This window comes from Dreissena polymorpha, chromosome 16, assembly GCF_020536995.1.
Source record: "Dreissena polymorpha isolate Duluth1 chromosome 16, UMN_Dpol_1.0, whole genome shotgun sequence".
NCBI lineage: Eukaryota > Metazoa > Mollusca > Bivalvia > Myida > Dreissenidae > Dreissena > Dreissena polymorpha.
This window is the reverse complement of record NC_068370.1, coordinates 17642264-17707924: the sequence shown is the minus strand read 5'-3', so window position 1 is coordinate 17707924 and position 65661 is coordinate 17642264. Positions and strand designations below refer to the sequence as shown.

The 65661-nt window shown below is 35.6% G+C and overlaps 4 protein-coding genes and 1 long non-coding RNA gene across 6 annotated transcripts; 3 read left to right on the top strand and 2 right to left on the bottom strand.

The window, feature by feature from the left end:
• Positions 1 to 16573: 16573 nt before the first annotated feature.
• LOC127862287 (uncharacterized) lies at positions 16574 to 23997 on the bottom strand. Its single transcript, XM_052401355.1, has 6 exons — positions 23863 to 23997; positions 23171 to 23564; positions 19399 to 20089; positions 19050 to 19115; positions 18332 to 18357; positions 16574 to 18062 (listed from the first exon to the last, which is right to left on the bottom strand). Exons 2-6 carry the CDS (start codon positions 23537 to 23539, stop codon positions 17007 to 17009), a joined length of 2208 nt encoding a protein of 735 aa, XP_052257315.1. The 5' UTR covers positions 23540 to 23564; positions 23863 to 23997; the 3' UTR covers positions 16574 to 17006.
• Positions 23998 to 29060: 5063 nt separating this feature from the next.
• LOC127862296 (uncharacterized) lies at positions 29061 to 39207 on the bottom strand. 2 transcript variants are annotated; one of them, XR_008040536.1, is made up of 6 exons: positions 38369 to 39207; positions 37549 to 38056; positions 32582 to 32644; positions 31454 to 31488; positions 29764 to 30794; positions 29061 to 29587 (listed from the first exon to the last, which is right to left on the bottom strand). XR_008040536.1 is itself a non-coding variant. In XM_052401371.1 (5 exons), exons 1-5 carry the CDS (start codon positions 38753 to 38755, stop codon positions 30282 to 30284), a joined length of 1506 nt encoding a protein of 501 aa, XP_052257331.1. In that variant the 5' UTR covers positions 38756 to 39207; the 3' UTR covers positions 29061 to 30281. The 2 variants fall into 2 exon arrangements, 1 of the variants encoding a protein (XP_052257331.1); XM_052401371.1 differs by having other exon boundaries at positions 29061 to 30794.
• Positions 39208 to 44492: 5285 nt separating this feature from the next.
• LOC127862290 (glucose dehydrogenase [FAD, quinone]-like) lies at positions 44493 to 53117 on the top strand. The gene is made up of 2 exons (XM_052401359.1): positions 44493 to 44812; positions 49843 to 53117. Exons 1-2 carry the CDS (start codon positions 44793 to 44795, stop codon positions 51617 to 51619), a joined length of 1797 nt encoding a protein of 598 aa, XP_052257319.1. The 5' UTR covers positions 44493 to 44792; the 3' UTR covers positions 51620 to 53117.
• On the top strand, positions 44812 to 47769 carry LOC127862298 (glucose dehydrogenase [FAD, quinone]-like). The gene has a single exon (XM_052401373.1). The coding sequence runs from the start codon at positions 45527 to 45529 to the stop codon at positions 46589 to 46591; it is 1065 nt and encodes a 354-aa protein (XP_052257333.1). The 5' UTR covers positions 44812 to 45526; the 3' UTR covers positions 46592 to 47769.
• A 7265-nt stretch (positions 53118 to 60382) lies between the features above and the next one.
• Positions 60383 to 63901, top strand: LOC127862308 (uncharacterized). The gene is made up of 3 exons (XR_008040543.1): positions 60383 to 60486; positions 61431 to 61562; positions 62445 to 63901. It is a non-coding gene; the product is annotated as an uncharacterized LOC127862308 (long non-coding RNA).
• The last annotated feature ends 1760 nt before the right edge of the window (positions 63902 to 65661 follow it).

Genomic DNA, 65661 nt, shown 5'->3' with positions numbered 1-65661 from the left:
AGTCCACTTTCTGCTGCGTCTGCGTGACGTAGTATTTTCGCTCATGTCATTCATAAATCTGAGGCTGGCGATAAACAAAGGGGAGTCCGGGTGAGAATAACGCACTAGTATAAGGTAACGCTTGTTTATATTCACAGGTCTCAATTAATAATACGTTGACCACGAGTTCAACAATTATTACAGGGATACGATAGACAACATAAAAAATGTTTCATTATCGCTGAAACTGAATATTAAAAGGATCTTTTCACGGTTTGGTAAATTGACAAAATTGAAAAAAAATGTTTCAGATTCGCAAATTTTCGTTTTAGTTATGATATTTGTGAGGAAACAGTATTTCTGAACATTTACCATAGTCCAATATAGCCATGATATGTATCTTGTGACGATTTGAAAACCCAAAAATTATAAAGCGTTGCAACGCGAAACGATTGAATAATTTGGAGAGTTCTGTTGTTGTCGTTTAAATTGACGAAACTACGAAGATTGCTTATATAAGGTATAAAATACTTAAATTGTGTATATCCGGCGGAATAGCCGAGAGGGCTAATGCTTTTTTACTTCAGACTAATTCCAGGACTCCGGGGGTCACTGGTTCGAGCCCTGGTACCGGCTACTTTTTTTGTTTTTTTTATATTTTATTCTTGATTTTTTACTGGAGCTTTTAAGATCCAATGTTAACATTTATCAATATAAAGCATTTAATGACAAACTTCAAAATATGCCAAAATCTGTAAAAAGGCCCCTTTAAAAAAACATTTAAATATAACAAGAATATTCTCTAAAAAATGTAGTATTGCTGTTTTGAAATAAGGTTTGGAATATTGGTTTCTAAATAACTTAATTCAAAACAAAAGTTTAATTATAGTGTTTTTTACTTGTTAGTCGCATATTTACCGCATTATAATGTGTGTTATAATAGGCAAACCATACATTAGTAAAATTCAATCTGCCTTCGCACATAGAAGGAATGGGTCAATTAGGTGCTGCGTTTCCTTTGCTTACTTTGCTCAAAGGAATTGCGGAGCGTTCTTACATAATAAAAGTCGTAGTCGCATGGTATTTGCGTTTAGCGTCCTATTTCGTCACGTGGTTCTTTTTCGCGGGTGTTATGGCATTCATGATATGAGGCTATTAATAGATGCGCCTGTCGATAAACAAAGGAAAGTCCACGGGCGATAACAACGCAATAGGTTACGCTTTCACATACAACTCAATGACGTAGTACAGGTCGTAAATTGAGGCTATTAATAGATTCGGGAAAAAGTTGACGCTTATTTATATTCTCAATTTTCACATAAGTTCAACAATAACTTCATACATAGACAAAAACAAAAACATGTTTCATAATCGCTTAACCCGAATATAACAAACAATTTATAATAATAATACGAATGACCTGTTTCGTAACCTCGTTCATGCTACTACAGCGGGTATTTCTGGAAAACGTTCTTTGGTTCTCAACAGATAGCGGCGATCTTTTGTATTTACGGGTGCTAGCAACGCAATAGTAGAAGGTTAGTAGAAGGTTTAGCTTGTTTATATTCACAGTTCTCAATACATAGACAGTTGGATATGAGTTCATCAATTGCTACAGGCATACTATAGGCAACCTCGAAAATGCTTTATAATCGCTAAAACCGAAAACAACTAAATATATTATATTAAATATATTTATAAATAAATATCTTTTAAAAATGTAGTCGGCGTATACGCTGACTTTGAAATAAAGTTAGCAATTTACTTTTCTAAATAATTAAATACAATTAAACAAAAGTTAAACTATTGTGTTGTGTTTTTCACTTGTAAGCTGCAAAGTCACCGCATGAAATGTGTGTTAGCATTGTCAAACCGCACATTAGTGTGAGTAGATAAAATATATACTACGGGAGAGCACTTCATATGTATCCTCATATGCCTTGTTATGAGTATCTTTCTTCACTTTCGAAATATATCGTATGTTTATATTTGATTTAAACGCAGTTTTCTTTCGACACATTTAAATAACACGTCAATAGCGCCGTCATGCGAAAATGGATCTTATGCGTTTCGGCAAGCGTTTGTTAAACCCAACATGTGCTTTTGCGCAGTCAGGCCATAGGCGATGCTGTTCGCTTTAAAATCACTCAATATGTTATGTTTCTCCTATCCAGAGTGAGAGATAGCTGAGTGGGCTATTTATATGATGGGCGCATATGGAATAAGACCCATTTTCGCATGACGAGGGTCATTACAAATCTCATTGCGAATTGAAAATGCCACATTTAAGAACAATGCTTTTTGATACAAAATTGAATTTAAAATAGCAAACTTGTTAATAATGGCAGCCTATCCACACATTAAGGAATGATTTCCAGACGTGCTGACCAAGTACGGCAAACATTGTGGTATGATAATTAAACGATTTTCTCTTATCGTGACACTATACTATTTCGCTAATGATTGTTTTCTCATCTTGGAGGCGAATGTGAAATTCTGCGAGATGGATTGTAACGCGTAATTGTAACAGGGCCACACTTTGTGTCGTTTGAGCATACAGAGAGTAGTCCGGAATTCCTTACACTGAGCAGTGCAACATCCTTTGAATTGAGCACATACGCAGTGATGTAGCAAAAATTCAGAGGTTGTATCTCGAATCAGCTTATTAAATATTCGAAAATATTCATGCGTGTCTGTTGGCGTTATGTAAAAGTCACTAAAATGAAAACTGAGTAAAACAGCTACGCCTAAAAGCGCATTAGTGCTCTATACCTATGTTTATGTCAGCGTTGTTGACACCGTGTGAACTGCTCGGGTAACAAGTAAAGCATTAACAGCAATGTTTATATACTTTTATTCCTCCATATACAAGATACGAAGATTATTGTATATTTTGAATTTGTATATGGTGTAAAAAATCAAAAGTTTTGTACACGGAACTTTCATTATGAATTTATATTCTTGGTGAGATAGTCATTTGATATTAGAAAAAATATTCCTTTAATATGAGGGTGACTGCAAATTTTCTTTATCTTAAGTTCTCATTACCATTTTCATCATACTTTCTATGCTTTCAGAACTTCCAAAAAGCATGTTGTTTCTATTTTGTCTTAGTTATTTCTATGAAATAATAAGGATGATAAAAAGTGCACACAAAACTCGACCCGTGCGCTAGGACACACACTTTATAAAGTTGAATGGCGTGTGTTCATTTCAAACTTGCGATTGATTTTGAAAAATGAATTGCGTGTTAAATTATGCAATAGCGAACATCTTCAGTGCCTTCAGCGCTTTGATATCATATGCAACAGTACTGGAAAAAAAAGACTTGCGTTACGCATTATCAATTTATTAAAACACACATTGTGCATTTACTAGTTAAGCTTCATGCAACTGGCATAGTTAATTGTCACAAGAAACATATTGTTACATGTATGTATGAATTTTATTGTTATGTATTAATAAAAATCAAAGAAATTAACATTTAGTGTTTATACATTTACATCGATGAGTTTTAATTGAAGTGTATTAAATACGTGTACTTAAATAATCTTAATGAATGAAAACAGTATGATGATACCGTATGATTGTAAGACGTTTAATATATAACATAGAGGATATTTGTTGGATTCGGTGGATTATCGATTTTAATTCACGAGTGATCGTAGAAAATAATATTTTCACGAGTGGCGCAGCCACGAGTGAAAATATATATTTTATATGATCACGAGTGAATTAAAATCGATAATCCACCGAATCCAACAAATTTTCTGTTTATTTAATGTTTTTTTTCACAGTTTATATACATTGTTAAAGAGTTTAACCAAAGAATTATCTTGGGAAAATGACGTCATTTCGTCAAAAAATGACGTCATTCAACATAAACAGTGAAAATTATCGATAATTTTCACTGATAATTTTCATTGTTTGAAACAGTGAAATTATCAGTTTTAATTCACTGATATTTCTCTATAAACCACAAGAAAGCATAAAATAATATTAAGATAATTACACTCGCTGCATTTATCAAATATTGTAATTATTATTTCAGTTAGTTTTACTCATAATGTAACATTGATACACGCTCTATGATGAAATGTTTGGCGCCACCCATCCTGGAGCCTTTTAAACTTCAGTATCTGAATGTTAGATGCACTGAACGGTTGATCTTGAAGGAGCTCCTGAACATCTACGTTTGCGAAGAACTTCCCATCATAACGGTGCTTGTAGCAAATGTTAGCGATGCCATGAAGGTTGCAGTGCATTAACAGGTGGTATAGTTCAATAACGGACAAGTTGTTGAAGTCTTTACACTTTCTTCCGTGCCCAAGAATACATTGCATGTCTTTCTGCGATATCGTCGCATACCCGGTTTCTCATTGGCGTGTTCGGATTGATTACAGGCCGAAAGCGTTTCGGTGCTAATATGGGCGCTCGAAACAATCACATGGTTGCCATGGCTATTGTCGCTGGGCACAGGGCTACTGGGAGCTGATAAGCAATGTCGCGGAGGTACCGAGGGAAATGGAAATGAAATCTGAATCCTCGTCGCTGTGGGTGGAAACTATATCTGGCAGTGGGCGCATTTCTCTGCGCGTCGCAGCCAGAGAGCTGGAGTCAGATGCCCTTATGCCCAGTGTAGATGTTGTGCTTGCTGTTGGTGTAGTTAATATATCAGTTGGAGACTTTGAGTTGGTTTTACACGATGTTGATACACCGCTTTTTGTAGCTATCGTGATTTGTTGCGAGTCAGCGCTCTCTGGGGGTGGGGCCGGGGGTCTCCGTAATCCCATGGTACTGTATTTTTTAAGTCTTTCGTTTCCGGTTGCGTTGTTGTTTGATTCGTCAATTTCAGTATCTGGTATAGATTTTGAGCGCCTGTACATGGGATACCCGCCTGGCTCTCGCATTTGTTTTCCTGGTCTTTTGGGACGTAGACTTTTTTGATAAAGCTCTTGATTTCCATGTGAACGTTGTGAATCAGGCCGATTTTCTTCTTAACAATCTCCGAGGCCTTTCGCAACAATAAGAAAACACAGTTTACATGATACAACAAGAAATTCAACAATAGCATAATTCTCATTATTAAATTGATCACATGTATACCTTGATATTATTAAATAATTAACAACAAAATGTAACAGCTAACATATTTTAACAACTGTAACAAAAAAATAAATAACAATACACAGGTATCATCAATAACACGTAAAAATATTCAATAAAACAATTAACTATTCTGTAGTTGATATTACCTGAGGACAGGTGATCGGAATTCGTTCTGAAACAAGCAAATGAAGAAAATACATTACAAGAACATAAAACTTGTTGATTTGCATGTGATCTTCTGAAGGCATCCAACATAGATACAATTTATAAACATCATAGAAAATTAATGAAATGCCGTATTTTCCATTAATGCCATTCATTTCTCACCTTACACAAGCAATTCTCTTACCTGGTATAGGGGGCGCTTTTTTCGTGTAGTCGCTGTCGTATGATTCTTCATCCGAGGAGGCTGCAAAAACAAACATCTTAGGTATACATCGCCAGCATTAAAGGGACCGTCAAACTCGATTGACGAAATAATAAAAGTTCTAAAATACCGTATTTTTTACAATGATTAGTTAATTTTGATTAAAATATCATGACTGGTATATTACATTATAGGGATAATACACGTTTTCGAGGGCATGATCATCTGCGGGCGCTCGAAAACTCTGTTCCTGCCCGAGTGCGCAGCACGAGGGCAGGCAGGGATTTTGAGAGCGCCCGCAAATGATCATGTCCGAGAAAATGTGTATTTTCGCTAGTATTGCATAAACAAATCACACATCCCAAAATAATGTTAAATAACATTGAAAACAATATATTTTGTTCATTCGACATCGACAAAATAATTCGATTATTTCAATACAGTTCAATGTTGTGTTTTACACATGCCTCATTCGGTCATCATCCGAAATGACGAGGCTTTTCCTTCGGATAGGCAGTTTTCGATTTAAAATGTGTTTAAACAGTGGATTAATGCAAAGTTGAAATGCAGCCGCGCAAAGTTAGAAATGAGGAATTATTTTGGAATTTACAGCAGGAACGTTGAAGGAACATAAACACTTACATTTACTGCATAGTCTTTTGAAAGTGTTGAGTAAATAACCTTAACTTCATTGACGTTGCCAATAAAATAAAAGCTGTTGTCAAGAGAGTGCAGATGGTATAACTTTAAAAGTGGATTGAAATAGTCATTATCCCTGCATGCATGAGGAAACTGGTGCTTATTCAGTTCCCCATTTATGCTTGGAAAGTCGTCGAAGGCTGGAGAAGAGAAGTAACTGCGCGTGGACCAGATTATGGATATGAAAAAAACACATAACAGGGCTTGAACGGCACGTGAATCGCATTGTTAATACACGATTTCTCCCGTTCAAGCCCTCCTTTTGCCAAGTTTCTGCACCCCGCCAGAGGGCATTATAGATAGAGTTTATGCAATAATACTTGAAAAAAGTTGTTACGTTTTCATATTTTCAGTATAGACCGTTCCATAATTTAGTAATTACCCAATTATCTCCCCTGAATACTCTCCGCGTCCGCCATTACACTACTGCGAAACAACAGGTAACATATATAAGAGAGCACCGATTATTCAACGGGTGAATTTCTTTCTTTTTGTAAAACGTTTTTGTTTGTCATGCAAATTGTATGAAATAAAGTTTTTCTGCTAGAGGAGATGTTAAGCTAGTGTTATAACAGAAAAATGTTTGAAAAACGTGCATTTTTTCGGTATTTGTCTAGGAAAGTAAACACGTTGACACAATAAAAAAAAACATTTAATTAAACTAAATGCAATATTTATCATTTGATTATATGCATCAATCTTAAAATCGCGTAATCCTTTGCATTCCAGTGTTGAATTGCCCGTTTGTTCTGCATAATCCGATTATCTCGTTTTGATCAGATATTATCCAGACTTAACTAACAACATGGCGTCATTCCGGGGTGTCATAAACCACACTGGGTGGCAGATGACAGTCTGGTCATTAAACACAATTGATGATGCCACCATGTCTTCTCTTTCTGGTAGTATTAAGCAGTCATTTGGTTTAATATTTTACCCCCGACATACTTAACAGTTGCGTTCATTAGATATGTTACATATTGTACAAATTAAAAGTTATGTCCAATATAGAATATCAGAAATTGTACACCGTAAAGATACTGGTTTAATTTATGAAAAAAAGTATTTGATAATTATAAAATTTACCTAAAAACATAACATTTAACGTATTTAGCGGGTATCGGTTAATTAAAACTACGTCATTTCGTATGAAGATTTAATGTTACGGCAATGCACGAACGACATCATAAAAACAAGAAATTACATTTGACACGAACGGGGGTAAATAATGTTTAAAAAAATATATTAATACAGATATATGTGTGTTAAAATGTTAGATATTTGCCACTCATACTCACTAGTAACGAGTTTTTAATATACATGAATACACAGTTCAAATTGCATCATGTAAAGTTGTGTTTTTCAGTTGTATGTTAATATTCCTCAATACCGTCATTCTCTGTACAAAACCCATCAAATTAAAATTACATGTAAATACTGTCATGCACTTCGCTTTTAATAGGGCTTTGTAGTACGTTTATTTTCAATGCACTTTCTATTACTCACGTGTTTATCACACTAACGTACTCATGCCATTCATAATTATATTTTTATAATTAGATGTATTACTATTGTAATTTATTGAAGCTTTTCTGCAAAAAATATTACGGCTTATGCATAGAGCTCTTTGTTGTGCCAAATTGTTGGCCTTTCAGTCTTCAGATAATCTTTAATTTGATGCTTATGCCGCGTTTTTAAAGTTGCAAATAAATGTTTTAATAAATTAGTTTGGCGCTTAATAATATATTTTTGAAATATTATTTAGGTGTTTTTGTGTGTGGATTAATTGACTAAACATTTGGTGTCGTTATCCATATGTTTTGCGTTACTTCAAAGACCTATAAAATACATTTTTTAGTATTTTTTAGCTTTATAGCTGTTAAATGATTCACAGATGCAAATATAGATATATCACATAGATCACATTCTCTTCATCTTCCGAATAATCACATAAAATATCGTCAAGATCAATATCACTCTCTCATGATAAAAAGCTCGTTTTTTAACGTGACAAAATTCCATCTAAAAAAATTAAATATAAATCCAAACCACAATTTTTTATCTTTGATATCAGTTAGAACAAGAAAAATAATGGAAGGCGTATCAAAAATAGCATACCGTACTTAATATAATATGTTATGATTTTGGAATGTAGATTTTTACCAAATGAGACCAATTACAAACAATTAGCGGTAATTAATTGCGCGAGAATCTTTAATAAGTATTAATTAAAATATAAATTGCTTGATGTTGCGGCTATTAACATCAACACAACAATACATGCGTGAATTGTTTGTGAAGCGTTAAAAGTAACAAGTCTAATCAAAGACATAGTATGAGCGACTGAACCGGCAAATTTTCGCCGATGATTACCACTTGATTACAGATAAAAAAAAGCAAATACACGAAAGCATTTTAAACATTTTATTTGTAACAATCCATCTCAACTTCAAACAATCATTTAAACAACAAAAATGTGATGATCGCCTCACATTAATTCATTAAGTAATTTATTTATCCGACAACGGTTAAGCGGGTATTCTCTACGTCTTTGGCTTTTGGAATCGCAGACTCGCACCAGTTAGCAGCAGTGTAATGGCGGACAGTCACGTGACTGACAATATGGCGGCGGTCAATTTATCGATTATGGAACGGTCTATATTCGGTAATACATTTTACTGGGTATGTCTACCAGGTAACTACCAGTTAACTATAAATAACGCAAGTGAATTGATCAACATTGTCACGTGGTAAACCCAGTTATGCAAAATGTGCATGCGTAGTGAATTGTATATATTATATATATATAAAATGATCAATATACTTGCGTTATTTATAGTGTGTATATCGTTATGTCACCTATTTTCGCGATGTATTTTCGATTTCACATCGCAAAATTGTATAAACGAATATACTGAAAATATGAACTTTTTCAAGTAATGTTATATGCCAGTCGTGATATTTTAATCAATTATAAACTAATAATTGTAAAAAAGACGGTATTTTAGAACTTTTCTTTTTTCGTCAATCGCGGTTGACGGTACCTTTAAAACTCCATAAACACTGAAAATCAACGATATTTCGCAAATTAAAGTTAACCCATAAAAAATTAGTGTTCCTTATAGCAATAGCTAAAATTTCAGCGCTAGATGTGGAATTGTAACATAGATCTAACGAGATACAGAATGCTCGTTTTAATTTTTGGTGTGAAAATATATTCAATGTGAATTTCCGGCTACGAGATCCTTAACATTTACGACCGAACGCGAGTTTGGCTCCGCGCAGGGTCGGAAGCAAGATGCGAACTACGAAATAGTTTTCGAATTATTAATACATTTTGGGTGTTTATGGGGTTTTAATAAACCGCAATCTGAGCTCAACTATTTCATGGGTATAAACAACTTTTTCCTTTTATGTTTCACATAAATATCGGCATACTGAAAATAAGATGTGAGGTCTTTTTAATCAAAAAAAAATATTCATAACCTTGCGGATTTAGCTCATTCTTATTTGTACCTTGTGTTAATAAACTCTCTCTAGAATGGGTCAAAACGTGGCAAAACATTGTTAAAACAACGCCAACACTTTTCCCCATAATCCCATAATGTGCCACTCGCAATTATTTGAATGCAATTACCATTCGTGGATAATGTGGGCCCGGGCTGTATGGTATCAATAGATTACATTTACATTTATTTTTCAAAAACATTTGAGATCCAAAATTTATGTAAAATGGAGCTCAACCATTATTTCTGGTATATGAGCTATTTAAGCTTTTTCTGTTTAACGGCTGTTATTTGACTGTAGCAAATGATAACAAGAGCACCGCCTTGCGGGTGCAGACTGCTCATCTATTTTTCTTTTTAAAGGTGAAAGGACCTATCTCAATTTCAATCACAAAGGAAGGAGGGGTGGAGTGGAGGGGGGTGTATAGTGTGGGTGTGTGGTCATTTATTACATTTTCTTCCAAAAATGCAAAATCAATGCATTTTTTTGGGGGGGGGGAGGCTTGGGGGATGGTTTGGGTGGAGTCTATTGTGGTATGTCAAATAAGAGTTTTTTTGTCAAAGTATCAATCAAATCTAATCATAAATAAAGAAGTTATGGCAATTTTAGCAAAATTTAATAATTTGACCTTGAGAGTCAAGGTCATTCAAAGGTCAAGGTAAAATTCAACTTGCCAGGTACAGTGCCCTCATGATAGCATGAGAGTATTTGAAGTTTGAAAGCAATAGCCTTGATACTTTAGAAGTAAAGTGGATCTAAACACAGAATTTAACCATATATTCAAAGTTACTAAGTAAAAAAAGGGCCATAATTCCGTAAAAATGACAAGCAGAGTTATGCAACTTGTCCTTTACTGTCCCTTTATGATAGTTTGCGAGTGTTCCAAGTATGAAAGCAACATATATGATACTTTAGGGGTAAAGTGGACCAAACACAAAACCTAACCATATTTTCAATTTTCAAAGTATAAAGGGCCCATAATTCCGTCAAAATGCCAGTCAGAGTTACATAAATTTGCCTGCACAGTCCCTTATGATAGTTAGTAAGTGTTGCAAGTATGAAAGCAATAGCTTTGATACTTTAGGAATAAAGTGGACCTTAACACAAAACTTAACCAAATTTTCAATTTTCTAAGTATAAAAAAGCCACATAATTCTGTCAAAATGCCAGTCAGAGTCACATTACTTTGCATGCACAGTCCCCATATGATAGTAAGTGTTGCAAGCATGAAAGCAATAGCTTTGATACTTAAGGAATAAAATGGACCTAAACACAAAACTTAACCAAAATTTTCAATTTTCTAAGTATAAAAAGGGCACATAATTCTGTCAAAATGCCAGTAAAAGTTACATAACTTTGCCTGCACAGTCCCCTTATGATAGTTAGTAAGTGTTGCAAGTATGAAAGCAATAGCTTTGATACTTAAGGAATAAAATGGACCTAAACACAAAACTTAACCAAAATTTTCAATTTTCTAAGTATAAAAGGGCACATAATTCTGTCAAAATGCACGCCAGAGTTATCTAACTTTGCCTGCCCAGTCCCCTCGTGATAGTTAGTAAGTGTACCAAGTTTGAATGCAATAGCATTCATACTTTATGAGAAAAATGGACCTAAACGCAAAATTTAACCGGACGCCGACGCCGACGCTGAAGCCGACGCAGACGTCGACGCCAAGGTGATTACAATAGCTCATATTTTTTTTTCAAAAAATAGATGAGCTCAAAATGATGTCATGCTTTCCAATAGACCTTTTTGAACAAAAAACAACGACAACTCTATTTTTTAAACTAGGCTCTTGCCATTCTAACTTTGTAACCGTAGTAGATAAATCATGTATTTTTCAGTCGGCTGGATATTTATATAGAGAAAACTTTTCATGGTTCAAACTTCCTGAATGATTCTAATACGCACTAAACAACTTATCGCGCAGATAATAGCCATACAAACTCTCTGTTCAAAGCTACATTTAAAATGAGGACCGGTTATTTGATACCAGGTGTACGTGTAGATCAAAAAGGAGATATTGAAAAGTTATTTAGTGTTTTAATGGTAATTGCTTACACGAAGGAAGAAAAACAATAACGATTAAAGAGTTGCATAGTGTCCGTAGTTGCAATAAGTCTTATGATAGCAGTGTAGCAGTTATAGATATACAGTAGAAAAATACACGAAACACATGAACGAAGATCGAGTTTCAGGGTATCAGCCATTACTATACTATACAATCATATAAGTAATTTACAGTATTGAAAGCAGTACATGAATTCTTTGAAGGTGAAAAGGACTATCAATACACGGGTTTTCACTACCAGTTGTGTATCTGTGCCCCATACTGTTAACCTCAATAGTCTTACTGGGTCTAATTCTGAACATCAAATACATGACACAAGTTGGCGACTACAAAAAAAAAACAATACAAAAAACACATTGTGCGATACTTTGATTGGAGTGATTGTTTCATTCTGTGACACTGCATTACATTTCAAAATCGTTCGAATAAGAGCATATGAATGACGTATTCATTACAATACACGTAAGGAAATCCGTCGCCGTAAACGTGCATACAAGAAAGCCATGGCTCTTTTTATAATACAGTCAATGGCACATATATCACCAGCAACTAAAGTTAGTTGACCGTGTGGTCAAATCAGCGAAGAAAGTGTTCAGTTTGATTAACATGTCAAAATAATATGTGAAAAGTATAACTCGTCGACTGACTTCTGGAAACTTCTTAAAATTCCCAATACAAACCACCTGAGATAACGAGTTGTTGCCAATAAACGAGGTGTCGCCTTAATTAATAGTGTTATAAAGTGAATCGCACATTTATAACGCAAACTTAATTCCTTGTTTAAGCATGAATCTACTCTAGCTATAACCAGTATACGTATACATATTTTAATTTCTTTACAGATAAAACTGCCCCACCTTAAACGACTTCACCATTTATAGTCAAGAAGTCTCACGACTTGTCATTCGTTCAAAGTAAATAAACGCGGAAATGCCTGTGGACCGGATCAAATAAAAGGCCGATTATTAAAAGAAATCGCAGATGAAATGGACCATCCTACTTCGAAATCTGTTTTTTTTTCTGTTCGTGATCCCATGCAATAGAAAGTAGCAAACAAATGAGCAACTCATCAAGGGTCTGATCCTCAGAATGTAGAAAAACTATTAATAAATTCCCCTCCTTCCTTATGTTGTAAGCAACTGTCTTTACAAATAAATACATCTTTTATCATTTTTGGGCGACTAAGATGTTAACCAATCGTTAAAGTGGTTTTATACCCACAGCGATGCTACTTTCAATCGATAATTCTTTTTATAAAAGTCTTGAGGGAGTGCAAGAGGTAAGAGCCGTTTTATTTTGTGACATTTCAAAGGCATTTAATAGAGGAAAGCAAGAAGGTCTAATTAATAAGCTAAAACTATGTGGTTTTTCGGTTAATTTACATTCGTGGTTAAACACTTTTTAGGACATACGTGAATTTGTCGTAATCACCTGCTGCAAATCGGACGTCTTTGTGGCGATGTTCCACAAGGGTCTATAGTAAGGCCTGTCTTTTTCTTCTATGCTTATACGTTATTGTTAGTGATATTCACTGTCTCCTTCAACTATTTACAGGTTAGAGTTCGATATGTATAAATGCCGAAAATTCTATTGATAATGTTACTCATCTTAAAACAAATCTTGCAAATTTTTGAGCTGATAAGTGGTTGGTTACTCAATCCATTAAAAAACCGAGTGTTTAGTACTATCTAGAAAAGCAATCGCTGAATCCACATTCTTTTTTTTCAATGACTACCAAACAAAAAAGTACCGTCTAAAGTACACACATATTTGAACTTAGTTAATGTATGGTTTTACCATATTTAATCAATTTAAAAAAGCATGGCTAAGAATCAAATTTAATGAAATCTTTCAAGTTAAATCTGGACAGAAAGCCGCTTCTGTTTATATACATGATTATGAGCATTCTTGATTGGATAGAACTAAATCTGAACATGCTAAAATCGGAACTTGTTTTGCGTTGTTATACAACAGAAATTATGAATGTGTCCGTATTCTAATTTTCACAATATGACAAAGATCTCACGAAAAGCTACGCATTCTGATTTGAACATCTGATGAAGATCTAGCGCATAGCTTTTCTGTCTGATGATAAAAAGGTGCATGTCTATTTAAATATGAATTGTGATTTGAACATCTGACGAAGATCTAGCACATAGCTATTCATTATATTTTTAACACTTGATAAAGCTATGCATTTTCTTTTGAACACCTGATGAATCTAGTGGAAAGCTATACAGTCTGATGTACACATTTGGTGAAGATCTGGTGCATAAGTTATTGAACATCTGTTGAAGATTGAAGCGTAGCTATTCTTATTTGAATATCCGATGAAGAGTTCATGCTAAGCCATGCACTATTACTTAAACATATTATGACGATCTAATGCAAAGCTTGTTTAGTTATACATCTGAAGCAGAGTGTGCCTATATTTTCATTAAGCGTTGAACATTTGATGAAGATTTAGCGCATACCAATGCATTCTGATTTTCTCATGTGATGAAGATCTTTGGCATATCTATGTACATGTATTATTATTTGAACATCTGATGAAGACCATTGCGCATACCATAATGTCTGCTGATGAAGTTTTATCTAATAAATATCAAGCGCATACTACGCATGCATTGACTACGAGTAGGTCAATCAATTAATAATTTGGATGTCTCGTGCGCAAATTACAAAGCAAGGAGTTTAAAAAACATACAATACAGGTATAACTTAGTTTCAGCTTAATGATATTGTATAACTCACACTGGTCACAAGGCCAAATTTAAGATAACGAACCAGATCTACTCAAAGCACCACATTTCAGTTATTTGGCTGTTCACGGGAGCGATAGAGGGCCACCAAGTCACCATAAGTGTGCGTTTTCTTGTTCGGATTACATGATTCATGACAGCGAAATATTAACATGCGAATTCGTTTGAAGATATTAGGGTAAATAAGTTAGAAAAAAAACAACAACTCGAACTAAGTGTTAATACATTATAAAATATATCGAGATATACCAATAGTCAAATCCTTTCTGGAGGGAAATGTTAAGAACCTGTCATTTTACGGTCACTTGAACAGGTCTACTGATAATTAAGCGTTCAAGTACTGCTCTCTGCTAATCGATGTTCTTCAAGTTCCCCCGCGACGAGTCGTTCACTTACCGAAAAAGTTTCAATTGCGTATTGAAACAAAACCACTTTTCGATCATCGGTTTCAACAACTAACTAGATTTTCACACTTGGGCGTTTAAGTACTGCACTCAGCATATCTGCATCCTGCAAATTTAATCGCGAGGCGTTCACTCTAAGCCAATGAGCAGCAATTGTACAATGAAAACTTTTCACTTTCAACCATCAGCACTCGTGATAAAAATATGCGCAACTGCAGAAGATGATTTTTGTCTCTATTGTATGTTCAAGTACCTAAACCAGTTAGAGGACCAATAAGTTTTGATCCACGGTTAAGTCATAACTAATAACATAAGTTAAAGATTATGAAAACAATAAATATTTTAAACTCACTTTACTTATAATAATACTAGAATTTTGTTATACAACCACTGAGACAATACATTTGTGTATTTCTCGTTACATATTCTTTTGAACATTTCGTTCATTCATCTTGAGCAGAGATTTGAACACTGCGATTTAAGCTAGAAAAAGGAATGAACAGATTGGAACTCCACGTACTGAACAGTACAACATGAATGATTCGAAAGTTTTAATTATACCGAAAATGGTAAGATAACACCAGGATGACTATTACACCATAAGCTTCGTGTATTCCCTTAGTCCACTATAAATTACTAGTAATAGGTGTTTGTCCACTCCAGCCCCGATGGGTTGTCGATAACAAAATGCTACTTTGTCCATGTAATTTCAGATAAATGTGGGCATGTATTTGCAGATTCTTGTACAATACTTTGCGGTTTACACCAATCATCTTTTTAGAGTTCTCTGGATTCATTCCGCATCATGCAGGATCCGCTCGGCGCTGATAAAGCGTACTGAAACCTTGCAGTTGCGGTTTACACCAGTCATCTTTTTAGAGTTCTCTGGATTCATTCCGCATCATGCAGGATCCGCTCGAGGCTGATAAAGCGTACTGAAACCTTGCAGTTTTCTTTACGATGCCGATTCCATTGCGATGGGTCCAGAATATTCGGCGTCCGCATTGAACAACTTTCAATTTGAAGGCCGGAGTATTTTAATTTTTAACAGGCACATTCCAGAAGGCTGCAGAAGCGTTAAAATCAGACACGGACTGGTCACGGATCGTCGCGAAGAAAGATAGAAAAATTCCGATTAAGCGGAATTCGCTTTCGTGAACGCGCCGAGAGCCCAGTGGTCATGAAAAAAGCGATAATTATATTAATTCTTTTGATGATCAGATCAATACTTCTTAATATAATGCACTTGCAAATTAAATCAAACCCGAATGTCGTTAAAATTAAATGTACTTCAAACATTGCCAAGGTGAAAAGAATTAATGTATTTGACGGTTTCAACAGTTTTAATACCACTGCTTTTAATGATGATCAACTTTTAAGTTAATTATAATAAATGATTCTAATATTAATCAAAATTAATATATTTAAGCTTATAAAGCGCGCATTTATATGAAATTTTCTGACTTAATACAGTTAGTTTAAACGACTACAATGACGTCGTATTTTGTGCCAAGGCATGTCAATTTTAATTATCTAAAATTTCTGTTCCTTAAATTCATTTCCCGTGCATGCGCGGATATACCGATAAATGGTAATGTTAAAAGAGGGGCACACACTTAATTAATTTTGTCTTTTTTAAATACAATATCTCATCCCACTACTGAGTATATTTATCTTCAATGCCAGTTGTAAACAATGATGCATTGTCATTACATACAGTCAGAATTTGAACATTAGTTTCAATATATATTTTTAAGACGATGTAATGTTTGCAAATAAACATCATATAAGGAAACTTATCCAACGCATTATTTCTGTATTTATAACATACAACAATTGTGTACTTATAAGGCAAGCCTCATGCAAATGGGACTGCAAATCGACCTAAACAGCATATATTTCAATAAAAAGACCCGCAAGAATACGAATGGATGCATTAATTTTTACTTAGTCATTATTGTAGATTTTGAGTTGTAATTGAACTACATTATAATTATAATGTGAATCAAACATAATGATTTATGCTCTTTAAATATTCATCCATTAATTTCAGTTATTCAATATTGCCGTTTAAGGCGTTTATCAATGTAATGGATAGCGTAACTTTAAGACGCGCACCAAGTGTAAGTACTAGGACGCCATCCATCCTGGAGCTTTTTAAACTTCAGTATTTGAATGTTAGAGGCACTGAACGGTTGATCTTGAAGGAGCTGCTGAACATCTACGTTTGCGAAGAAATTCCCATCATAACGGTGCTCGTAGCAAATGTTAGCGATGTCATGAAGGTTGCAGTGCTTCAACAGGTGGTATAGTTCAATAACGGAATACTTGTAAAAGTCTTCACTCGTTTGTCCGGGGCACAGGATACTTTCCATGCATTTCTGCGATATCGTTGCGTACCCTGCTTTCTCGTTGGCTTCTTCGGAGTGAGTAGTTACCGGAAGTGCTTCGGGATGGTCACTAGGGTCGGCGTTAGCAATCACGTGGTTTCTATTGTTATCGTCAAGCGGAATTGGTGGCGCCGGCCTATGTGGTGCAGGGCTTCTCGGAGCTCTTGTGGAACGTCGCGGAGGTATCGAGGGGCACGGAATTATGTAGTTATCAGATTCCTCGTCACTGTGGGAGGACACTAATGCCGAAAGGGGGCGCCATTCCCTGCGTATTTCAGACGGAGATCTTGAGGCGGATCGACTCCTGCTCAATATTGGTGAAAAGCTGTTGGTTTTTGTAGTGTATGTGTCAGTTGGAGAGCTGGCCTCGGATTTACTCTTGCTTGGTGTAGATGGAACTCTTGTGGTAGGTTTCATGAGGTTCTCAGTTGGAAAGCTGGAGTTGAACGTATTCGGTGTAGATGGAATGCTTCGTGTAGGTTTATTGCTCTGTATCGCGTCAGTGCACCCAGGGGGTGGAGCGGGTGGTTTCCTGTAACCCATAGTACTGATATTTCTGACGTTCCGGGTAGCGTTGTCGTCTAGTTTGTCGATGTCAGACATAGATTTCGAACGCCTGTACATGAGAATGCTTAGACATTCACCGGGTTCTCGCATTTGTTCTCCTCGCCTTTTTCTCCGTCGACTTTTCCCTTTTCTTTTAAAAAAGGACTTGATTTCCTCGTGAATCTTGTGAAAAAGACCGATTTTCTTTTTAACATTCTGTAAAGCCTGTCAGAATGATAAGGAAAAAGCAGGTCAATAATTACATAATAATAAACACAACATTATTATTACTCCAAATACATTTATATGCTTAACATCAGTATCCCTTGATATTATCAAGTAATAATAAATTAACAATATTCAACAGATAGCTTAATTCTTAAAAACAAATAGTAATAATATTTTTGAACAACGTTTATAAAACAAAAACAAAACAATATTAGAAATAACAGCAAGAGCGAAAACAACAATAACTATCCTGTAGTTGATATTACCTGAGGACAGGTGATTGGAACTCGTTCTGAAAAATGGCAACAGAGGAAAATTAATGACGAGCAGACACAAATAAATTTATTTGCACGAGATCTTATGAAGTCCATCCGAGATATAAATACAATTTTACCGTGCTCTAAGAAAAGGGGGTTTAATGCATGCGCGTAATCAGAGACGACAAATTCCGCTTTAAGGATATTTATAATAAGTTTCATTTTAGCAAAAATACAGTTTATGTGGAAAGTGTCGTCCCTGATAAGCCCGTGCGGACAGCATTAAACCTCCTTTTCACAGAGCGCGGCTCAATTCAATACACATGAAAAGAGATCCACTCATGGCATTCCGTATTTATGGCTCACATACACGCTATTCGTAGCATTCAAGATACATCACACAACGTACATTAATGGAATTCACTACACATAACACACACTACATTAATTAATGCCATTCAATGGATATCACGCAGTATACATATATGGAATTAACTATTAAATGCACAAAATCCCTTCTCGATATCTTATACACCTGGTATACATGATGTTTATATAAATCTAATACATCACACAATCAATCTATAATTTGCTTACAATACATCGCACTCGCAATATATACACGACATTAAATACACCGCAAACATTACACATACAAAATCATTAACGATATCCAATACACCGCAATCCAATAGCCTTCCAACACGAAAACTAGCCAGTCTCCTACCTGGTATAGGGGGCGCAATGTCTGCGTAGACGTCGTCGCTGTCGTATGATTCTTCATCAGTGGAGGCTGCAAACAGAGACATTATACGGTATCGTATTTGACAAACAAGTATATTAATTTAAATCGTATAGCTTTATACATTGTACTGATGTTGAGGTATCGATAAGATATAGCATTATAGCGACGGACAGAGAGACCGAATGACAACGAAAAAAGTCCCTTTTATAATGTTTACGTCGTTAACCATCTTAAAGAATCCAAATTTCGGGCTTTGTTGGATACAGAAGGTAAAAAAAGATATTAGTTTTAAGCATGCCTACGAGTGTACGTTGTCGGCTATTTGACTTACGATTAAATATGATGCCATTCTTTGCCATGCGGAGTCGACCAGCATTCGGGTCAAAGAAGAAAAGATTTGGACTTTTCAGACACACAGCATTCGGTTGATCCTGCGGTATCAAATACAACTTTTCTGAGACAAAGTCCAGATATGTGCACGCCGTATACCTTTTTCGAATATAGTTGTTTTTAATAAATCTGTCCTTAAAATGACGTTTCTGAACCATCAGCGTCTTTGCGCGGGACTCCGGTATGACCAACGTACTATACGATTTTGCTTCTTGTTGGCGTTTCCAGCCGACGACCACGTTAAGGTGTTCGATGCCCAGTATCTCCAGCGGACCTTCTGCTATGGTGAGTGCGGCATTGGCTTCGTAATCGACGTAATGCACAACGTCGTCCGGTTTCGGATTCAGAAACTCAAATACTGTGGGAAAAACGTTGGTCATCTGTAAATAGTGCATAGTGTACAAGGAGTCGTCGCTGCTGGCACTAAACTGCACGCGTAACGTCTCCTTAAATGACACATGCTGCGATTGAAATGAGCATTGGAGATAGCGCGCCTTATCGATAGAGCAAGTGAACACGCGCTTGACGGTAAGCACTGTGGTTGCCGGAACCAGTGTGATGTGACCGCCACCAGGCGGTATCGATATCACATCTCGGTCGACCAGAAGCTTCATCGGCATGTCTTCTATCACCTGGAAAAGTAAGATCATGGGCATATAATAACTATTCTTTGCATTTTAACGTAAACTCCGCATTCTGATTTTTCTCCTCTGTGTTCGTTTCTATGTGTACGTTTCAGTAAGTTAGGGACGAATACTCGACAAGAACTTATGTCTTTAAGAATCTCGGTTGCATACATTTATTTAAATAGCGTTTTGTGTCCGATATTTATATGCCAGCGTAATTGTAGTAGTATTAATTGCATGTTCCGTTCAACTTTACAATACAGGTGAAACAATATGGCTTCTATGTGTATACTTTCCAAATGTTCATCAGTTTTTCAAACAATACAATATATTCAAAGCGACATTCTAAAATCAGAGATACCAGCGTGCATAAGTTGTTCCATTAATCTGACTTTTTAAATTTAATCCCACAAAATGCATTTTTTTAATAAATTCAAAATGTAAATAAATCAGTCATAAGGGATCGTTTAGCATTGCAATAAATTAGATTGTCATGTAAAAAGTCAGGTCATTATACTATTTTTTGTTAAATGCTCCTGTGGAAAAATATTGAATTTGGATACAACAAAATCTGAATACTGTTTATGAAAGCGTGTGTACAATCGTTGCATATCTATGTTTTATGTTTGATTTATTAATCTTAAAGGTACCGTCAACCACGAATGACGAAAAAAGAAAAGTTCTAAAATACCGTATTTTTCTTACAAGTATTAGTTTATATTGATTAAAATATCACGACTGGTATATTACATAACGTAAAAAAAGTTTTCATATTTTCAGTATATTCGGTAATAAATTTTACTGGGTACAGGTACCAGGTAACTTACAGTTAACAATATATAACGCCAGTAGATTGATCATCATCGTCACGTGGTTAACCCAGGAATGCAAATTGTGCATGCGTAGTGAATTGTAAATATTTTATATATAAAATGATCAATCTACTTGCGTTATTTATAGTGTGTATATCGTTATGTCACCTATTATCGCGATGTACTTTTGATTTCACATCGCGAATTTTTATTACCGAATATACTAAAAATATGAAATGCTTTCAAGTAATGTAATATACCAGTCGTATTTTAATCAATATAAACTAATTATTGTAAACAAATATGGTATTTTAGAACTTTTCTTTTTTCGTAATTCGTTGTTGACGGTACTTTTAATATGTTGATTGTGTTGTGCAACTGATAGATTTGTTATTGTAGGCAACGTTTTGTTAAATAATATTTTTCTTAGAATGAAGAAGTTATATTAAGAAGTTCAAATACGCGGTTGTATGAGTTAACATAAGATAACAGTTCAGTCCGTTTATTATAACCTATAATGGCATCGGTGGGGCTAGTTGTTTATCGATTAATCGATTGACTGATTTCTCCTACGTTATACACTTTCAATAAAACGACAAAAATATTTTCCATGCAACACTTGAAACATCTACAAACCGATGCACTACAGTACTTTTCCTTCGCATTTCATGTGTTATGCTCTACCAAGGTTGTTCACGTAGAACTGTCCATTCTACACGAGAACATGTTTGCCAGTATTTTTAATGGATTTTATACACACTCTTAAAAGCACATAAACTGACTGGGGCCCATTTCTGTTGTCAATTTCAAAGTTGATAAACCTTTCAATGTGATTTTCAATAAAAATTGTAAGAATGACATGCAATCTAGAACATAGTGTTTAAAAAATATTTTGCAAGTTTTACCACATTCCTTAATAGCGTTTTTCTAATAAAGCTAAACACTATCATATAAATCATTTCACAATATAAAAGTATAGCGACTTGCTTATAAATGTAAATAATTGCACACATTACTCTAAATCAATTACTCGTTATTCTTTTCACTCCGCTTCATCTTATTCTTTTAAGCTCTCTATTGTAATTTGAAAACCTCTTAAGTTAAGAAAGATACACGCAGGCGAACAAAACAATTTTTCAACTTTGCTCTCAAGTGTTCATATTTCATATTGTTCTAGTCGTTGAATTCGCTTTCAGTGAGATGAGCTGATACTTCAAACTTTTGTTAGGAACAAAAAGAAAAACTTCCTTAAAACTTATCCTTTTGCATTTAAAATCTAATCAAATAAAACACTTAAGTATAAATTAAATTCAATTGCGTCCGAAACTAATCTCAAACCTTCATCGAATAACGTTAATGATCACGATTTTTTTTGTTTACTTTTTTTTGCGCCGTATATAATAATATTGCAATCATATCACGGTTAACATACTACTACTTTTCCTATACTAATTTTACATACTTATGCCAGTAATTGGCCACTGTTCTACTAGAATCTGGGAATGATGAGAAAGCACGTAGAACTAATTAGCTTTGTGTTTCACACACATATGCCCCCTTCAGTTTTGAAAATGTATTCCTATACTTAAAATTGTTCAATAAACTTTCCCGTCCTTGTAAATATTGTGAATAATGAAGCAATTCATATGTGGATTGTTTGTAAACGTATGTATGCGTATATAAAGAAATTCTATTAGGGAAATATTTAGTCCGAATCTTATGATTTTTATGCGTATACCATATCAGCGTTAAATACATGTAAATATTACACATGTTGTCGCCCGAAATTAGTGACATCTTAACCTATATCGCCCAATAATCTATGACATTGAGAAAAGAAACAATTATTTTTTAGACATTCTGTATTTAAAAAATAAATAAATTGCAAGTTTATAGTAGATAATATTTTTGTCCGTACTCAAGATCCTACTGGTCAGTTAAAAGTATAAATAAACATATTCATTTGCCGATAAATAAACTTCATGACAAATGAAATAAGCCAATAATTGACTCTAATAAAAGTATTTCTAAGCAAACATTACTCGATTTTGAGTATTGTTAAAATAATTTTAAAATCTTAAAACGTTTTACCAAGTGACATTGTTTGATAACTGTGGTAAATGTTCTGATTAAATACATTGTTAAATGTGAGTACGTTGTCATAAATAGCACACAATATAAACAAAAACAGAAAAGATCTAACTTAACGAATTTATGAAAAAAGTCGTATTCTAAACTTAATACAAAATCTCAAACTCTTCCACTCTATACGCACCTGTGCTATTGAGGTATACTTATTTGGTTTCCCTGGTCGAGTGACCAGCTTCAATTTCAAAGGGACGTTAATAGGCATCAGGTACACCTGGTCCAAGAACATTTGCCTCTCCTCCACGAAATCGTCGTAGTGCGCCTTTCGCGCCTGCTCTTCGTCGTGTACGTCTAAAACCCGGACCCGAGCGTACGGGATCGAGCGTATACCTTCCACCATGAGCTCCATACCGTCCTCAAACCAACCGGCGTCGTCGTAGTCTTCGTTTTGATACGTCTCATTTACCCTGACTATCAACGGGATGTCGCTCCTCGACGCCGCCTCCCACAGAGTCTCTTCCCCTGTCCGGTATTTGTCATCCTCGCTCTCCGACATTTAAGGCTTATTTTCCGATGTTGTACTAAAAAAATATTAATATATTGTTCATTTCAATTCATATATATTTTAAAAGTATGTAAACTCAATTCCACCTTTTGTTGTAATGAAATGTGATTATCTCATTAATTTAAACTTAACTGGTCGACAGTTTAATGTTGAGTTAGATTTCTTAAATTAAATCGAATGTAATTAATTTAGCCATTGACATAAGTCATTAGGCATCCTGTTTATATAACGTTGTTTTTTCACCGACGTAATTTTTTAAAATTGCATAACGCGATAATAATATTTCTGCAACAAATGATGTCACTAATACCTACAGTTCATATCGCAAACCATTCAAACTTATTAACATTGCATATCTGTGACAGTGGTTTTGCCATCCTCTGCATTTATATGTAGAGGAAACCGTGCACGTATAAAACTTCCTCAACGGTGTCAATATGAACTTAACTAATACATCTTAAGAGAATACAACCAGCTCATGGCAACGTTCATATTAAGTGTCTGCTATCGGATAAAAGTGCACGCGTATGCTGTTAGGAAAACCTGACGCGAGAATAAATGATAATTGTTCAATGTTTATATGCATGTATAATAATTAACGAAATATAAGCCATAATTGGAAACGCAATGGTAGTAAGTGATTTGGTGGTTATACCATATGTCCCTTTTTACACTTTTAGATTTTACACGGACAAATCCTTTGTATAATGGCTGTGGTTTGATTCTTTAATCGTATAAAGTAAACCTAAGTTATAATATAACAACACAATCATGAAGGCAGACATAATTATCAAGCGCAACGTAATTTCCTACTTAAGCGTACATAGTTCTCGAGTTTTAAAACTTTGTTCAAATCTTTGTCTTACATTTTATCACGGCTTGAATTGCATTGCGAATACTACAGGCGCACCTTAAAAGTGTGAATTTCTATCAATTCACTGTTGTTGATTACACTCATATTACCCTTTATATGCACATTTGTAACGGTTCATAATCATACATGATGGTCCTTTCTTATAGTATTAATCGGTTAAGTTTGTTCGTCTTTTGTGAAACATCAAAAATTCTTTCAATTCTTATACATCTCATGAATGTTTTAGTTTTTTTTAGTTTTGTCAAACGGTTTGGCTAACTAACAAGCATATTTAAAATGATTTAGTTCTCGTTTACAACACTTCCTGCCACATAATGACACACCCCAGTAAAGAAAGGCGATGATTTATATTCTTGGTTAATTTATTTAATAAGAAACACAGCTCTGAGAAAATATAATTAAGGAAGAAAACCTTTCATTGTTTAAGGCATGCTTAACAGCAACTCATTGTTTGTGATATATATAAATACATACTTTTAAGTAATTGCCCATATGGAATATCATTTATGAATTATTATATGTAAGAAGAAAAACGAGAATGATGAAAAAAGCTTTAATGATCGTTACACAAGGATATCCCACCTTACTTATTGTAAAGTATAACTTTTTACTCAGTTGCTATTAAAGTGTTCGAGAAAAAAACACTAAATGGGTAAAAAACATAAACAATGTAACGAATTACCGTTTACCTAAAACTCAAAATCGGATTCAGATGTGTTATTAAGATTGGGAAATATTGGGAAATCATTAACAGTTTTGTTTGTAACTTGCATGTTTTCGAAACATTCTCAAAAGGCACAGATGAGCCATGGGATACTCCTACCGCTTTCGTCCACGCTGACTTTGTCAGTGATTGCTAAGAAGGCACTTGAAAACACTGAACGGCAATTAAAACAATGACAAAAGCTTTTAGACTTTTCTGAAATGAAGTTGGTTGAAATAAATAATGGAGAGCAAATGTTTTAATCACAACACGATTAACAGGAGTTGAGAAAATAAATGTCTGCTTGAATTAAAACTCACTGTGAGTTGTTGATTTAGTTGTCACTTTTTTATGCCCCCGGATCGAATGATCGGGGGTATATTGTTTTTGGCCTGTCTGCCATTGTGTGTTTTTGTGTGTATGTGTTTCTGTCACAAAACTTTAACCTTGGTCATAACTTTTTTAATATTGAAGATAGCAACTTGATATTTGGCATGCATGTGTATCTCATGAAGCTGCACATTATGAGTGGTGAAATGTCAAGGTCAAGGTCATTCTTCAAGGTCAAAGGTCAAATATATGGCTTCAAAGCGGCGCAGTAGGGGGCACTGTGTTTCTGACAAACACATCTCTTGTTTGCTTTCTTACATAATGATTAATGTGTATAATGAACCTCCTCGACTCAGCGATGAATGAAAGGCAAAGCATTCAATACTGTATTGTGAACAAATTAAAGAAAGTGAAACAAAACGACGACATCATGAACACACAAGCAAAACATCAGTAAATAATTCAAATATGTGATTGATCTTTAATGCACATTAAGTAATTACCTCGTATTATGCAATTATACTTATTTATAACGTTGCGAATACAAAGGTATTTAAATTGATGACAATAAATACCTCTTCATTCACTACGTTCTAATTATGTTTGTAATTACTGAAACCATTATTTAATAAGGATATATGTACTTGTTTTTCATGAGTATCACGTACTTCAACCAGTGCTTGTTGGCTTTGACTCGATAAACGGGACATTGACCTTGTAATTACGCGGAAAATCGACTTTTGTACGTAAGCGGTAAATGGGCTGGGTAATAAAGCATTTTTGCAACAAACAAATTATACGATTTTTTTCAATTGGAAGAACATCGCATCGATTTTCAAAATCGAATTGTTAAAAAAAATATATTCAATACTTTATGACATAAAAAAATACGCTCACCACAGACATGAACAGCGAATGGAGGGAGGGTGGTGGTATGTGATTAAATAAACTTAAGCTTAAAACTCACATCGATAAAGGTGTACTTGTAAACATTTACCAAGCATTTACTGCCAGTGTTTGGATTTTCAAGCTTTAATCTACATCTTCCAGAGAATAAACGTTTCAACCACTTGAGATCAAAGATCATGACCCATGTGTAGGGCATTTTACTTCAATAAGTGTCAAATGAACTAACAGCAATCGGCTGGTCGTCTGATAATACAATCGCGTATCGCGTACCCTGGTCTCTGGGATTGTATGCGTAAACAAAGTCATATTCCAAACTCGCCCCTATATACCACACGAAAATCAGGATTCGTAACGCTTTCCTGTGTTTGTGATGTACAACATATATTTATCTCGTTGAGTGATACAGTGGTTACTGCGTAACACAGACGTATTCAGCCGAGTTTCCATCAGTCATCAGGTGTTTAACCCCTTATTTCGGAACACCCTTTTGATGGCGGGGCGGCAGTGTTGATCAAGCACTACTCGTCTGTGATAGCTTCCATGGTGTTTCATTGCGTCGTAGCCAGAGCCAACTGGACGCCCTCTCTGCTGCCTTACCAAGGGCTCGTACAGAACTTTTCCTGCCTTTGATGTCCAAAGCTCTTAGCGCTTTCCACACGGATTGTGCAGGGAATCCCCTACATCCTACTTCTACAGGGAAGATGAACCCTCTCTCCCTTTACATAACTGCCAGTTTTTGGTACTTTAACTGCTTCCTTTCATTTGCCTCATCCGTTCTTTCTTCCCAAGGTAGTCAGTTTAATTAACTAAATACTCTATTTTATAATGGCGAAATTAAATGCCAGAGGGCTACAATACTGATCAGTTATCTGAAACATATTTGTAAATATCTTTTTAAGCAATCAGCAAAGACGTTGGTGCATTGGTTTCAAGTTTTACTGTTTGTATCTATATAGGGCTTTTCGAAGATATTACAGCAGCTCAGATGCCGAAAGGTACGCGTGATGCTGGAATGCAACCAAACGAAGTTTTGCATTACTCAAAATTGTATATTTGTTTAAAAAACGTATGAAAATAAATTGTAAAGTACCCGTCTTTGGTATTGATATTTGTTTTAAAGTGCTTATTATCATTTGGGAGCTCAAGGCAACAAGTGTCAAATACAAACTACGATATTGCAAATAATTAATTGTTGAGCGCATCGTTATCTACAATATATATTTTGAGAAACATAAGTTCCCATTTGATTGTTTGACAAAGGTATGCTTTGGGATTTGCCTTTATGACATAAGTTTCATAGGGAAGAGTTTGAATAAACATGTGTTCATTTTTTGATATATTGTGTTTAAATTAAGGTATAATGACATATGAATACTGCTTTTTATCAAGCAGTTATATGTATATATGTATATAAAACTGTATATAACATTGGAGTATCAGACTACGCCAGACGCTGCCGAAAGTGGATTCATAACATCAAGAAATTATTGGATAATTACTGGTTCAGTAATGTTTTTAACAGCATTCATGATATTAATGTTAAAATTTTAAATCTCATTTAAAAATCTAGAATTATAGATGCATGTAAACAAAATCGGTACCGTACACTAGAAAATGGTACAATGTTAGACATGTGTAGAATATTTAAGTCAAACTTTTAATATGAGAATTACCTGGACATAGTTCCGAAATTTTTTATTTATGCCGATTAAGATTATCGGTTCACTCCCTTCGTATAAAGAGTGGTAGATATAATGAAAACACTATTGCTAGACAATACAGATATTGTCTGTGTTGTAATGCCACGGATATTGAGGCCGAATTTAATGTTGTATGTATTTGTTCAACACTTGTTGATATAAGAAATAAATAAATAAAAAATGTTACTATAATGATCCATCTGTTATTCCGTATGTACAATTACTACAATCAACCAATAGGTCTGAAGTAATAAAACTTAGTTTATTTGTTAAGGAATCGTTGAGTATCAGATCGAATGTGTTAAGGTAATTTACCAATTGTTCATCCTCTGTACTTCACTATACATTTGTTTTGCTGACACTTATTTTTTTCTGCGCATATACATGTTGACATATATCAATACCAACCACATGTGATGTTGACGATCTACATTGTGCAAGTCAAATAAAATATCTGTCTGTCTGTCTGTCTGTCTGTCTGTCTGTCTGTCTGTCTGTCTGTCTGTCTGTCTGTCTGTCTGTCTGTCTGTCTGTCTGTCTGTCTGTCTGTCTGTCTGTCTGTCTGTCTGTATGGAAGGCAAATCTATAAAATTTAAATTATACTCCTGTATAACCATTACAAAACTGGGACGGACACTGATTCAATACACGAGAATGGTTACTCTATGTAATGAAACGTCTTTGTATACATGACAGATATATCTATGAATTTTAATATATTCCGGTTCAAACGCCTCGCACAATTAATAACCGTACCTTCTCAAAAAGAGCGACACTATATGTGCGTGCCTAAAATAAAGCTTTATTTACATTGAACTATATTTACTATAAGTTTACTATAAACGAAAGTTCGTGATTTATCACAATTGTAGAGACAGTAACCCTTGGATTACTGTAATAGTTGGTATGACTAAATTATTGCTACTTGCGATCTTAAAATTAGCAGCAAACTCAACAAATTCTGGTCACTTAGTGGTTATGTCATATAACAAAAGATTATTGTCTGATAATTTATTAGAAAAGGGTTGAAAGTAATACATCGACTGTCAGTGGCAACGAAAGAACGAAAGAACAAGTTCCTAAAGGTTACAGTATACTAAAAAATTGATGCTATACTCTCTAAAAGTCATCTTTATTTATTGGAAGACTTGTTAACAGTTAATAACACTCGTTTGTTTTGCTATTATATTTTTTTCAAACTGTGCGCAGGGAAAGCATTAAAATCACAACAAAAGTAACTGTTGTGTTTAAAGATTTGAGACTACAGTGGGAGACTTGCGAGAAACGCGATTTACAATGAATTAAAAAGTAGCCGAAAAAAAACGTTACAAAAAGGGAATTATGATTCGTAAAAAGTTCATTTTTCCATACCAAATGACATTCCTTTTTTGTTCTTAAAAGCATTAAACTTAGAAAGCTCTTTAGGAAATATATGGTTATGGGTGTGCAATATACTTACTTTATTTTCTGCAAAACTGGAATGTTTCACATTAATTACATGAGTTGCATTAGTATAGCGCGACCTTATTGACTTGTTTCACATATGCGACACTATCATAATGACACTCTTTTTTAAGAAGTTTTTTTAGTGATTACAGATATGGTTATGGGTGTCCCAGCGTGCAATATACTTACTTTATTTTCTGCAAAACTGGAATGTTTCACATTAATTACATGAGTTGTATTAGTATAGCGCGACCTTATTGACTTGTTTCACATATGCGACACTATCATAATGACACTCTTTTTTAAGAAGTTTTTTTAGTGATTACAGATAATAAACGACGCAAAATGACGCGATACATATGCAGATAGCGAAGACAGTGTAGAATTGCAAATCGCGAGCTTCGTATTGGATGCATCGATATTGCGATATTTTATGTCGCGGTGAAAAACATAATTACACGTATCATCTATATCTCTGGCTTTTTGACATTTTTTAAGCCTTAGCATGATATACTTCAAATAATAATAATCATCTCGCATGCAAGGGTAAAGCCGTAACACACCAATGCGGACATGACTATATTTTTGTATCAACGGTCATATGATATTACTGAGTATCACAGTCTTAAGACAAGTTGTGTTACTTGTCACCTATACTTATTTTAGTTGTTTTGAGAAGTTGTCTGTTAAAATTATCTTGACAAATTCTCAAATTCAATTGTGTCACGAATTGATTAGAACTAGTATTCGGCTATTTTTGGGTGTTTTCGCTTAAAACTGGTATGTTACATGCGCAGTAGAAATGCTGTCTTTCACCTTCGGCCGCCACCCTTGAATAATTTGGTCAAATTTCACCTTTTCCAGTTCAGAGAGAGAAAACGGTTTGTTCAAAATGACGTCTTGTTTTGCCATCCTGAAGAACTCCCCGTCCAGTTTATGCCGATAACAAACCATGGCAACATCGAGCAGTCCACAGAAACATAGCAGATAGCACAGCTTTAAAACAGTCAATGCATAAAAATCTTCATCGGATTTTCCCGGGGTCTCAATTTCTTCTTTCTCCTTTTCAGATAATGGATCAAAATTAATGACCCAAGTTTCGGGAGTTTTTCTTTCATAGTTATCACTAGAGCTGACAGCGAGTGGCTTTTCCTTATCTGTGAATATGACGACGTAACGTTTGTCAAGATCTATTCGATTGTACGCCTCAGTATAGTCATAATCCGCTGTAATGGTCGATTTTTCCCCATGGTCTGATTTTACATGTGATTTCATCTTATATTTCTGTAAGGAAAGGTACACGTTGGATTTTCAAATGTTTAAATGTAAATACAAAACGGTTACATCAATTTATTTTATGCTTTCCGGTGGTTTATAGAGAAATATTAGTGAATTAAAACTGATAATTTCACTGTTTCAAACAGTGAAAATTATCGGTGAAAATTATCGATAATTTTCACTGTTTACTGCGAAATAACGTCATTTTTTTGACGAAATGACGTCATTATCCCAGCGAAATTCTTTAGTTAAACTCTTTAACAATGTATATAAACGGTGAAAAAAAAGCATAAAATGAAAAGAAAATTTGTTGGATTCGGTGGAATATCGTTTTTAATTCACTCGTGATCATAGAAAAAATATATTTTCACTCGTGGCTGCGCCACTCGTGAAAATATTATTTTCTATGATCACTCGTGAATTAAAATCGATAATCCACCGAATCCAACAAATATCCTCTATATAACTTGAAAAAATGGATCGATACTGAATGTCTTATAATGAGTCTTTAATAGAGCGGTAGATAAACAAACGTCGAATATAAAAGGTGACTGACAAATTCAAACGAACCATTGGGCGGTTGATTGTGTGAACCGTTAATTGGATAATGGAAAACAAATAGTGAAAAACAAATAAGGAAAGGGAAAGAAGGGAATTTCACTCACATGCCGTTCTTCGTATGCATCGCCTGCTACAGATGCTAAAATAACACAAACAAAAACTGAGTTAGGCATACGCATTACGTCAACCTAAGTGTTTTTTTTTCTTCGTGCGTGTCCTCACTATCACACATATCAAGAAAGCAACGTTAACGTGTCCTCACTATCACACATATCAAGAAAGCAACGTCCTCACGTGTCCTCACTATCACACATATTAAGAAAGCAACGTTAACGTGTCCTCACTATCAAACATATCAAGAAAGCAACGTCCTCACGTGTCCTCACTATCACACATATCAAGAAAGCAACGTTAGCGTGTCCTCACTATCACACATATCAAGAAAGCAACGTCCTCACTTGCCTCACTATCACACATATCAAGAAAGCAACGTTAACGTGTCCTCACTATCACACATATCAAGAAAGCAACGTCCTCACGTGTCCTCACTATCACACATATCAAGAAAGCAACGTTAACGTGTCCTCACTATCACACATATCAAGAAAGCAACGTCCTCACGTGTCCTCACTATCACACATATCAAGAAAGCAACGTTAACATGTCCCCACTATCACGCATATCAAGAAAGCAACGTCCTCATGTGTCCTCACTATCACACATATCAAGAAAGCAACGTTAACGTGTCCTCACTATCACACATATCAAGAAAGCAACGTCCTCACGTGTCCTCACTATCACACATATCAAGGAAGCAACGTTAACGTGTCCATGAGCCTAACCCATTTATGCCTAGCGTCTAGAAAAAAGGCCTCGGCAAACAGCGTAGACCCAGATGAGACGCCGCATATTCTTAACATAGAAATAAATATACTAGACATCTTTAATTTTGGAAATAAATTGATCCAATTTACTAGGATGGGAGAGTCCACTATGCTTAAATGGGTTAAACAAAGTATCGAACTGGCAGAACTAGTTTGCTGATATGTTTTGTATATTATCTCATTAATATAATTTGATTTTGTAAATAAATACATTATATAGGAAACACCGCAGGCACATTGTCAGGAAGTAAATATACTAGTCACAACCCGCGTATCATTTTTAAGGCAATTGACGATTTGAATATAAAACGAAGGAAAATATACTTCAAAACACTAAAAAAAACTTACGTTGTTCAGTAGGATTCTCCGTTGGTTCTTCGTTTTCGTCTTCTTGTTCTTCTTCGGATGATTCTTAAAATAAAATTCAATTTTATGACACATTTTAAGAAAAGATGCATATGGCGTGTCGTTTTTGACTGGTAAAATACGCGTTATTGTTATATTGTAAATTAATCACTAGTTTCAAAGTGCACATGATAAAGTGTATTGAGTATGCCGATTGCTTTAAGATTTAGAAGACAAATGCTTGAGGAACAAACACAAGTTGAAGCTGCAACTTGAGTATTTTATGTTTTCATTAGGAATTTGCTTCTTTATATGAACTCTCAATGGTAACATGTTTGACTTTGATTTTTAATTATGCATACTGTTGTGTATTTAGATAATGCCGCTACGCCACGCCTACTTGTAAATGAAGCGTAGCAACGCTCCGCCCCATGTTCTTCATAACTGCATGTTGACCTCTGATCTGTGTTAGTTAGTTGTTAGGCATTGATCGCTTCTATCGTTGAATGATAATAAAGTAGCCACTGAAATTATATGCGTTTCACTTCGTTTGTTTACCCAAACACAACAAACTGGCGACGAGGATAAAAAATTTGTGGATTATATTTCGAGAATTTTATCCGTTTAATAAGATTGTGCGTGAAATTCTGGATATAAACACAGAATGGCAACGGGCCTGATTGGGAACATTAACGCATATGACAGCAATGTCGAAACATGGACTTCCTACCAGGAACGACTTGAACAGTACTTTATGGTCAATGACATCGATAATGAACGAAAAGTGGCAGGACTTTTAACACTCCTCGGTGAAAAGACGCACGGGTTGTTAAGGAACCTTACCGTACCAGCAAAGCCGTCCGAGAAATCGTATGTGGAACTTTGTCAGCTTTTACAAACTCATTTGTGCCCGAAACCGTTAATAATCGCGGAACGATTCCGGTTTCACAAGAGGAAACAAGCAGTGGGCGAAAGTGTGAGTTGTTACGTAACTTCACTTCGGAAGTTGGCAGAATTCTGTGAATTCGGATCGAACTTGAACGATTCTTTAAGGGACAGGTTCGTTTGTGGACTTGTGGATGCGGGAACACAGCGAAGATTATTGTCAATCGCTGATTTGACACAGCAAAATGCCATAGAAATAGCGCTTGCCATGGAAGCTGCACATAAGGACGCCGCCGAGTTACAGTTATCGGCAGCCGCCGATGTGCCTGTCAATCGAGTTGGACATTCAACAAAACCCAAGAAATGGAAGCATCACAAACATGCCTAAGAGAGCAGCAAGTACATCAATTGTGGAAAAACTAACCACCCCTCCGAGAAATGCAGACTGAAAGATGCAGTTTGTCATCACTGTAAAGCAAAGGGACATATGTAGGAAGCTTATGTCGGTGCAGTGTATGGAGGAAAACGTTTCAGTGATCAACACTGTGAACAAAGGAGACAACGGGAAATTCATCGTAAAGCCGAAGATTAACGATGTCGAGGTACCCATGGAGCTTGATACAGGATCAGCAGTTACCCTCATATCAAACAAGGATTTCCGAAAACGATTCGGAAATATGAAGCTCGATCCTGCTTTTTCCATACTGAAGACATATTCAGGCGATGTCATAGAGCAACAAGGGACAGTTATGGTGCATGTCAGTTATAATGGACAATCGCGAACAATGCGACTTTGCGTCGTAAAAGGTGATGGGCCTGCACTGTTCGGAAGGGACTGGCTGAGTCACATCAGACTGGACTGGGACACACTTTTTAACGTGAACTCTGTGACAACGGAAGGCCTGAAGGTACGTCTAAATTATATACTTGACAAACATAAAGACGTGTTTAGTGACGGTATAGGACAGGTGAAGGGCATTAAGGCAAGGCTCACCCTAAATGAAAATGCTCAGCCTAAATTCATAAAGGCTAGGCCGGTACCGTACTCTATTAAGCCAAAAATAGAGAAAGAACTGGACAGTCTCGAGAGTCAAGGAATCATCTCAAAAGTGGACACCAGTGAATGGGCGACACCGATCGTTCCTGTCGTAAAAGGAAACGGCGATGTGAGAATATGCGGTGATTTTAAGGTTACCGTAAATCAATCAATCAAGGTTGATAGATATCCTCTCCCAAGAATCGAGGACATTTTCGCCAATCTGTCAAATGGTCGAAAATACAGCAAGCTTGATATACGACAAGCGTACCTACAACTAGAATGCGAGGACGAAACCAAGGAGTTGCTAACGATCAAAATACAGCAATATGGAATTAAAGTAAATAAGGACAAGTGTGAGTTTTTCGTGCCAAGGATTACATTCTGTGGTCATGAAATTGACGAACAAGGTGTATGGAAGTGTCAGGATAAAGTAGAGGCGGTATTGAATACACCACCTCCATGTGATGTTACATCACTTAGGGCATATCTCGGGGTACTCAATTATTACCCTCGTTTTCTGCCAGATCTCGCGCCCATGAACGCGTTGCATCGAGAAAAATCGAAAATTCGTCTGGTCAAAAGAATGCCAGAGCGCGTTCGAAAAGTCGAAAACACTTCTCATTACGGAACCTGTTCTTACACACTACTACCCGGAACTTCCGGTTAGGCTCGCGTCGGATGCCTCACCGTTCGGTATTTCCGGTATATTGTCACACGTTATGCCAGATGGCTCAGAAAAGCCGATCGCGTTCGCATCAAGGTCACTTACCAAAACTGAAATGAAATATGCTCAAATCGATAGAAAGCATTGGCAATTTATTGGGCAGTTCAAAAGTATTACCCATATCTCTATGGTAGAAAGTTCACATTGGTTACTGATTGCCAACCCCTCACTTCAATATTCAGCCCGAGCAAAAGCATTCCGGCAACGACTGCCGCACGCGTTCAGAGATATGCTATATTTCTCTCTGGATTCGATTACGATATACAGTACAAAAGTACTTAAATGCATACTAATGTGGACGGATTGTCGCGTTTACCCGCGCCGTCAAAGGAAAGGGGTAAAGAAATTTCAGTTGAAGACGTGTTCTACACTTCTCAGTTAGAACAAATTCCGGTCACGAGCGCGGAAATCAGCCGTGAAACTAGGCGGGAGCGCGTTATGTCACGTGTATTTAGGCAAGTACATCAAGGTTGGAATACCAATGATAATGACCCTCTTTTGAAAGGCTATTACGCGCGACGAAATGAATTAACGATTCACCACGGATGCTTAATGTGGGGCATTAGGGTGATAATTCCCATTAAGATTCGCGAACGTGTGCTTGATTTATTGCACATCAGCCATCCAGGTATCGTTAAAATGAAGGCACTAGCGCGTAGTTACGTCTGATGGCCTGGCATTGACACTGACATCGAACACATGGTTAAAAGATGCGAACCGTGTCAGATGCAACAGAAATCGCCCGCGAAAGTTCAGTTACACCCGTGGGAATGGCCTACGTCAAGTTGGGAGCGAATACATGTAGATTTCATAGGTCCATTTCTTGGACGCATGTTCTTGGTTATTATAGATGCTCATTCGAAATGGCCAGAGGTCATCGAAATGAAATCGATAACTTCTGAAAGAACAATTGAAGAATTGCGTACAATATTCGCAAGATACGGCTTGCCCAAGCAATTAGTGTCAGACAATGGTTGTCAATTTACATCTGAAGAATTTTCTCTGTTTATGAAGAGAAACGGGATATGTCATATAAGAACTGCGGTGGCAAAACCGTCCACAAATGGTCTTTTGGAAAGGTTCAATGGCTCTTTCAAATCTGCAATGCGCGCTTTAATGCATGAAAACACCGATTTCAATTTGAAGATCAACTCTGTCTTGTTGGCATATCGTAATACGCCACATTGTACGACGGGGGAAACTCCTGCAAAACTGTTTTTCGGTCGGAATTTGCGCAGTAAACTTGATTTGATGATACCCGACACACAGACACGAGTCACTTATGGTCAAATGCAATTGTCAATGGCTGACAATAGAAAAGTTCGCGAATTCGAATTAGGCCAACGTGTCTTAGCGCGAGATTTCAGACCTACTTCAAGGGAAAAATGGATCCCTGGGTCAATAGTTTCTCGAGATGGTCCACTATTATACAAAGTAGATATCGGGAATAATATGACATGGAAACGCCATGTTGATCAGCCTCGCGCGTCGGAAATGCAGAAGTATTCTGTTATAAATGTACCTGTTTTCACACCCTTAGAAACTAATTTAAATGCCGCGAACACAAATGTTAGTGAACTTCAGCCGGCACCGAATTCGATGGAAATAAATGAGTCCCGGGATAATCGTTGTAATGATACGGATTTACGATTGCCAGAAAGACGCTATCCATTACGCAATAGAAGACCGCCCGAACGCCTGCAGTACTAATGACACTGATGGTTTAATGTTAGGCCAATTACGTTTTATAGTGGCATACAGACATTAACTTTAGTTGGCAGGAGAGAAAGACAGGTCCTCAGTTGTTTTTACAACCTGTGTCGAATTCGGACGCTCACTAATGTTCTTTGATTGCATGCTATAATGAATAAAAGGTCATGCTTAGTTAAGAGGTCATGAACTTGAAATGTTCAAGGTTTTATTGATTATTCATTATAATTGGTAGAATTGTGTACATTGATATTGACATGTAAACGCATGTGTTTGTATGTTCATTTTTATGTACATGTATGATCAATGAAACTAAAAGGGGAGAATTGTTGTGTATTTAGATAATGCCGCTACGCCACGCCTACTTGTAAATGAAGCGTAGCAACGCTCCGCCCCATGTTCTTCATAACTGCATGTTGACCTCTGATCTGTGTTAGTTAGTTGTTAGGCATTGATCGCTTCTATCGTTGAATGATAATAAAGTAGCCACTGAAATTATATGCGTTTCACTTCGTTTGTTTACCCAAACACAACACATACAATTGGCGTATATGTAAAAAATGAAACACCCGCACTAACGTGTATAAGTGTAAAAGAGATCATTCAACTTACCTCGGTATGGAACGCGACACCGTTGTTTTAATGCGCTTCCAGTACGGATTACTTTAAACATATCCGGACTTCTCAGAATAATTGGGTACTGAAATTCCGTATCGACGCAATATAAGCGAGTCTCAACAAAGTCAATATTTTGACACATCTGGTATCTGCGGGTCGTTATTTCCATGTTTGTCGTTGCATACGACACAGCTCTCCGTTTTACCCGAACATCTTTCCACATGCTCTCAGGTATTAGAACAGTACTGTACGACTTGTACGCAGGCTCTCGTTTCCACGCAATAACATAAGGAATATCAACACATCCCAAGTATGCTAAAGGACCTTGTGCAAATATAAACGCATTTCCTGCCTTTTCGTCATTAAAATGAACAACATCTTCGGGCTCTGGGTTGACGAACGAAAAAGCTAAGGGGCAAATTTTCTCTTCTTTGAGTGCTTGTAGGCAGTGAATGAGACGTGTGTAAGTCCCATCTGTGTTGACTGTCGCGGTCTTTTTGGTCTGAAAACATAAAACTACAACGTTAAGTAACTATGACTTAAAAACAATTCTAAAGAAATATTGTTCTCTCTGTCGCCAAATCAGAAACATATTATAAACTAGAAATATAATTAACAATATAAATCAACGGTTGAGCTTTGATGCTTTCAATTTTATATTAGCTTTTTATGATAACAATGATTATTACCAAACGATATGGTTTGTCTTGCTAATTTATTATTATGACTTATAACAGTGTTCTGTGAATGTATCGTTTCCTGATATGATATAATTGAGCACTCTATAAGCACTAAACAAGTGTTAAAAACATACCTTGGTAAACGTCAATCGTCCAGATCTCATATTTGTAGGCTGTATCATGGTATCCGTTTGCAAACGTCTGGGATATTTCATTGGAATGTAATATTCATTTCCAACATAGTTGGCCCTTTCTGCAATAGTTTCAAAGTCATTTCGTTGCTCTATAGGTATCCCATCAAAGAATTCTGATTCTAAAATGTGAACCCTTGCGAAGGAGAGCGATTTTCGACACACAATCAACAATTTGCTGTCCGATAAATTTATTAAATCCGAGTCAACTGTGTGATTAGCATATTCATCATACACCTTGACTTCTAATGGTAAATCGGCTTCTTTGAGAACATCGAATAGTGCTTCGTTTGTTTCAGTCCATTTTGACTTCCGTGTTGACGCCGCCATTTTTAACTGTTAAATGTTATCGTATCATCTTCGTGTTTCTGCGTTATCAGCCGAACATACGTGAACCCATAAATCTATAGTGCACTGACTGCGATTATTTCTATTATTCTGTTTTATGAAGTCAATTGTTATTGTGGTATTTGGCTTTTACATTGAGTACATTTATTTGTTTTAACGCGCTCATGTTATCGCTTGCATATGCTCTTAAAATGTATTACCTATTTTTACAAATGTATGGACTATGTGTCATAAACTGCAGTGAACTGTAATAGGTAAACTAAACATGCTGTCTTCAACGAGGAAATATTACGAATGTACGTGTAGTGAAGCTTGGTTTTAAATTAATGAATTGGGAATACCATAAATAGCTTCTAAAAATGTTTAATTTCAATAATTAACATGTAATAAACAATAAAATAGTACATGCCATTATATCACACATTAACTTGTTGTACAAGTCAGTACAGTACACATGGTTTAGTAACTGTTTGCATGTATGGTAAACTGGTTTATGAAATACACATTTCAAAACTTAACTCTGTGTCGTTCAACATTAGCTTAAGTTTATATTGGCATTCAAATAAAGAGATATTACCAATCAATGAGATTGGCATTTTACTCATGCACAGTGTTCTCCCTTAATGTTCAAATTCGGGTTAAATTTATTGAAAGTCGGAAGACAATAACAAAAGCTTTGTTTAGCATTGAGACCAGTCTAATAAATTCTACCGAGACAAAACATACCGATGAGTTTATACACATGCAGACTGTGGTTTGATTGTATGTGTATGTACATGCCAAGTTGTAAAAATAATATATGATAGCTTTAAAGGACTTGTTCATAGATGTTTACAACTACAAGAACAACAGTTGTATAATGAATATTTTCTATCTAGGGATTCGAATTAGGCAACTCTGCAAGTAAAAGCAACTCCACTACAACTACGACACTCGCGTATTGTCCAAATGATCAATGAAAAGCGTGACAAACGATTCATTATTTTACCGATTGTGAATGATGACTGTTAATTTATGAACAAATAATTGGAAATATGTTCGTGGTAAGGAATGCTATTTCGCTTGTCCAAGCACAATCTTTATATTAATTTTAGTCTATGATTTTTTTCTGAAACGCGTCAATTTGCAAATTATCAAAATGCCAGAGGAGTCGTTCTGAAAATTGGCAAGGTGACTTTCATTCGGCTGGTAGACTATGTATATTCAACCATCCACTCAGCATGTTTTCAGTGTGATGGGTGTGACTTATTTTTTAAGGTGGGATGAAAATGGAAGTTGGCCATAAAGTTTAACAGGTTGGTCATAAATTTGGAAGGTGAGCCCCTGACATTCTCATTAATTTTAATACCTACTGAACCAACAGATCTTTTAATCGCATTCAGAAGCCTTTCAATCTTTTTTACATTAAGTTGCAATATGATTTTATAATATAATTAAATAATATATCAAAGTATTAAAACAATGTATATCATATACGTTTGCATGGATATACTTTATAGAGCATATGAAATACTTGCAAACCTAGGTCTTTGCACACCCGTTTGAAGGTAAAGTATAAGGTGCTGTCCTTTAAATAACATAGGCCTTTCTATGACCGAAAGTGATAATCATGTAGTCGGAATTAAAGGGAATTTCCATTCGTAGTTCAATGCAGTGACGGTGCTATAAAATCCGTTGCACATAAGTACAATTTAAAAGATTCAAATGTAATATACATTTTGTAATATGTTTCTGAAATATGAAACGTCATAATTCATCTTTTTGCTAATATGATCTTTCCACTACCTTACACATATCATTTTTTATTTGGACGCGATAGCGTACAAATATTGTAGCGAGTTTTGCAAGTCAGTCTGTCTTAACTACGCTAGGCGGAGCGTCGTTGTATACAATCGATATTGGCCAATGAGAGCGCACGCTTTGCATGAGCGACAGCACTCGTAGGCCTGCATTGCGTGCAGTAAAATTATGCAGACTACGAATGAGTGGGAACATTTGTATAATGGTAGAACGCTAGCTTAGAGATGGAGAGGTCCCTTGTTCGAATACCGCCATGACTACTGGATTTTTTTAAGCATGAAATTTATCCCACATTTGCTCCTCTCGTGGAAATTGTGCATTGCATGCAGAATACAGTTTAATCATTTATTCGACTCGTAAAGAATTTTAACAAATTAAAGTTGAATTCATTACATACCACTAAAATGTTTTGTCGAATTCTCAATTTGGCATAAATAAATTTGTAATCCGAAACACGCTTCTGAATTTTAATGTTAACGCGACATAAACAAAGTGTAGCTTCAAATAAACAGTGCTTCGTGTATTTTTGCTGTGTCTTTGTCTCAGTAAAAAGCGCGCGAAAACTATGCATCATGCACAACGTCACGTGAAATGTGTGGGTGTATTTATTGAACAGCAAGTAAAGCGACATAATTGTGTTCAGTTGGAAAACCCTGTCTCGATTCGATATTATTTCATCACATCTTTTAATAGTCACTTATGCCGAAATACATTTGCTACTCAAGAAAAAAGGCGAATGCTTATGTTTATGAAATTCTTGAGTTAACTATTAAAAATGGAATATACGGGATATTCTGGCAATGAAAAGCGACGGGAAAAGAAGTAAGTATACAGTAATTGATACGAGTTGGGGTTATGCGTATCTATGCGTGAGAAAAAGTGTTCAGCAATGAAATAAATGTCGTTAACCATGACTTCATAGCTTTTTTCTTAAAGAGTCATAACGGACCAAAATAACGTCATAAATAACGTACAGAGGGGGTTCATCTCCCTTCCCCCCCCCCCCCCTCCACTGATGACGGCCACGGGGCGTCCAAAAAAATCCTGTGGAAAGCATCGCGAATAAGTTGTGAAAAACAATACCCGTTAACAATTTGATGTGGTGCCAATTTAATTCCAGTGCATGTATATTTCATCGTGTATATTTATAGAACTGATTTACACCCTTTTTTACAGAACAGAACAAAACAGATAGTTTATTTGCGACTTAAGCATATACAGCTCATCGTCAAAAACAATAAATCAATCATAAATACATATACATACACATGCGTCAAACTAACAACAAATGTTTATGCATTTTTACACATAGATGATTTTTGTGAGAATGCAATATGAAAGAGAAAGAGAAGGCTCTTAATTGTTAAACAAAGTTATGTAAATGATTATGATCCGTTAGTGATTGAGAAAAATAAAATATAGACATTATGCAGTTATAAATTATTTACAAAATCACAATTTTGGGGAAAAAACTATTCTCTCATAAGACTATAAATTTTCGACTCTAAGTTTAAATGCTTTTATACAAAAATTAGCTAGACGTATCAATACAGATTTTCTAGTCTCATTCAACAATTGTACAAATTTAAACATACTTGGTCTTCTTTTGTAAAAAACAGGTATACATGTATTTCTAATATTATCATATAAAGGACATATAAGAACAAAATGGTACTCATCTTCAATTTCATTCATTGAACAAAATGTACATGTTCTTTAATTTCTTTGAATATTTTGGTGCCTACCAGTTTCTATAAATAGAACATGGGAAGACAATCTCAATTTTGCGATTATGTTTCTAAATTTCGAATTTTCAATTTTGTCTTAATAAATGGATCTTTCAAATATGGGTTTCAATTATTTGTACAAATATAGTGATGGAGAGTCATTTACATCAATTCGCCATTTTGAAATAAACAAATCTTTTAATCTATTGCGAAACATTATAATAAAGCTGTTAACATTAACCGATTCTGGATATAACCATACGTCATAAAAACCTGACTCTTGCAAGAGTTTCCGAACGTTTGATGTCCATGACTTGGAGTGAGGATTATCACATGATTCTTTAAATTGTTTACGAATAATATTACTTAAAATACAGTTAGAAGATTTTTCGTTGCACAATTTTAAGAAATATTTAACTACTCGCAAATATCGACATATATACATCGGGTATCTCCCTACTTCGGCATACAAAGCATTTGAATTAGTAGAAGCTTTTACACTTAAAAGCCATTTACAGAATTTGCGTTGGACACGCTCAATATTTTCGGCTTTAGTAAACCCCCATACCTCGCTTCCATAATTTAGGATCGAGGCAACATATGCATCAAACAGATTTAACATTATTTTAACAGATACATTCAATGATTTTGTAACAGTAAATAATGCGTTCATCGCTCTAAGCGCTTTGGCTGATAAAGTATTTGTGGCTTGTATAAACGAGCCGCTGCTTGAAACTACTATTCCTAGATAATTAAAATTGTTCACGATTTCAATTGGATTATTATTGTACACCCATCTATAGCCTTTTTTTAATCTGCCTTTATGAAAAATAACAATTTTTGTTTTTTCGACATTCACCGTTATATTCCACTTCGTGCAATACTCAAACAAATTGTTCAAGGATGATTGTAAACCCTCAGATGATTCTGAGATTAGTACTGCGTCGTCGGCGAATAATAGAAGATAAATGGATAATTGATCAATTGTAATGCCCGCATTTATATCAGCTTGTAAGTACAACTCAATGTCATTTAAGAATAATGAAAACATTATTGGCGAACATATTTCTCCCTGTACTAACCCGATGTCGGATTCAAATAAATCGGAAATACTATTCATATGTTTGACACCTAATTTAATCTGGTTATACAAAGAGCGAAAAACGGACAGGAGTTTGCCATCGATACCGGACCTAATGAGCTTAAACCAGAGATGCATGCGATCCGTTAAGTCATATGCCTTTAAATAATCGACAAAGCAGCAAAACCGTTTTTGTTTATTATTGATATGACTTTCAATCAATGATTGAAGGACAAATAATGCGTCGACCGTACTATAACCCGGTTTGAATCCGAACTGTGCGTCAGTTAAAATGTCATAAGCTGTAGCCCAATTTTGTAAGCGTTCATTGAGTATACTCGTGAATAACTTAGCAAAACAACTCACAAGGGTTATACCTCTATAATTGTTGGGTATTGAAGGATGAAGGATTGAAGGATTGAAGTATTACAGCCGCGGGATAATAACCATTCACTATACATGTATGCAACGTAAAAGCCGTGTTTTAAGAAACAGCGCGAAATTATTGCTGTCGTCTGCAATGTCAAGAGCCACGAGTTGGGCTAAAAACCAGGGCAACTAGCTTTTTTAAAGCTTGACACAACTCAATCCAATTAAACATAGAATACAAATTGGCGACTGTGGATCAATTAGGCCTAGGCAATGATTCAATTCCGGCTCACAACAAGACATGATGCCTTAAAAGTATGTCATGTCGGCAAAACTGTTGCTCAATAATTAAAAGAAAATAAAGTATTGGATACACATAACACAACATGTATATGATTCTAGTCTTGTTATTCTTTAGCTAGGCATCCAAAATTCTAAAGATGGTTGCCAGTGCAGTAACCAATTGCGAAAGAAAAGAGACATATTGTTGTTATTTTGTCTAAGTTATCTCTATAACATAAATATGAGGATAAACAGTGCATCCACAATTCGACCTGTGCTTTAAGACACACTCTTTATAAATTTGAATGGGTTGTGTTCATTTTAAACTTGTGATACAAAAACCTATAACATAATTTTGAAAACTGAGTTGCGTCTAAGATTATGCAATAGCGTACAAATTCAGTGCCTTCAGCGCTTTGATTAAATAATATCGCAGGTCACTTCGATTCGCATCTAGCTACGAAACTTGCTACTCCTGTAATTTAAACTGATATTTCAATGCACAGCGAACGTAGTTTCGCCCTATCGTACAAGTACAAATGCGCATGCATTGACAACTGATATTACAAATAAGCAACGTAGCGCGTGTGTTAGTAATAAACGACCTTGACTGGAGTTACTCACTTCAGATATCGCATACGTATGAAGCGTGCGTTAATATCGGATATATCAACTATCTTTACATGTACTCGATCTTATCGGATTATGTTACTGCGCAGCAATCAACAGTTTCAGTGATTTAGGGGCGTAAATTATTAAAATGTACGTTGTGGTTTTAACCTGTTTGGTGCTTGCTATAGCACTATATTTCGCGTACAGACAAGGCGACCCAATGCATAACGTGTTACAGGGACACACAGACGAAGAATATGATTATATTATAGTCGGAGCCGGGTCAGCTGGTTCAGTGGTTGCGGCAAGGCTAGCCGAATACCCCGATAACAAGATATTGCTATTAGGAGCAGGCGGGCATTATTCGGAAAGGCCTAGCTTTTTTCAGAGTCCCTTAATGTGGGCCATGTCTCTGAAGACTGAATACGATTGGGAGTACTACACAGAACCACAGAAAAAATCCTAGTTTCGGTTTGAAGGGCCACAGAAGCTATTGGCCAAGAGGGCGCGTTTTAGGCGGGACAAGTTGCATAAATGGCGTCTAATACACAAGGGGAAGCTCATTTGATTTTGACGAATGGGAGGCGGCTGGATGTACAGGGTGGGGCTATAAGGAAGTGCTCCCCTATTTCCTGAAATCCGAAGACATACACATTGAAAGCTTGAAATCCTCTCCGTACCATAGCCAGGGAGGGCCCATTGCCGTATCGTACGGTTACGTGACCGAGCTTAATGACCACATTTTAAAGGCTGGACAACGACTTGGATATGACGTCACTGATTATAACGGAAAAGATCAGCATTGGTTCAGCACTTTGCCCAAATCTCTTCGAGATGGTGTAAGAAGCAGCACTGGATTGGAATACATTGGTAAAAAAACAAATGAGAAATTTGCACGTTTCACTGCAAAGTTTTGCAACGAAAGTTCAAATCGACGAAAGCGATAAAACAGCAAAAGGCGTTTATTATATCAAGGACGGCAGAAAACACTACGTAAAAGCAAGGCGTGAGATTATTCTTTCTGGCGGAACAATAAATACTCCTCAACTGCTTTTGTTATCCGGTATAGGGCCCAGTAGCCACCTCAAAGAAAAGAATATTCCAGTAATAGCTGATTTACCTGTAGGACAGAATTTACAAGACCATTTGTATATACCACTGTTGTCACATATCAACCAAAGTTTGAGCATTACCAGAGATGGCGTCGAAAGCTACTGGATGAAACTCCTTTACGCGCTACTGGGAAAAGGTATATATTCTACTTCTTCGCTAGACACTTCAGCGTTTCTGCATTTAGAGAAGGCTAACGTTGGAAAGAGGTATCCGGATATTCAAATGATCTTTTTCGCAACATTGTTTTCAGTAAACGTGTTAAATTATGAAGGTCACATAGCGAGTGCGCTGCTGAATAGTGACGCAAACCAGCACGGCTTTACAACTGCTCTATGTCTTACGAGACCGTTCAGTCGGGGGCAAATTACACTGAAAAGTAACGATCCGTTCGACCATCCGACTATTGACCCGAAATTCTTAGAGGACGAAAGAGATGTGAAAACTCTGATTGGAGGAATCCGTATATGGGAGAAGCTAATGGAGACACCAGATATGAAGGCACTGGGCGTTGATATCGACCGGATGAAGATGCCCTTCTGTTCGAATCACAAGTTCCGCTCTGATGAGTACTGGGAATGTCTCATACGTCACATCGGGATCACCGAGTATCACCATTCTGGAACTTGCAAGATGGGACCGATAGATGATCCTAGAACAGTGGTTGACCCTGAGTTGAGGGTCAAAGGAATTAAAAGTCTTCGTGTTGCGGACGCGTCTGTGTTTCCAAATGTTACTTCTGGCAATACAAATGCTCCATCCATTATGGTGGGAGAAAAGGCAGCAGATTTGATCAGAGGAAAAGACACAGTTTCTGAATTTCGCAGAAATATTTGATATATTTTTGTACTGTACCGAGATCAAAGTTTATATAAAGTGATGTACACACGCTGTTTTGCCAATTATAAGTGTTTTGAAGCACACCGTGCAATCGACTAACGCATCGTCTGTGGTTCATCCATCGGCTGCGACACTGTATACATGTCGGTTTAAAGCGTAGTGTAAGCTTTTCCATATTCTACATTTTTTCACATTCTAACGGATTTCTTTAAAAGCAAGCAGCTAGGAAGATAGGGATTACGTTCACAAAGTCCTTCTTACTTAGGCTCTCAAAGAACACACGCAAACCTGCTCAATTCAATACGTAAAATACACTACGCTTTTAACCTGCATGTATACAGTGTCGCAGCCGATGGATGAACCACAGACGATGCGTTAGTCGATTGCAGTCCGCACAGGCTAATCATGGACGACATTTTCCGCATAAACTGGATTTTTGCGAAGAAGAGACTATTATGAAACGAAAAATATCATAAAAGCGGAAAGTGTCGTCCCTGATTAGCCTGTGCGGACTGCACAGTCTCATCTGGGACGGCACTATACGCACATGCATTAAACCCCCTTTTCACAGAGCGCGGTCCATATGATCATTTAGCGGACCAGTAAAATACAGCAGAGAGAGGCCACACATACACGCCTTTAAGATTGTCAATGGCTAAAATTGTTTATTGTGTTTCTACATGTTGTTCGTCAATCAGTGTTTAATACGTGTATTATTTCAACTGAGGTACTTTATTCCTTCACATCGAAATATTTTAGTCAATATGCATTAATTACATTGTGTTAACACTTATAAGAGCAGTAACATTAGTTCCGAAGTACATTCTATTATATCATATGTCTCAAGAAATTTAAATAATTTAATATTTCCACTTGCCGAAATCTCAATCGATCTGCAGCGATGTGTGAATACACAGGGTCATTTTGTCATACACCAAGTGGGAAATTAAAAAAAAATTGAAAAGTTCTTTTAAAATGGCAAAGCAATAGTAGATTGGTACATAATTAATGAGATGATGTATTAAGAACATACAAACAATTCGTAATTTAGCATGTTTATTAAGATGCTATTGTGTATGTACATTAAAACATTCACTTTTGTTTTCCAATTTTAACATTCTGTTAAACACTTGCTTAAGTTCATATTAATTTCGAATAAAGATAGACTACTAATCCATGAGATTTGCATTTTTCCAATGCACAGTATCCTCCCTTGAACTTCAAACTCGAGTCAGGTATATTTATTTTATAGTCGGAGGAGAAGAACACAAGCTTTGTTGAGCATTTAAACCAATATCATAAAGTCAACGAAGAAAAAGTTACCGATGAATTTATACACAAGCAGGCTGTGGATGCATTCTACGTGTTTGATCATACAAAGCTGTAAAAATAAGATATTAAAGCTTAAACGGACTTGTTCACGTTTTTTTTAAATCTCATTAAATATGTTGATTAACTTATCACTTATGTCGTGAATAGTCTTAAATACTATAATAGCAAGAAACAAAGTTGAATGCGCAACATTTTCTATCCTGGGATTCGAACCAGGGAACCCTGGGAGCAAAAGCAAGCCCACCACCACTACCCAACTCATCCTATATACTAATTAATGGCGAATAATAACACTTAGTAATACACGCATCTTCCAAATGATCGATAAAGAAAGTTATACATGCTTTATTATTTTACCGATTTCAAGTGTTGCTAATTCTTTAATGAGCCAATAATGTAACATTTTTTTAGTAAGTGGTGTCTTTTCGCTTGTTTAAGCATAATGAATACAGTCTTTCTTTCGTATATGCCATTTGTTTCTGAAAATTGTCATTTTGCAAACGGTGAACAATTTCCTTTAAAATATGATTCGATTTCATAAATATACATCAAGTACAACTCTAACTAAATATTAAGCAAAAGGGTATTTATTTATGGTCAGTGGCCAATTTTCAAAACAACAAAAACAATATAAAACACCACACAAGCACGAGAAAAAGTGGCATTCTATAATTTTGAGGTGTATGCAGTTGAAATATTACTAATAAATGATCCTTTTAACACATTGGGAAATACAGAATAATTGTCAATCATCAATATACTTTCAAATTATCATCTAGTGTACATGAACAGTTCAGTGCTAGAGATTAACGTACATACAAAGTTTCACAACATATACATTTACTGAAAAAGAGAAAATAAATTGTGGGTCACCACCTTAAAAGGTATGATGTAAGAACACATAAGCGGCATATCATGTTGAAACTAAATATTAACATGCATGCCGAAACTTGAGATTAAGCCAGATAAAAATGTCAGTATGCGATCGACCTGAAAATCGGCACGGTGACCTCTTTCGTCGGCTGGACGTTGTATGTTCAAGCATCCATTCAGCAAATATTTAAACAGGTGGTGTGACCTATTATAAAAATGCGGGACATAAAAAGGTGTACGTTGGCTTCATATTTTAAAACGTGGGGAATAAATCTGGAAGGGGGCTCTTTTCATTCGGTCTTCATCCCTTCTAAACCTCTACATCTTCGATTCCTATTCAGAAGCCTTTTAACATTTATTTAAAATATACATGTAGTTTCATAATCTCTGAATTTTCTATTAAGTTATCAATACCAGTGTCTATCATACACGTAAGAAGTAAGAAAACACTTGGATAATTAGATCTGTGCACTCCTGTTTAAAGTTTAAGTTTAAGATGATATCCGGTAGATAATATAGAAACAAAGCCTTTCTATGACCGAAAGTTATACTCATGTATTTGGAAATTAAGATAACTTAATATTTATTAATCAGTGCAGTGACGGTGCAATGAAGTGCGCTGTGCATCAGTATTATTTATAACATTCAAAAGTAATATAATATGTTATGTACTTTTGATTTTTGATCTTCTTGTTTATGCAATAAATAACATCCTAATTCATCTTATGGCTAATATGATATCTCGCATACATTACTCATATCATAATTCAAATCGCATCGCAGGTTATTTAAACTTCGATTCGCATCTAGCTACGCATCGTGATACTTACTCTACATTGATGATATGTTCATGCAGAGCGAAAGAAGTTTCCAATACGAATGCGCATTGCGTTGGAAACACTCTGGATTGATTTATCACATTTGCATTGAAACGTGTTAACGCAAAAACCAATGTAGCGCCTCTTCGGAACCATCGAATTATGTACACTGTGTAGCAATTAAAAGGGTTTATGGTTTGCTAAAATGAACGGTGTATTTTGTACCTGTTTCGTGCTTGCTTTAGCACTATATTTCGCGTACAGACAAGGCGACCCAATGCATAACGTGTTACAGGGACACACAGACGAAGAATATGATTATATTATAGTCGGAGCAGGGTCAGCTGGTTCAGTGGTTGCGGCAAGGCTAGCCGAAGACTCCGATAACAAGGTATTGCTATTAGAAGCAGGCGGACATTATTCGGAAAGGCCTAGCTTTTTTCAGAGTCCCTTAATGTGGGCAATGGGTCTGAAAACTGAATACGATTGGGAGTACTACACAAAACCACAGGAAAAATCCAGTTTCGGTTTAAAGGGCCAGAGAAGCTATTGGCCAAGAGAGCGCGTTTTAGGCGGGACAAGTTGCATAAATGGCGTCCAATACACAAGGGGAATCTTATTTGATTTTGACGAATGGGAGGCGGCTGGGTGTACAGGGTGGGGCTATAAGGAAGTGCTCCCCTATTTCCTGAAATCCGAAGACATACACATTGAAAGCTTGAAATCCTCTCCTTACCATAGCCAGGGAGGGCCTATTGCCGTATCGTACGGTCACGTGACCGAGCTAAATGAACACATTTTAAAGGCTGGACAACGACTTGGATATGACGTCACTGATTATAACGCAAAAGATCAGCATGGGTTCAGCACTGTGCCAAAATCTCTTCGAGATGGTGTAAGTGCAAGGTCTGGATTGGAATACATTGGTAAAAAACAAATGAGAAATTTGCACGTTTCACTTCAAAGTTTTGCAACAAAGATTCAAATCGACAAAAGTGATAAAACAGCAAAAGGCGTTTATTATATAAAGCACGGCAGCAAATTCTACGTTAAAGCAAGACGTGAAATTATTATTTCAGGCGGAACCATAAATACTCCCCAATTGCTATTATTATCCGGTATAGGACCAAGTGATCACCTCAAAGAGAAGAACATTCCAGTTATAACTGATTTACCTGTTGGGCAGAATTTGCAAGACCATTTGTATATACCACTGTTGTCACATATAAACCAAAGTTTGAGCATAACGATCGATGACGTCGAAAGCTACTGGATGAAACTCCGTTTCTCGCTACAGGGAAAAGGTATATATTCTACTTCTACGCTAGACACTTCAGCGTTTCTGCATTTAGTGAACCCCAACGTTGGAAAAAGGTATCCGGATATCCAAATGATCTTTGAAGCAACACTGTACTCATCAAACGTGCTAAATTACGAAGATTACATCGCGCATGCGCTGCTGAATAGTGACGCAAAACAGCACGGCTTTACATCTGCTATATGCCTTACGAGACCGTTCAGTCGGGGGCAAATTACACTGAAAAGTAACGATCCGTTCGACCATCCGACTATTGACCCTAAGTACTTAGAGGACGAAAGAGATGTGAACACTTTGATTGGAGGAATCCGTGTATGGGAGAAGCTTATGGAGACACCAGAAATGAAGGCACTAGGCGTTGATATCGACCGGATGAAGATGCCATTCTGTTCCAAACACAAGTTCCGCTCTGATGAATACTGGGAATGCCTGATACGTCACATCGGAATCTCTATGTATCACCATTCTGGAACGTGCAAGATGGGACCGATTGAGGATCATAGCACAGTGGTTGACCCTGAGTTGAGGGTCAAAGGAATTCAAGGTCTTCGTGTTGCGGACGCCTCTGTGTTTCCAAATGTTACATCTGGCAATATAAATGCTCCGGTCATTATGGTTGGAGAAAAGGCAGCCGATTTGATCATAGGAAAAGACACAGTTTCTGAATTTCGTAGAAATATTTAATGTGTTTTGTTTGCTGTACCGCTTTAATCTTAATACATGTACGCCTATCTTTTTTGTCCCCTACCTGTTTCACCGGAGGGGACTTATGGCTTGCGTTCTGTGTGTCCGTCAGTCAGTCCGTCTGTCAGTCAGTCCGTGAGTCTGTCACACTTATCTGGATCCTGCGATAACTTTAATAGTTCTTAATATATTTTCATGAAACTTGAAACATGGATAGATGGCAATATGGACATTATGCACGTCATTTCATTTTGTTCCTACGTCAAAAATTCTGGTTGCTATGGCAACAAATACAAAAATAAATAATAAATATTTCTGACAATGGTGGAGCCGGTAGGAGACATTTACCGCTTTGCAAAAGTCTTGTTGTTAATTATTCGTGTTTTAAAGGAAAAGTAAATTCCTTGTTTAATCCAATGTTTGTAATCCCCTCCCCAAATAAGAAGTATTATATATTCATCAACTGTAACGCTTCTGTGATCACATAGTTGAGGCCACACACTATCATATTATGAGAGTAAAAATCTGCCGAAACAATAATGATGCACTTTCCGATTTATTAATTGAACAGTAATGTGTTTGAATGATGGGCTTTTGAAATATCCCAATGAGATTACAGAAATATATTATTTTAAGACTGTCAATTGCTTAATTTATTTTAATGGATGTATTATGACACCTGAGGTGCTTGATTCCTTCATATTAAAATAGTTTATATCAGTATGTTTGAATTAAATTGTATCAACGTTTATAAGAGCAATTACATTAGTTCAGACGTGCATCATACTATTGTATGTGTCTCAAGAAAATGAATGAATTAAATATAAACTGTTGTCGAAATCTCAATCGATCTACAACGATTTTTGAATACAAGGAGTAACTTCGTCTGATACCACGTGCGCAATTCTTATAATGTTCATTTAAAAGGGCATAGCGAAATTTGGTATTTAATGAATTATTGAGATTGTTGTAGTTTTCTGGGAGATCATTTTGGCGGGGGAAAGGGGAGGGGAGAGGCTCATTTATTGATGCATACGCCTTTTTTATCCATTGTATACAACACATGATAGTTTCTGTTACGTACGCGATTTTGTAGACTTGGGTTATCTACGTTAACCATGTAGGCAAATGTCGTATATTGGTATGTGTTTTGTTATACACAGTTGCCCTAATGTAACGATGCTACTCGAAAGTGTAATGAGGTAACTAGTCTTTTCCAATATATATTTATGTATTTCGTCTGAGTTTATGTGCCTATTTAGGTAGCAGAAACTAAATACTAAAAAACAAAACATGTTTAACTCCTAAACATTTTGTTTGTTAAATTGGTTCTACTCACGTTACGGTACTATGAGTGTGATGCAATATGATAATTAAAATAGTTATGAATATACCACCCATTTTATTCGAATAAAAGATTTTTCGAATTTACTAATTTGTGATTTATTTTCAGTAGATTATTTCAATTAATATCAGGCAGAATAAACAGGCATAATTATTTCAATTTAAAATGATAATTTTTAAATATTTCATTTAACACGACTTCTTGTCCAATAATTACTTCTAGAAAAGGGAGAAAATAACATTTACATTCAAACCACGAAATATTGTAGATAAAACACGTTATACAAATTATACGATTGCTACACGACTCGTCAATCAGATGGGAAGGGACATTAATCTTTAAACAAGTTCTCATGCGCTGACGTCAAAATGATATATTGTGATTTGTTTTCCTATCGGGATAAACACATTAACGCATCCTTAAAAAAATCACTAATTCATAATGACCCATAGTGAACTTTTTATGAAATATTTACTTAGACTTAATTTCAAGTTACAACAATGTTTATTTGTGTCCATCCGGAAGATGATAAACATTATACTTTTCAAAGATTTGAATGCGTATAAGAGAAGCATAACGTAATCTGTCAGTCAATTTAAGAAAGTGTTGTACCGTTACATTAATGCAAACTTATATAAGTCTTATTCACTATTGGTTTTGATGTTTCACTTATATAAAACACCATACAATCATTACGTAGTACACTATATTTTGAATATCCGAGTATACACAATTCTTTAAGTTATACATTTGTTAAAATACATTAAACGTATTTAAGTCATGTACTATGTTTTGAAATAAGCCTTTGGGCATTTAAGTCTACTAGGTTTACTTAAATCGAAACAATAAATTTTACTACACGTGTAAAACAATAATCTGCCCTTATAAATATCACATGCATCACATAGTTTTTTGCTGATTTTTCACGTTTGACTGTATACGTTTACCATGTTTTAATAAATTGTAATCGCCATGGATCCAATGCATCGCTAGTTTTTATTTTATCGTGACTGTTTTCAAGTTACCGATTCCAGAAGCTAACTGTTTTCACGAATAGTTTCTTGAATGGCTTTACCATGATCCTCGTTACGGTTTGTAGATAAATGCACATAGCAAGAAGCGGTTACTGGAAGAGTTTGCGCTCTTGTCACGTTGGAAACGGTATCTTTCGAACTGTTATTTAAGAATCTGCTTTGCAATCTGGCTATTACAAGCTGCGATTGTTCTTTGTGCAATCGTAATAATTCCGCAGGACAACTTGTACTCCTACGCATGACATTTGTCCCCTTTTCGTTGCCAATTTTCTGTTTTGCCACATTCAGCTGCTTAAAGCGTCCTTGAATTGCCGTTTTGGACCTGTTGATGTTTCCTGTTGTTACGCGTGTGTCTTTCTCGTACAATTGGATCTCCTTCTGGCAGGCCCATGACAGCTGTCTGTGAATGCTGCACACACGCGTTCTCCGTGGAAAATGGCGTATTTTCTCGAAGGTAATGTCATCCTCTATGGTATGGATCCTAGCCATTTAAACAGATTTAACGTTAACTCTATATAACTTCAGCGTAAACTTTATATCACTTCAGCGTTGCGTTAACTTTTAATTTGCTTCTGCTGCGTAAATTTTACATTAAGCAGCTCACTTTATATATCAGTATGCTTCTATCGCGAGCATATATGTCGGATAATGTTTTACAGAGTCCCATTATCGAAACATTAATTTGATTATCGACATGTGCTTCTGAAACAAGCTTAGCATATTCCATAACGATTTCTGTGCTTTATCTTGGTTGTCTTCGTTAGTTTTAAATCAATCTTTCAGTGATCATACATTCTTTAGCCTAAAACAAATAGTTCGTTAATTTCCAAGGTTCATTTACATGCTCTGCCTCTAATGGCCGTATCTGATGTAATAGTTAAGCTAACATTTGTATGAGATTATTTGTCGTTGATAAAGGAGTTGACACAAGGTTTCAACCGTCAATCGCTTTATTGATAGCGAACCTGTAATTAATGGACAAATGAACCAAAAGCAAATACTCACAAACGCAAGTCAACCGGCGTATTCAACAAAAAATCGTTTATATTTCCTTCCATTAAGTATTTATACTCTTAAGATCAAAGAACATCGCTGCACACATTGTTTGAATACAATATTTGAATTCAGTTGCATATTTTTAAGCATTAGTAATATGGTTCAATTGAAAACGTTTCAATAGCTAACATCTCATAGAGCACGTCTCGTATACACTTAAACATTATTTGAGTCGCGTTCTGAGAAAACTGGGCATAATGCATGTGCGCAAAGTGTCGTCCCAGATTAGCCTTTGCAATCCGCACAGACTAATCAGGGACGACACTTTCCGCCTTAATTTGATTTTTGCTAAGAAGAGACTTCATTTTAACGAAAAATGTCATAAAAGCGGAAGGTGTCGTCCCCGATTAGCCTGTGAGGACTGCACAGGCTAATCTGGGATGACACTTAACGCACATGCATTATGCACAGTTTTCTCAGAACGCGACTCATTTACAATGGAGCTTATCTTTGTAAAACAAGACGAATCATTATTTGATTTATGTAAATAATTTGAAATATATATAATAAACAAAGTACAATTTGCGGTGGTAAAAACCGATGATCGGACAAAAATTCGCAACTTTTTTTGTTAAATGTTTTGACTTATCATCAGACGCTTAAAAAATAAGTTAATGACGAACTCAGTACATCTTGTCACTGATTTTTTTCACGCTTCATCCCATTACACATCTTTCACTTTATATTGGTAGAGCATACTAGGTTAATGTTGAATACATATAATATCATTTAGCGACGCTTAGAAAACCATTACCACGAGCGTTGGCGATGGTCTGAACCGATAAAATAAACTTATCTGTTTTTAACGTTTTCCTCGTATTCTGTTTCTCCCATTATTTTCGCGATTTCGCTAACTTCATTTAGTAATTAAAAAGAGAGGAAATGGCTTAACACAACTTAACCATCAAATGATGTCATGTAAAAGCAAATCAAAGCGCTGTAGGCGCTGAAGGCCTGGAGCTAGATTTAGTGCTCTTGGGAAGAAGTATTGTCCGAATTTCTCCATTTGTCCGAATTTATACGGATTGACCCTAGCGGTTGAGAGCAGATGTTCAGAGACTGTAAGAAAAGACAATATTTGTGTATATATACTATAGTGTACATATACGGTGGAGGACTACAAAATGCTGGTGGTGGGAACGATAACCTTTTGTTCAACTCGACAGGTCTGGTAGAGGTTCGTCTACATAGGCAGTGAAGATATACAACAACAAGAAAATGGCCGCTAAAAACTTTTATTGTTGGCGTCAAATAAATCACTTTCAATAGCCTAAAATAGCCTTTTATTACATAATTAACAGATCAGGAAAACACTTATACTTCTTTTGTAATGTGTATTCAAAAGAAAATCCACTTATTCTGATAAAGAACGGTGTACAGATGGTGTACTTTGTCTCACGTAGAACTCTTCGCGCTCGATTTGCGCGCTCGATCTGCGCAGTGAAATACCATATCCGGTTACTTGGTCTATTTCCGAAAATGATCGTGAATATTTGTTTTTTTTATATTTTCTTTTTTTTCCTGGAATATCTTGTTAACGCAAAATACAATAACAATAATTTAAAATATGTTTATAAATACCAGATATAATGTCTTCAAAAAATGTCTCCGAAAAAAATTCTTCTTACTGTCTTCGTAAACACTCGTATCGTTTCGGCCTAGACCGTCAAGTGAGGAACTTTTATCCTGCCTCTGTTGCAAACATTGACCGAATAAAGCAGGATCGAATACATTTTCCTATCTTCGGTCAACAGGAAGTAGTGTATTTCTACGCACGCTGTGACGATTAACATATTCTCATATTCGACCTTTGAAATTTTTGGTACGCATCATGCATGTTATCGTTATATTATATATCATCTTTTTGTTTCTTTAAAATATATTACAGAAACAGCTTTCCGTATTTATCATTTTCATCTACTTGATTACGCAATTTATGACGTATCTACTCAAGTGTGACGTCATTCCTCAGACAAAACATACTAATAGTATCCAGTTTCTCAGAGTTTGGGTCAGAGTGGTTAGCATTCGATACAAACGCTATCTAAAATAGTGTGGTTTAAAATACATTTCGATAATAAGGATGGAAAAAAACAGAACATGGATTTTGACAAACGGATGGATGAACAGAAATGCATGTGTATATCGTTGTAAATGTATTGTTATAAGCAATGGATTAAAGTTGTCATTAAGGTAAATAAAATTTAGTTTTTGTTTTGCTGCTGCATTTTTTTTTTTCATTTTTTACCAAGAAAAATATTAATTCTCGATTCGTTTTTTATTTCTTCTCATATTTTCAATAGGAAAGTATTAAAAGGAACAGTTTAAAGTGGAACAATTTTTTACGTGGCACAATCGGTAGTTATTCGGTCGTCTGGAATGTTGTGTACATGTAGGAGGCTCGACGAGAATATTTATATTGTTATGTCAATTTATCATTTGTCTTTGATAAAATGTGTCAACGACATGAGGCAGGATAAATAGAATACATGGTTGGCTCGCTCAAGCTCGCCCTATTTTCTTTTTCTAAGCCTCACCGGATAAACTTTCTCCATCTCGGCACCCGTAGACCCTATTTGTAAAGAGTTAGGATGGTAGATGACAAGAGTTATGTGTGTGTGCCACAAATCGTTCTCTAACATGCGAATTACCGGAAACAGTTCCACTACAAAATGGCCGAGGATGTGTTTTTTGATTCACTTCAAGAATGCCTTGAAAGCCTTCGTGATCACAAAAACAAATACAAGATAAACTGTTGGCTACAGTAGCAAAGGGTTTGGTAAAAGAAGTACTGGTAGGTATAAATACATTTATTCATATCAAGAATGACTAGAGTTAGTTAAAACGGTGTGAAGAAATACCGAAATCCCCGTAATTAACGAAATCCCCATTAATATTAATTATTTATCAAAATACTGCGGATATTGTGATAGAAAAATGCAAAAAAAACACTGAATTCACTGATGAAACATTGTTTTTTTTCACGTTTGGTAGTAAACAACTAAATTATTAACATTATTATTGGGATTCCAAAGCACGGTCAGGTACTAGTCCATATAAACGGACTCCCAGAGCCTTCGATGAGCAGTTCTACGCAGCATTCAATGTACTTCATTTATTCGTAAGCACAATGACAAGAGCTAGACAAAACTCATACTTTAATTGTGTTTCACGGTAGGAGCAGTCAATATTCATCATTTATTCACATGTAAAATGACAAGAGTTAGGGAAAAAATGCTTTATTTGTGTTTTATGTCACCAGCCTTCAATATACTTCATTTATTCACATGCAAAATGACAGGAGTTAGAAAAAGCACATGCTTTGATTGTCTTTCACCGTGGCAGCAGTAAATATACTTCATTTATTCACATGCAAAATGACAAGAGTTAGAAGAAACATATCGTTTAATTGTGTTTCACGGTGCCAGCAGTCAATGTACTTCATTTATTCACATGCAAAATGACAAGAGTTAGAAATAGCACATGCTTTAATTGTGTTTCATGGTGGCAGCAGTCAATATACTTCATTTATTCACATGCACATTAATGACAAGAACTAGAAAAAAACACATACTTTTATTGTGTTTCATAGTGGCAGCAGTCAATGTGTTTTTATATATTCACATACACAATGACAAGAGCTAGACAAAACACATTCTTAAATTGTTTTCACGGTGGCAGCAGTCAATATACTTCATTTTTTCAAATGCACAATGTCAATGACAAGAGCTAGAAAAACCACATGCTTTATTTGTGTTTTATGTCACCAGCCTTCAATATACTTCATTTATTCACATGCACAATTACAAGAGCTAGAAAAAACACATACTTTAATAGTGTTTCACGGTGCCGGCAGTCAATATACTTCAGTTATTCACATGCAAAATGACAAGAGTTAGAAAGGAACACATACTTATATAGTGTTTCAAGGTGGCAGCAGTCACTATACTTCAGTTATTCACATGCAAAATGACAAGAGTTAGAAAAAACATATCGTTTGAATGTGTTTAAGGTCACCAGCACTCAATATACTTCATGTACATGTATTTATATCCACAATGACAAGAGCTAGAAAAAACACATCCTTTAATTGTGTTTCCCGGTGGCAGCAGTCAATATACTTCATTTATTCACATGCAAAATGACAAGACCTAGAAAAAACACATGCTTTAATTGTGTTTTAGGTCACCAGCCTTCAATTTACTTCATTTATTCATATTCAAAATGACAAGTGTTAGGGGAAACATATATATATATTGTTTTTTTTTTTAAGTTACCACCACTTATTTTTTTATCAAAACATTACTACTCTTAACTAGAACTTCAGTTATAGACATAAACCTTTCATTAAGTAGATAATAGCTTGTTATATAACAAACATATGGTAAGAGTAGAAACCTAATCATTATATTTATACGATCATGTTTGTTTTTGAATCAGGCTCAAATATTGTCAACAAAAAAAGGATACAGTGGCTGAATGGGAAACCGTTCATCAGCCTTGGATTTAAAGTGTACTTTTGTCATCATGGCAAACATTATCGACCAAACCATAATTCAAGATCTCCAAAGGTATTGTACTATCGACATAAGCTGAAGCAAAGTTGTGCAAATATATTTAGATTTTCATGAAGCAACTTTTTTTATTATACCCCCGGCGAAGGCGGATGGATATTGTGTTGGAGTTGTCCGTCCGTCCTTCTGTCTATATATGTATGTGGTAAAACATAAAAAATCTTCTGTTCTTAACCACAAGGTCTAGAGCATAAATATTTGGCATACCGGTAAATCATCGTCTGGTGTTCCTCGACCAAGATTGATAAAATTATTTCCATAGCGTCAAAAAAGTCCCGACCTGTGGGCCATTGTGTTTCCCATATATGTATATTGTAAACACATTAAAAATCTCTGAAACTTAAAACATAGATATTTGTATGGAAGATAGTCAAGTTGATTTCTACCAAGATTCTTTTTAATTATTCCCATATGTATAGTGCTGAAACTTAAAAAAACATATTTTTCTCCGAAATGACAATGGCTTAACCATAGATATTTGGCATGAAGGCATGAAGCATCATCTAGTTGACCTCTACCAACAAAGGGCCCAAAGAAAAAAATCTCTTACACGTGTTCTAAAGTCCTTATAAATGCTAATAATTAAAATGCGATACATTGTTGTTGGTAAAAATCACAATAAAAGCTATTTTGTCGATAATATGTTCTATTGACTTCTGTTGATTTCATAGTAGTTCCAGCCTGTAGAAAAAACGCAGGTCAGGTAAGGGATGTATGGCCATCCTTACCTTTTTTTTTCGTGATTTAAGGAACATGGATACAGCAAAGGTGGGCGTGTTCGTGCTCAACAGACGAAAAAAATTGGGATGCCCAGCAAAAGTGCTGATCAAAGAATGAATTATGCTTCCTGCCAGTCATGTATGTATCTGTTAGGAATACAGAATTTGTTAATAGCGCATTTGTAAATTTGACATGGCCTTTTTATGCCCCCGAAGGTGGGCATATAGTGATCGCACTGTCCTTCTGAAATTCCGTCACAATTTGGGTTTAGGTTTCAAAAAATGTGGAAATTATTTGCAATATTGATCATAGCAACTTGTTGTAGGTTTGTTTTACTGTCTGTTCATTTTCAGCAAAGTGGTGCATATGGAAAAAACAACACTAATTCAATATTGAATACACATGTTTTTTATGTATGATAATTGTGGATACTTCTTCAGCTAATAGAAGCATAATTTACATATCTGTTAGTTTATGTATGTCCCTGAACCTACTACAAAGGCAAATGTTTTTTAACTGGTGTGCAAGATATTTTGGGCTGCCAACACTTATTTGTGGTACCTTGAAAATTTAATCAAAATCAACTTGTTGGATTGGAAGACTTGCTGTCAAACTAATTATTAAAACTAAATTTTCAAATTATTGAATAATCCAGTGTTTGAAAATATACAGAAAATGAGACCTCTATTCTAAGTATGCAAATCCCTATTGCAAACAATAACAATCCTTTTTATTTTATTTCCAATCTAAATTGACATCACTTAAGAAAATGGAAGACACATTGATGCAATTCAGTCTACATTGCATAGTAAATACATTTGTAAGGGAAACATAATTAACTTATACAAATATACATTCAAAGTATGTTGAACAAACCATAAAAAGGCTTAAAAGTTCTGTTTTACTCCTACATTCAAGTTAATATTGTACATGTAGAATTTTCATTATTAAAATTAATAATGTATAGAATTGTAAAAGTTCAAACAAAATTGATAGCATATATGACAGCATATATGATTTTCCCAATGTATTATTCCAAATGAAACAAAAAAGTGTAAGGAAAGTGTTTGTGTAAATATTAGCCCATACAGGATAACACTAAGGCAGCACTGGCAGCATCTCTGATTGACCTTGCTGCGACAGGAGTATATTCATGCCGCTACTTCATGTGTCTACCAGACCTGGAAAAGCACAAGTATCACGAAACAGGCATTGTAAGCATTGTGATGAAAATCTTCATAACCGGTAATATACCTTTCCATCAAGTATATTTCAAAACATCTGAAATTGGCATTAGTTCTGATTATTTATTAACTAGTCTTTTGTAATTATAAAAAAAACAACATTGCACAACTTGTGTATAAGTAAGGAATATAGCATACTACAATGTGGTTTACAGATTTGCAGTACTCATAAGAAAGCAACATATTAATTAGACCAACTTTGTATGGCCCAAATTTTTAATGAACTAGAACACCCTCAGAACCCTTGTGTTTATGTTTGATACGCTACTTAAATATAAATATTAACTTTCTTGTGTGTTAACAAATTTGTGTCAGGCTTGCAAATGGCATTCAGTAAGTTGATATATATTTTAGTTTATTGCCCTTTTAAGCTTACCTGTGCACTTAAATGTGGTGAGCTTGTGTGATTAAGACCTTTATCTGTTGTGCTTCGTGCATTGTCCTTTATCAATATATGCCTGTGAACACATTAATTAATGAAAACAACAATTGATTTCCCAGTGAAAATGTTGGTTTAATGATATATTGGTTAAGTCTGAAAATGGTTACAGTCCATTAAAAACATAGGTTCCACTCCATTGAACAGGACTGATCTGCAATAAGATACAATTTTTTAACCATTTATACTTAATACCAACTGTAAGAATGCTATGTGTCCTGAAACCACAAGGCCTAGAACATGCCTAGTTGGCATGAAACAGCGTCTGGTGGACCTTTATTATGATTGTTCAAATGTCCCTTGGATCAAATTTTGCCCCACCCTACCTGCACTATACACTTAAGGTCTAAAGTGGGCAACAAATATTTGTAATTTTGTGTTTATAAATTTATCAGTTTATATTTACTATTCAGTCTTCAGGCCTGAGCCAAAATATTGACCGGGGACTTGTTAATAAGATATCAGAATTGGTTGACGAAGGACTGTCAAACACAGACGAAATGGAGCGGCGCCTTTGAGGTCATGTTCTGAAAATAGAAAATATTACCCCAGCACCAACAAGCAAGAGGTTTTTTCCAAATCGTACCACAATTCGGAACCACATGCGAAAGGCAGAGAACATAAAACATACAAGCATAGACGATGAAACAAATCTCGAAGGCTTTGTAAGTGTAGGATTCTGTTACTGACTGTGAAATCAACATTGTCTAGTGGACCTCTACTAATGATGCTCCAAGGGTAAAAATAAGCCCCGTCCTGGGAGCAAATGTATTTTTCCAATATGTAAATTGCAAATATTTAAAAATTCTCCATAGCCCAAAGGCTTAAGCATGTATATTTGGTATAAAACACTGTCCAGTAGACATTTACAATGTTTCTTTAAATAATGCCTCAGTTTTAAAATATACCCTGCCATGAGACCAATGTGTGTTCCTTAAATGTATATAGTAAACAAAAAAAACATCTTTCTTTCTTTTCCGAAATTTGCATTGTTAGCGACCCATGTCCCCTGACCTCTTGTTAAAGTACTGAATTCTTTTCTTCTGCACCATTAAAACTACAGCGAACCAATGGTGGATGAAGATTGTGAATACCCATTGCGATGCAGTAGTTACAAATGTTCAATCACTTTGAGCGATGCATGGCTTTTGGCAAATAAATGATGAACGACACTCAGCAATGAAAACAACACTTTTGTGTGTGTTCAGTTTGAATTTCACTGAATGTTGACGTGATTAATAAGCAGATTTGCACTTCATTACAACCAGCCTAAGGTAATTGTGGCTGCTGTTATGTAAATGCAAGTCTGTTGTAATCGTCATTTTGTAATCGTACATGTATTGTGTATTTGATCTGTTGAAACAACTATATAGATGGAAACAAGGCAATGCTGGAGATGTTGTTTTCATGTTAAAAAAAGGAGAAAAGGAGGTATTTTTGATGTGTTAACAATGCAGTTTATAGTTTTGTCTTTGAATTCAATGTTACTTGTTGATTTACACACTGCTAAATTGTTGAAATAAAATGCAAGGAGGATAATCAAAGGAGGAGGATGCAAGGAGGATAATAACAGGGGGAGGATGAATGGAGGATAATCACAGGATGAGGATAATCACAGGAGGAGGATAATCACAGGAGGAGGATAATCACAGGAGGAGGATGCAAGGAGGGTTATCACAGGAGGAGGATGCAAGGAGGATAATCACAGGAGGAGGATAATCACAGAAGGAGGATGCAATAATGATAATCACAGGAGGAGGATGCAAAGAGGATAATCACAGGAGATGGATAATCACGGGAGGAGGATGCAAGGAGGATAATCATAGGATGAGGATAATCACAGGAGGAGGATGCAAGGAGGATAATCACAGGAGGATGATGCAAGGAGGATAATCACAGGAGGAGGATAATCACAAGAGGATGATGCAAGGAGGATAATCACAGGAGGATAATCACAGGAGGATGATGCAAGGAGGGTAATCACAGGAGGATGATGCAAGGAGGATAATCACAGGAGGAGGATGCAAGGAGGATAATCACAGGAGGAGGATGCAAGGAGGATAATCACATGAGGAGGATGCAAGGCGGATAATAGGATAAACCAAAAGATAGAAGAATGGAAAACATGAAACCAAGATAGAAGGATATTATGAATCACATATAGACATAAGGACACTATTACTGTATAGTCAGGATACTGGGAGTATTAGTCTCTTTTGGATTTCTTGGATAAACAAATAACATCCTCACACTATAGCAAGGAAATGGAAGGAAACTAGGAACTTCTATTGTAGATAAGTTATATGCCGACATAGAAGTCAAAGGACTACAGTGAAAACAGCAAAGACGTAGATACTTGTAAGTGTTGACTTTGAGAATGTGCCAACACTGTTTCATATTGATTGATAATGTTTCTGGAGTTTCATAATTAAACATAGTTTAAACATGAATAAAATGTTTAGGCAAGGTATACGAAGATACTTTGTTTTTATGTACCGAAGTAAGAAGATCCATTGTCCAGAAGATGTGCCAGCAGTAGTTCTCTTCACTTACTTGGTATATAAAAATAACAATAATATATAGTCTGCAGAAGCAAAGTGAAATTTCTCTTTTGTTTAAATGTGTTAATATTTCTTTATTTTTGTTTTTGGACACATTGTTTTTTATTTGTGTTAATGACCACTTCTAATATGCATGTTTATACCTTACATACATGTATCAATGAAAGGAGTATTAAATTGGTTGCAAAAAATTTACTTAAAAATTGTTCTTTTAAAAAATGAACTAAATATTTGCTTTCCTTTCCAACATGTTTCATTCCATATATATTAAGTAATTATATCGCAAAAGACATTTCGTATATGCGTAATTGTAGGAGCTGAACAGAAACTATTTCACCGAATACTAATGCATGTGTTTAGTAGATTTTGCTTGTTTATATCCTATTTACCATTCTTAGCTCACCTGAGCACAAAGTGACCGGTCTTTGTCCGTCGTGCGTCGTCAGTCGTGCGTCGTATGTAAAAAATGTTTCACTTAAATAACATCTTCCAAAGACTGGTGGATCTCTACCAAGATTTTCAAATTATGCCACTTGGGTCAAAATTTGAGCCAGACAGGATGAAAAATGTGTTTTTCTGATATGTTTATAGTAAAAACGTTAAAAAAAAATCTCCCAAACAACGAGGCCAAGAGCAATTTGGCATGAAAGATCATCTAGTGGATCTCTATCAAGATTGTTAAAATTATGCCATGGTTTCAAATTGGCAAATGTGTTTGCACTATATATCTATATGGAGAGAACTTAAAAAAAGCTATAGAGCATATATATTTGACATGAAACATCATCTGGTGGACCTCTATCAAGATTGTTTAAACTAGATTTCTGATATCAAAATGTTGCCCTAACCAGGGGCAAATGTGTCCCAACATGTTTGTAGTTGAAACTGAAACTTAAAAAATCTACTTTGAAGCGGCAAGGAATAGAGTTCCAGTCTGTAGAAAAAATGTCAGGTGAGCGATATAGGTCCCTTTTGTTTATATATAAGAGTACAATGTAATAAGAATTTGGTTTACAATGCTTACATGTTAATTAAGTTTATTCTCCAACTGGCGCATGCGTGTTTACAG

Excerpts from the sequence above, each read along its gene's own strand:
- LOC127862287 (XM_052401355.1), bottom strand. The coding sequence starts at position 23,539 with ATGTCGGAGAGCGAGGATGACAAATACCGGACAGGGGAAGAGACTCTG. Across the intron at positions 19,116-19,398 it reads GAATGGCATCATATTTAATC|CCTCCACTGATGAAGAATCA; the intron begins GTAAGTCAAATA and ends CTCTGTTTGCAG. Across the intron at positions 18,358-19,049 it reads CATTGCGCCCCCTATACCAG|AACGAGTTCCAATCACCTGT; the intron begins GTAGGAGACTGG and ends GCCATTTTTCAG.
- LOC127862296 (XM_052401371.1), bottom strand. The coding sequence starts at position 38,755 with ATGGCGGCGTCAACACGGAAGTCAAAATGGACTGAAACAAACGAAGCA. Across the intron at positions 31,489-32,581 it reads GGAGAATCCTACTGAACAAC|CATCTGTAGCAGGCGATGCA; the intron begins GTAAGTTTTTTT and ends GTGTTATTTTAG. Across the intron at positions 30,795-31,453 it reads ATGCATACGAAGAACGGCAT|AAATATAAGATGAAATCACA; the intron begins GTGAGTGAAATT and ends CTTTCCTTACAG.
- LOC127862290 (XM_052401359.1), top strand. The coding sequence starts at position 44,793 with ATGTACGTTGTGGTTTTAAC. Across the intron at positions 44,813-49,842 it reads ATGTACGTTGTGGTTTTAAC|CTGTTTCGTGCTTGCTTTAG; the intron begins CTGTTTGGTGCT and ends TGTATTTTGTAC.
- LOC127862298 (XM_052401373.1), top strand. The coding sequence starts at position 45,527 with ATGAGAAATTTGCACGTTTCACTGCAAAGTTTTGCAACGAAAGTTCAA.